This window comes from Tiliqua scincoides, chromosome 4 (assembly GCF_035046505.1).
Source record: "Tiliqua scincoides isolate rTilSci1 chromosome 4, rTilSci1.hap2, whole genome shotgun sequence".
NCBI classification, from domain to species: domain Eukaryota; kingdom Metazoa; phylum Chordata; class Lepidosauria; order Squamata; family Scincidae; genus Tiliqua; species Tiliqua scincoides.
Genome location: NC_089824.1, coordinates 219,860,259 through 219,931,667, shown reverse-complemented (window position 1 = coordinate 219,931,667; position 71,409 = coordinate 219,860,259). Strand labels below are relative to the sequence as shown.

The window sequence follows — 71,409 nt, the reverse complement described above, 5'->3', positions numbered from 1 at the left end:
AAGAGAACAACTTTTACAAGACTCAGTTCCACTAATCAATGGCGGAGCTGCAGGAGGGGTGGTGTAGTAAGTGCTGAAGTTGCCTCAATGTTCTGTATAAGCAGCCCCTCCCACTCGCCATCAGAGCCATTCTGGGTAGCCATGGCCAAGCAGGTGGAACGGCTCTGATGACAACTGAGAGGGGGTGCTTACATGGCGCGTTGCGGAGCCTGCAGCACTTACCGCGCTGCCCGTCCTATAGCTACGCCACTGCCACTAGTATCTAACTCCTAAGTTAAATCAGATCTGTTATCGCCAGATGATAAAAGCTGGGGGGATTTGAACCTGGTTCATCCAGCTCCCAAACCACTGCACCATCCTGGCTCTCCTTTAGAGAGATGGTTTATTAGTTTTCACCCAACCTGATATGTTGGATTGTTTGTTTTCTTGCTGTCTTTCTTTGCCCTCAGTTTTGGTTTTGTGATTAGGTTGATTGTATCTGTTTTTTGTTGTGTATTTTAGATTTTTTAATTTATTAAGTTGTGATTTGCTCTGCATGTATGTGTGTGCAACTCTCTGTTGTGGCCAAAGAAATATTGTATCCCTGACAAGCCTGGCAGATACCTGAGGTTCTGCTTGCCTTCCTAACTGAACTGTCTTTTTACCAGTCTGATTGGATGCCTTTTGCACCCAGAACAACAGTGACGAGACTTTCTGGGTTATCCAGACTTGGACCCATCCAGACTGTCCCCATCACAGTTGGGACAGAGGTCAGAAGGAATTGTTTAACTCTGATTCTTTGGGCATCAGCCAATATTGGCTCGAAGCTGCTGAGGTCCCTGGCCAATCCCCCCCCCCCCCCACAGCACACTGGGTACTATCACTGTCACCAGTACTGAGCGTCTAGGAGTCAATCTGATCAGGTGCACCCACTGATGGATTTGGATCCTCAGCTGGTGTTCATTCTGACCAGCCCCGATGCCATCCCTTGAATCTGTTCCCAAAGATAAGAACAAGCCAGAAGAGAGATGTGCCTAGAGGAGAGGAGGAGGGAATCACAGCAGGCTGTAGATTGCCAGACCTGTAATTAGCCGTTCTCCTGTTCCTTTCAGAGCAACCTGTTGTTGTAATGGCACTTTAAGTCTTCTTGTAAGCGGGGGGGGGGGCGCTTAGGCAAGGTATTTTACATGATAAATACATAAATAAACTGGTCATACAGACACTCAATAGATGACACTATTCCTCCACTGAATATTTCAGGCTATTAAAGGCCCAAGACCTGAGCTGATTAAAAACCCAGCAACCCCTAGCATGGGAGATCCTACAGTAACAGCCAAATCCTAAACGACTTTCCAGAGACGATGCAACAAATGTTCCCTTACCTTGTGTAAGCTTTTGTGACTGAATGTGACTACAGAATGCAGTGTGCATCCCATTAGCATGGCTGCATCAGTGCTGGAGAGTTAGTTATGGCTAATTAGTTAGGTTTGGACTGTTAGGCTGAAATCCTATACACATTTACCTGGGACTAAGGCTGCAATCCTAGCCACACTTACCTGGAAGTCGCACTGACAACAATAGAATTTACTTCTGAGTAGACATGTGTAGGCATGGGCTCTCAGTCCCATTGCACTCAAAGGGGCTTACTTCTCACGGTTAGGATTGAGCTATTCAACCACTCTCCTGTATCTTGGCATTGGAAAAAGATGTTTCTGTTGGGCACAGGAGAGCCAGGCTGGTTGTGGATACGGTGGTGAAGCTAAAGGGGGTGCACTCATGGCAAAAAGTTGGGCAACGTATCATTTACTGTGCACCTTTGGGTCTCCTATGTCCCTTTTGCTCCTGGGAGAAATTCCCAGCATGAAGTGGCAGTATAAACTTCATCTTACTCCCTTTCTGCATCTTGTGCAACTGTTAAATGCACAGGAGCTCTGCTGGAGCACAGTTGGCAAGCCCAGGTGTCCTCTGGGCCTGGCTTGCTGTCCCTCCCACCACCTCTGTCCAAATGAAACTCCCTGGACCATCACTTGTATCTTTTCAATAGCGATCTTTTTGAACACAATCTTTGCAATACTGTACAGCCAACTGTTGGCTGTTCCACAACCTGAGACAACAACCATCCGGCAGGGCGAAGCATAAACCTCACCCCAACTGTAGGACTCCAACGTGCAGGTCTGCAAACAAAGCAGCACCAAGATGGCCAAACTGATAGCGCTCTGGGGTTTAATATCTGTGGCTCAGCCTGCTCTATTTTTAGCCCTAGAGGGGCCCTCATTCAAGCGCATCTGATTGTGGTGCTTGTGGCTTGATTTCTTCCTGGCGTTGACTGGGCAGGAAGTCAGCCTAAAATAATTTCCAGCAGAGGTTTTCAGAAGAAACTAAACTGCAAAGGAGGGCAGGGCAGAGCCTCCGTCTGACAGCATTCGTGGCTGGAATTCTGCAAAGTGGAAAGGCCGGGCACCTTCTTTGCAGGGCTGGCCTTGGGAGCTGGGGGCCCACTTGGAAACATTCTTTGTGGGACCCCAGGTTCACAGCCAATCCTAAAAAAATACATGATATACTTACAGAATATTTACATATTAGTCTTTTAAACATTTCAGACAAATAGTTTTTTACACTGTTCTATAATTAACATATTATGTAATTCAAGTACAGTAAAAAAAAAATTCAAAACATAAATAGTACAAACAGACACTACTGACTTTCTAAGAATTCAGAAGAAAATTAAAATCACCTCCGATCCCTATAAAACTTGCAATGTGGTGTTCGGTGTCCTTTGCAATGTATTGTTGTGTGTTATTTGACAAGACTAGAGTGGGTTACCCCTAGTGTGGGTGCCCTTAAGTGCAGGGTCCATTTGGGAGCAATTGGTCATAAGAACATAAGAACAGCCCCACTGGATCAGGCCATAGGCCCATCTAGTCCGGCTTCCTGTATCTCACAGCAGGCCACCAAAAGCCCCAGGGAGCACACCTGATAACAAGAGACCTCATTCTGGTGCCCTCCCTTGCATTGGCATTCTGACATAGGCCATTTCTAAAATCAGGAGGTTGCACATGCACATCATGGCTTGTAACCTGTAATGGATTTTTCCTCCAGAAACTTGTCCAATCCCCCTTTAAAGGCATCCAGGCCAGATGCCATCACCACATCCTGTGGCAAGGAGTTCCACAGACCAACCACTCTGAGTAAAGAAATATTTTCTTTTGTCTGTCCTAACCCGCCCAACACTCAATTTTAGTGGATGTCCCCTGGTTCTGGTATTATGTGAGAGTGTAAAGAGCATCTCCCTATCCACTCTGTCCATCCCCTGCATAATTTTGTATGTCTCAATCATGTCCCCCCTCAGGCGTCTCTTTTCTAGGCTGAAGAGGCCCAAACGCCGTAGCCTTTCCTCATAAGGAAGGTGCCCCAGCTCAGTAATCAACTTAGTCACTCTCTTTTGTACCTTTTCCATTGCCACTAATTGATTTAAAGAAAGCCTTGCAAGGCGGGAGTCCATGAAGCTAAATTTGGGAGCAAACCAAATGTTCCACTGCAGCCAAATCTAATGAATTCCCCTTTTATTAGTAACAACAACATATAAAAGATCAATTATAGGAAATTACAAAGACCTGGCAATTGAAATACAGAGCCTTTGGGGAAAGAAAACAACCACCACCCCTATTGTCATATAGGTGATCCCTATAGTGTCACCCCTATTGTCACTAGGCAAAATCCCCTTGCCCATATATCTTCCCCATATAGACATTGACAAGATAACAGTTAAACTACAGAGTTGCACTGCTAGGAACACTGAACATCACACGGCAAGATCTCACCAATTCTTAAATTCTTGGATAGAGTTTGAATTCGTGAGCGTGCGAAAATCCCAGTCAAACATCTGGTGAGCTGTGATATCACTAGAATATTAATATCGATATTAATATAAATAAATAAATAAATCTAGCGCCATCTATGAGCATGACACTTTTCAAAATATGAGGTCAGGTCCCTATCCTAAGGGGCTTACAAACTATAAATCAACACAGGGGACATATCAGAGAAATATTTATTAAAATATATTTATTTGATTGTGAATAAATATATTTATATAAATACATTATATATGAATAAATATTTATTTATGTCCTTACTTGCTCTGTTTTTAAAGTTTATTTTCTCCTGTATCTTAAAACACAAGCGGGGGAGGGGCCAATAAAAACCAGACATCACGACAATCAAGCAAAACGAAAACAGGCAATAAATTAGGCAATAAAACAGCCAAAGTACATCCTTGGCAAGAAAACCTGCAGGACTATAAATGCAAATATGGACAGACAGCAAATGCAGAGGGTGGTTCTAATCGCAAACAGCATCAAAGTAGTTCACTTCCCCCCGCCCCCTGCAAGAGCCAAATTTCAGCCTGGCACCAAATGTCAGGGCCTTGCCGGTACTTCACAACATCAGCCCCAAACCCGAGAAGGCCAGGCTCCTGGCAGAACATCTGCTAAACTGGAGGCAGGAGGTCTAGTCTGGTCTAGAGGGTAGAGCCTCCATTTGCCTGAAGATTAACATCCAAAAGGTCGCCAGTTCGAGGCCACCGGCACCGTGCGACCTTGAAGCAGCTGGCAAGCTGCAGCTGAGCTGTTCCATCTGCTCGGAGCGTGGGAGGATGGAGGCCAGAATGTTAAACCAGATCGGAGTGTAACACCTTGAATGTAGTGGTTCTTGAAAGAAAGAACCTTCTTTCAATTTGTAAAAATCCCTGCGTGGATTTAATAAGCCTGCCTATGTAAACCGCCTTGAATAAAGTCTTGAATAAAGACCAAGAAAGGCGGTATATAAATACTGTATATTATATTATTATTATATTAAACACAGTTGCAATTTTACCCCATTCTAAGGAGTTTCTCTCCATTTTGCCATCACAACGACCCTGTGAGGTAGGTTAGGCTGAAACAAGATACTGGTTTCAGGTCACCCATCGAGCATCACAAATGCCTGGGGATTTGTACATGTTAACATGTACAGGATTTGGGTACGTGTTAAAAACTTTGCAGTCCAGAGCTCATAGAGCTCAGGGCGCGTGGTGCACTACAAGGTGGCCTGAGAGATCTGTATGTCTGATTGCAAGTTCTTTATGCAAAATCTGACAGATTTGTTTCATTACTGCAGTGAAACAGTACAGTTCAGCAGTGTGTAAGGCAGCCTAATATGTACAGGTAATATTATCACTAATACCGGTATATTATATTCATTTTCTCACCTGCTGATATTTGCAGATGGAGCCCTCTGTTACAGACCCAGCTGCTGAAGGATGAAGAGGTTACAGCAAGGAAGGGAGTTGGCAGCCGTGTGGCAACTAGCCAGTGTGTGTGCATGCATGAGAGAGTGTTCTGTGTTCATAAGAGAGGTATGTGCAGAGTGCGTGGGAGTAGTGTCAGTGGGGAGTGTGTGAGAGTGTGAAAGGGGAAATGGACACAGAGAAGGCACACACAAACATCAATGCATTCAAGTAAGTTTCCACTTGCACCTTTAAAATGCCCGAAAAAACTGAAAACACACAGAGAGAAAAGGGGGTGGTGGAGGGAAAGAGAATATCCAGGATATCTTTTGTCAGTGAGGTAAACTTGGAAAGAGAGTGTGGGTGCATGGAGGGGAGGGGGGAGCTTTGGCCTCTGAGCCCCTCGCATCCTGAATTGATCTTGAGCATCAGCAGCCGTTCATTTTTCTGATATGTCTGTACTGTTTGCACAGCATCTTTATGGTTTGGTGTGATTTTTGATCGTAAAGGCTGCCTTGGGCTGGGAATGTAGGACAGGTAACTCACTGGCCCGGTTATGGTACTTGATATGCATGCAGGGAGAGCTGCTTGGTTCAAACACCTGTTAAGTGTTTGCCCTCACCAATCTTAACCTGGTGATTTTCAACATTTTTCTTCTTATGGCACACTGTGCCTGATGTCTTATGTGCTCCCTGGGGCATTTGGTGGGCCGCTGTGAGATACAGGAAGCTGGACTAGATGGGCCTATGGCCTGATCCAGTGGGGCTGTTCTTATGTTCTCAACTACAATTCCCAGGAAGCCTTGCAGGTCTTCTTGTTGTCTGGTGTGCTCCCTGGGGCATTTGGTGGGCCGCTGTGAGATACAGGAAGCTGGACTAGATGGGCCTATGGCCTGATCCAGTGGGGCTGTTCTTAACTACAATTCCCAGAAAGCCTTGCAGGTCTTTTGTTATCTGGTGTGCTCCCTGGGGCATTTGGTGGGCCGCTGTGAGATACAGGAAGCTGGACTTGATGGGCCTTTGGCCTGATCCAGCAGGGCTCTTCTTATGTCCTTATCTCTATGGTCTTGTTGTCTGTGGTCTTCACCTCTTGTGATGCCACTTCCGACTTCTGGGAGACTCTTCTGGGTTCTGTGGCTTTCTTCCTAGGACGTGGGCCTGTGGCAACGAATTGTCTGTCTCTCTTCCTCTGCTGGCCTTGCCAATTCATTACTACAGAAAGTTGCCATCGAAACAGCTGCAGAACCAAGAAGTTTTCCAGCAATTTTCAACTGCTTTGTTCCAAATTCTTGAGGCACACCTGTGGACATTTCACACCACACCAGTGCAGCTCTTTGACATCAGTGTGGCTTACAAAAATATGTTGGCTGAGCTCCTTTTTGCATCACAATTAATATAAAAGGTTAATAAAATATTTTCAAGCATTATAATTTACGAGGTATAGGCTGAGAGTCAAATGGATTAATGTGCACATTTAATGTTCATGGTAAGTAAATATATTTAAGAATTTAAATGCGTCTTAAATATTGTGGCTCTCAAGCACCTGTTTATCATATGTGGCTCTTAAGCAAGTTTGGCCACCCCTGGTATACAGCAACCACTTACACTTAGGACCCAGCTGCAGGAATGGCTCAGAAACCTGAATTCCCCATCTCTATTATTGTTAACTTGTTCCCCCCAATAAAAGTTTGTTGCAACTTCTACTCTTGCTTTCCCCATCTAACCATTTAGCGGTGCCATTGGCCACAACACAGGATCCCAGCACTTGAGGATTCTGTGTGTGCACATGAAGTTTCCCCAGTGTGCACATGTTAGTGCATGTTTACAAGCACTCCTGGTAACAGCCGTAAAACAACCTGCCCACCTGCCACCTGCAGCCTCCCAAAGTGAGGGCCATTTTGTATCAGGGACACCGCATGAGATTCAGGTTGCATCTGCATTTTGGTCATGTTTCCCCTCCCCCCACTTGAAAAGGGAAGCAGCCTCAGGACTGACCAATGAGAAAGGCGGAAACTCAATGCCCCACCAGCCCTTAAAGAGCATGGATAAGTTGGGTTTGACGCACTTGTCATTGGGGAGCAGAGTGACCAACTTCAAAATGATTTGCTGGTCCCTAGAGGTGAGAGACCGCATTCTTTGTTTGCGTAGGCACATGTTTGAGTGCTGGAACCATGTAGTTACAAAGCTTTTTTTTTTTTTTTTTAAATTTCTTATGAACTGCCTCTGACCACAACTATTTCCCCTGTGCTTTGTCCTTCCTTCTTCACAACAAATACTTTTATAGTGTATTCTAAAAGCATCACGCCTGTCTGGAAGACAGGAGAAAAGAGTCATTGGCCTCCTTGCTCTCCATGTGGTGAGGTCTGAGAAAGAGCGAGAGCAGGAGAGATCAGAAGAGCAGGGCAGTGGTGACAGTTGATGCCCCCTTTCTCACCTCTGGCAATAGGTCTCAGTGCCGAGGGTTTAGTGGGCTTACCCCAGGCTTGAGGTGAAGCCTTCATCTCCTCTCTGAGGGTAGCAAAATTGCTCCCAGAGTCATGCTGGAACATAGTGATGGCAGCAAGGACAGGTTGTTTGTCAGCCTCCCTTTGAGGAACCCAAGAAAGATTGATTACCCTTTCCCCCTATTGGCCAGTCTCTCCCAGCAGCTTCTGCAAGCCTGAAAGGGCAAGGGTTATCACCTCTCACTTTGAAGAATCCTTCCTACATCCTCAGGCTGGAAAAAAAGTCCAGAAGCATAGGACAGGACAAACCCTTGCAGAGAACATCTACAGGAACGACTGACCTGGTGCCTAAGCTGTGGTGGATGTGAGTGATCATATTCAGTCTTGCACAGGAGTCACTTGATGCACTGAGGGATCCCCATTCTCCCTTTGGGGACCCAGGTGTAAGAGGCCTCAGCATCAGACTACATGGATGTGACGATGGGAAAAAGGTGAACTTTCTTTGCTGCCGTGACTGCCACGGACTAGTCCCTAAAATGAATCTGAGTCTGTGTTGGTCGGATTTGTCACACATCTTCCACCACTGCCACTCTAGACATCTGCCCAGTCATTTCTTTGCCCTCAGTGCCTCAGAAGAATGAGAAAAGACTGCAGCTGTGTCAAGAATCTGGGTCATTTCTCCACTCCAGATATCAGCAGAATCATGTGGGTGGAATACCTGCACCAGGCAATCTGGCATCCGCTGCTGGGCTATGACTCCCTGGGCCCATTCAAGGAGCTGAGGCCTGCCTGACTCCCCAAGAGATCAGCCAAGGGCAAGGGAAAATGGGTTGTGGCCCCAGTTTCATTGATAGATTGGGTTGGTGGGGGGTCAGTCTGACTTGGGATTGGGGGCAGGGGGGCAAACTGTTCATTCCCAGTGGCGATATCTGTAGAAAGAGGCATCTATGCCCTGCTGCCTCTTGCTGTCTTCTCCGCTAGTACAGCACAAGGAGGGGGCAGCAGTGACATCACTTGTCACCATACTAATTTGCAGAAATGCTGCTGCAAGAGGCTCAAGAGATTGCTGCTGGCAGGCAAAGCAACCAGACCATCACTAGCTTGGTGTGGAGGCCTTAGCCCACCCCTCCCCCACACACAGTAGCATGATGAAGCCTGCCAAGCCCCTTCTTTCCCCTTGTGGAGCCCAAGCCCTAACACTAAGGAGGGCAAAGGGGAAGAAGAAAAGGAGAAGTGGGATGCCCTCAGTGAGAATCCAGTGGATAGAATCCAGCAAAGTAGAGATTGAAGGTGGGTCCGACTCCACCGTAGAATCTCTGTGGGTTAGATTACCAGGCCTGAGCAGCGACGTAATACTGGGGGCGTAGTATCGTCCTCCAGACCAGAAACCAGAAGGGGACCTTGAAATGAGGGTACAGATCAGGGAGGTGACCAGGAGGGACAGGGTTGTAATCATGGGGGACTTCAATTATCCTCATATAGACTGGGTCAATTTGTGTTCTGGCCACGAAAAGGAGACCGGATTCCTTGACAGGCTAATTGACTGTGCCTTAGAGCAGCTAGTCATGGAGCCCACCAGAGGATAGGTGACTCTGGATTTAATATTGTGCGGTACTCAGGACCTGCTTAGAGATGTCAGTGTTACGGAGCCATTGGGGAAAAGTGATCATGCTGCAATCTGTTTCAACATGCACATCGGGGGAAGAATACCAGGCAAATCTCTCACAAAAACCCGACGTGCGGACTTCCCTCATATGAGGAGGCTGGTTAGAATGAGGTTGAAAGGGAAGGTAAAAAGAGTCCAGTCTCTCCAGAGTGCATGGAGGTTGCTTAAAACAACAGTAATAGAGACCCAGCAAAAGTGCATACCACAAAGAAAGAAGGGTTCCACTAAATCCAGGAGGGTACCCACATGGCTAACGAGCCAAGTTAGAGAGGCTGTAAAGGGCAAGGAAGCTTCCTTCTGTAAATGGAAGTCTTGCCCTAATGAGGAGAATAAAAAGGAACAAACTGTGGCAAAAGAAATGTGGCTTCTGTAAGGGTAAGTCTTGCCTCACAAACCTTTTAGAATTCTTTGAAAAGGTCAACAGGCATGTGGATGCACGAGAACCCGTGGACATTATATATCTGGACTTTCAGAAGGTGTTTGACATGGTCATAAGAACATAAGAACAGCCCCACTGGATCAGGCCATAGGCCCATCTAGTCCAGCTTCCTGTATCTCACAGCGGCCCACCAAATGCCCCAGGGAGCACACCAGATAACAAGAGACCTCATCCTGGTGCCCTCCCTTGCATCTGGCATTCTGACATAACCCATTTCTAAAATCAGGAGGTTGCGCATACACATCATGGCTTGTACCCCGTAATGGATTTTTCCTCCAGAAACTTGTCCAATCCCCTTTTAAAGGCGTCTAGGGTAGACGCCAGCACCACATCCTGTGGCAAGGAGTTCCACAGACCGACCACATGCTGAGTAAAGAAATATTTTCTTTTGTCTGTCCTAACCCGCCCAACACTCAATTTGAGTGGATGTCCCCTGGTCCTGGTATTATGTGAGAGTGTAAAGAGCATCTCCCTATCCACTCTGTCCATCCCCTGCATAATTTTGTATGTCTCAATCATGTCCCCCCTCAGGCGTCTCTTTTCTAGGCTGAAGAGGCCCAAACGCTGTAGCCTTTCCTCATAAGGAAGGTGCCCCAACCCCGTAATCAGCTTAGTCGCTCTCTTTTGCACCTTTTCCATTTCCACTATGTCTTTTTTGAGATGCGGCGACCAGAACTGGACACAATACTCCAGGTGTGGCCTTACCATCGATTTGTACAACGGCATTATAATACTAGCCGTTTTGTTCTCAATACCCTTCCTAATGATCCCAAGCATAGAATTGGCCTTCTTCACTGCCGCCGCACATTGGGTCGACACTTTCATCGACCTGTCCACCACCACCCCAAGATCTCTCTCCTGATCTGTCACAGACAGCTCAGAACCCATCAGCCTATATCTAAAGTTTTGATTTTTTGCCCCAATGTGCATGACTTTACACTTACTGACATTGAAGCACATCTGCCATTGGTCCCTCACCAAAGGCTGCTGAAAAAACTGCATAGTCAGGGAATTAGAGGACAGGTCCTCTCATGGATTGAGAACTGGTTGAAGACCAGGAAACAGAGAGTGGGTGTCAATGGGCAACTTTCGCAATGGAGAGAGGTGAAAAGCGGTGTGCCCCAAGGATCAGTCCTGGGACCGGTGCTTTTCAACCTCTTCATAAATGACCTGGAGACAGCGTTGAGCAGTGAGGTGGCTAAGTTTGCAGACAACACCAAACTTTTCCGAGTGGTGAAGACCAGAAGTGATTGTGAGGAGCTCCAGAAGGATCTCTCCAAACTGGCAGAATGGGCAGCAAAATGGCAGATGCGTTTCAGTGTAAGTAAGTGTATAGTCATGCACATTAGGGCAAAAAATCAAAACTTCACATATAGGCTGATGGACTCTGAGCTGTCTGTGACAATCAGGAGAGAAATCTTGGGGTAGTGGTGGACAGGTCGATGAAAGTGTCGACCCAATGTGCGGCGGCAGTGAAGAAGGCCAATTCTATGCTTGGGATCATTAGAAAAGGTATTGAGAACAAAATGGCTCATATTATAATGCCGTTGTACAAAACAATGGTAAGGCCACACCTGGAGTATTGCGTCCAGTTCTGGTCGCCACATCTCAAAAAGGACATTGTAGAAATGGAAAAGGTGCAGAAGAGAGCAACTAAGATGATTGCTGGGCTAGGGCACCTTCCTTATGAGGAAAGGCTACGGCGTTTGGGCTTCTTCAGCCTAGAAAAGAGACGCCTGAGGGGGGACATGACTGAGACATGCAAAATTATGCATGGGAAGGATAAAGTGGATAGAGAGATGCTCTTTACACTCTCACATAACACCAGAACCAGGGGACATCCACTAAAATTGAGTGTTGGGAGAGTTAGGACAGACAAAAGAAAATATTTCTTTACTCATCGTGTGATTGGTCTTTGGAACTCCTTGCCACAGGATGTGGTGTTGGCATCTGGCCTGGATGCCTTTAAAAGGGGATTGGAAAAGTTTCTGGAGGAAAGATCCATTATGGGTTACAAGCCATGATGTGTATGTGCAACCTCCTGATTTTAGAAATGAGTTATATCAGAATACCAGATGCAAGGGAGGGCACCAGGATGAGGTCTCTTGTTATCAGGTGTGCTCCCTGGGGCATTTGGTGGGCCGCTGTGAGATACAGGAAGCTGGACTAGATGCTGATCCAGTGGGGCTGTTCTTCTTATGTAGAAGATACATCAAGCTTGACTGACCCTGCCTCTGGAGAGCAGGAGGAGCATTCCCAAAGGGTGAGAAATTTTCCCTTTCCTCTACCAGAGAATTTATACTTGGGAGTTGCCAAAGCTAAACACAGTTAAAGCCACCTCCAAGGACTGAGATGCATGGCGGTACCCCTTTTGTTTTGGAAAGTTATCTCAGATGGCTGCTTATTTGGAAATCTCTTGCAGTGCTGCAAACAGGATGGTGATAGAGCGACTTATTGGTCATGTCCAAGATGGCAGCACAGCAGCACGACATGGTCCAACCACCTTGAGTGTGACTGCCCTTGGGCCGTCCAGTTGCTTTCTACAATGATGGCAATCAAATCAACAAACCCTAGACCCCAGTGGGATGTTTCACCAGCTTCTCGCCTATCAGAGAACAAAGATGTATAAAAGCAACAGGCCACTGAGTGTGGACAACAGTTATCTCAGAAAAAAAAAAATGGGGAAATGCCCCCAAGATAACAATTTCTGGATCACTTGCGCTAATTACCGGTAAGTCAGTGATTATTATTAATACACTGCTCCTACAGTACACTGGTTTGCTGAGACTGCACCATATGTTCGTGCACATTTTCAAACCTCTCCCAATACCTATGAGAACTAGAAGCTATTTCAAAAATTAACCCCAAGATTCTTGGGAAGCCAAAATCTGTCATGAGTCCCAGTTTTGTCCAAAAATGGAACCATCCTGCAGCAAAGAGATACCACTTTGCATGAATTCAGTGGGTGAAGACACAGGACCCAATCCTGTCCAGTTTTCAAGCACTGATGCTGTAGCAATGCAGTCTCAATGTAAGGGAACAAATATTCCCACACGTTGAGGAGGCCTCTGTGACTGCCTCCTCACTACATGATGCCCTATTGGCACAGCTGCACTGGCACTGGAAAATTGGATAGGATTGGGCCCACAGTCTGTTAATCAAGGAGTTGCACTACGTCGGGGGGGGTCAGGCATGATTGACATCAAACATCATGTATTTAAAATGTAGCTGAAACTTTATTTTTTAATAAAATAAGTTATATTAAATCTTCAAATTAAAATAAATTTGCTCTAGATTCAGAAACACTCAGGAGCACATAAAAAGACTCTCTGGCTCACTCTCATCTTTAAAAGTAGGTCTTCAGTCTCCAACACAGGGCGAACAAGAAGCAGTGATGCCGCAGGGCAATTGTCTCTCTGCAAATGTGTGGGCTCCGCTGTGGGGAGGGTTTAAGGTGCGGGTGCAGAAGTGTCCTTCACTTCCCAGGGGCAGGGGGCAGTTTACAAAAAAGGCCTAAGTGTCCAGGATGTCTTCCTCATCACTCCAGTCGGGAGGTGCATCTGTGCCAAAGTAGCGGTCTCCAAAATTTCCTAAATTGAGGGGGAAGGTTGGCAGGTGTCAGGAACTTACAAGGTAGATCTGTGCGAGACTCCGCATGGATACTGAGCTCTGTGTAGAACACATTCAGACATTCCGTCCAGCAAAATGTCAGCATTTCTATATACAAATATACTCAGAGCACTAAGGAAGTAGAAATGCAGAATACATATTTATTGTGGGTCAATGTGCTACGTGTACAGTTCTTTGAGTATATCCTTATATAAGAATATAACAATAATAAATTTAATAACAATAAAAAGCTCTTCTTGGACTGTACCCATTCAGGCTACCACTGCTGTGTCTAAATAATATTCCCTGCATTAGGAAAAATAGGCTGTCAGGGTGAAAACTAGGAGAGGTGTGCAAAAATCACACCCACCTTACACAATCTGAACTGATTTGTTGGCTCACTTCTGGGCTCAAATCAAGGTAGGTTTTTTTCCTTTAAAGCCCTAAAACAGTGATTTTCAACACTGTGCTCCAATCTCCTGCAGCGTAACCGCAGACTTTTCACAGCATACCAACTGAAAATCACTGCACTAAATAGTTTAGGATCTGAGTACCTGAAGCAGGACATGCCAGCCACATGCCCTCTGTTCTACATTCCAGGTCCTGCTCCAAGGGTCCCTCCCAATCAAGGTTCAGTCTTACTTCCTGAGCAGTGAGGCTGTGAGCCTCCTGAAACATCCCTCTGGAGAGGCCTGCTAGGTTTTAACACTGCTCCTTTAGACACCAACTTAAACCCTGACTCTTGAAGAAGACCTTTGGGATTTCTGGCCTTCTAGGATTTCTGGGGCGGTTTCTCTGTTTCTGCTGCTCTTTTTCCTGAATGTTCTTGCTGTTTTGGTATACAGTACTATGAATCGGGCTCAAGTTTCTATATTCATTCCTTCCCCCCTTCATCAGAACTGATAAAGGGGACATTTCTTAAGACTGAATTTTAAAAAAAATCACTGCAAGCAGTTCTGAGCCAGCAGGGGGCGGCAGAGGTATAGCCAAAGCTGTCTCAGGAATCTGCCTCAAGATATGCCCCCACCCTCACCCACCTAAGGCCCCCCAAATCCTGGCAGGCACCTTCTACTGGACCAGGTCACTCACCGATGCCTGGGATGATGCGGAAGAGATCATTCACTTTCTTGTCCACAGCTGTTGTGATGATCTTCACTTGGGGGAAGGCATACGCCACAGAGTGCACACCCATCTCCGCCATCAGCAGGGACAGAAGGAAGATTTTATCCTCCGGGACATCGTGGTCCTAAGGGGTCGAAGCAGGGAGCAGTCAAGGGCAGCAGCAACACTTTGCATACATCTGGCACTCTAAAGGCTCAGGAGCACTTCACTTTTCTCACAAATACTTACAACAACTCAACAAGGTAGGCAGGCAGTGTCCAAATATTGTTTTGGGGAGTGAGAGAGGATGGCTTGTTTGTGGTCATGCTCCTTAACTTGGGACAGAGGTAAAATGGAAACTGGGGCACTCTCACTCTTGTTCACTTCCTTAGCCTTTGCACAACTCTAGACAAGAGCAAGGCATCAAAAAACTAACATAGCAACTCTCTAGCCACTATATTCCACTGCTACTAAGGTGGGTGGTGCTTGCACAAAACAACGGCATATTCACACTCCTCTGCTCATCTTGCCTTCCATTCCCTCCTGCTGTTGTTTCCCTTGTGTCTGTTTTGAGACTGAGCCCCTCCTCTGGGCAGGGACTGTCCTCATCTTTTGTAAAGTAGGTGCCACGATCATAACAAGAAATAATAGACCAGAGCAGTGTTCCTCAACCAGTGGTACTTGTACCACTGGTGGTAGTTGAGGTGGTGTCCAGTCGTACATGTAAGACCCCCAGACCCCATCATCTAGCGGCCAGACCAGCAATGCAACATGATAAGCAGTAGTAGGAGACTCGGTTTGGCAGGAAGAGCTCCAGAGCATGCACTTTTGGCATGCTCAAAAAAGTCATCCGAAGCCTCTTACCGGTGTTTTGTCATGTTGTGTCTGCCCCCCCCCCAAAAAAAATCTGGAAATAAACGGTACCAACCGTATCTTCTGTTGGTACTTCCAATAGGTGAAAGTACAGTACAGGCAAAGTGGTACAGTAGGGAGCAAACACTGAGGAATGCTGGACTATAGAGATTGTAATATATGTCCACAGGGGCAGCTCATGTGTGTCCAGTGGTAAGTCGTCAAACCACAAGGAATGTTCAGGCCACATAGTTACTATCCTTCTTGATAATGCAAGTGATGCATTATCAAGAAGAATAGTAACTATCTGGCCTGAATGTTGGCCAGCTGGAAGTGGCATTTGCAAGCTAAAATTGGAGAGGTGGAGTTTATGCTTGAGAAGGTCTCAGGTTCAACCTCCAGCTAGAAGTACCTCAGGCTGCAGGTTCTCAGAGACCAGTTGCAACTGACACCTTTGGGTGAGATGGATCATTAGTCTCCCTCAGCATAAGGCAGCTTCATAAGGCCACCTGCAAGTGCTCCTTCGCCCATACAAATGACCTCACTCAGGGACAGTGTGTGGTTTGCATGCATTCAGAAGACCCGGGTTCAATCCCTGCCAGGTGGAACTGGGAAAGACCCTCCACGTGAAGCCCTGGAGAGCTGCTTTCAGTCAGCACAGACAGTCCCAAGCAAAGTGGACTAATGGGCTGAGCCAGTATGAAGCAACTTCTTGTGCTTCCTTCTCCTGCCCCTCTTCTCCCAGCCCTTACCAGCAACACCCTCACTGCCATCATGGCTGCCGCTCCTGTAGAGACTGTACAGTCCATCAAGATCACATGGTCTTCACTGATGTCCTTTGGGAGCCTCAGGTAGTGCAGCTGGATGAGACAGAACAAGACAGAGAGAGTTTTCAGAGTGGCCAGCAGAAAGAGAAATGTCCCTTGTACAACTTCTCTACTTGTTCCTAGCACGGAGTTACCCCTCCGCAGCCACTGCCAACAGGAGGGGGGAATGGCCAACAGACTAACTAAGCCAGACCACACTAGATCCCTTTGATCTAATTGACTAGGATGTCGAGCTTGGCTGTACCCATTGTGTGATAATACTTGAATGCATTTGTCAGCTCTCTCATCAGCAGCCTCAGCAATTTCTATCATTCACCCCCTTACAGAAGAGTGCACTGTACCCACCAAGGAATAGGACACTCACTTGTTGTTAGCGAAGTTGTTGGTCCACACTCTGGCCACTGCTGCAGAGGTGGAGAAAAACCCTGGCTTCCAAGTCCTTGCTTCCCCCAAGGCCTGGGCACATACCTCTGGCTCGCCTGTGTAGCGGTTTGTCTGGATGAGGATGGTGCCAATTCGGACATCCTTGCAAACAGCCCGCAGTGCTGGCTCCATGGTTTCTCCAGCCCTCAAAATGGACACACCAGTGATCTGGAAAAGAGAGAACAAGATGGGGCTCCACATCCCCAACCGTCTCGGATCACAGTTCACTTGCTCTAGGCCAAGGCTTGTAAACAGATACCTGCCTGGTTACTTGCTCTGAGTAAGAACGGCTTCCAGGTGACCAGGCAGCATCGTTTATTTATATAAATGAGGAAAGAGCAGCTGGTTGGTTGGTTTTCCTTTCAGGAAAAGGATGTACAATAAATGATCTACAACAAATGACTAATATGTGAGAATGGAGGCAAATGAAATCCTTGGGGGCTTGTGACTTTTATTGATTTATTTGCATGCTCACCTTAGACTAATGATGGGGCCAGATTTGCAAGTGGGAAAATTTGAAAAAGCCTTCCCCGGTTTTAAGATGATCAAGACCCCTCCGAATTTGAGATCCCACTCAAAACAGATAGGGGTAACCAGCAATGAGGAGAGCTTGCTAGAGATAGGACAGACTCAGAAGTTATGCTCCAGGCATGTGCCGAAGAGTCACCCCCAGCCAGTAAAGATGGGATTTGTAGTTTTCTCTGCATCTTAAACCGATTCGGAAGACTTTGCAGTCTTGTGATCTCCTATAGGAAACAATGAGTATACTTCACCCGTTTGAGGCAAAGGGAAGATTGAAGGTTACATTTGTGGATTCTGAATCAGGAATACTTTCTTGGTTGAACTTACCTGCTTCCCACTATATGTTCGACCTTCATAGTCTTGGCCTTGAGGGGTCTGAACTGTGCAACTCTGGAGAGCATAAAAGAACATACCCATCACATTCGAGTTGCAATAATGATATAAGATATATAACCAGATTTGGCTGTTTGCCAACATCATGAAAGGCAGACAAGGTCCATTTGGAGTCAGGGCAATGCTTCATGTACAGGTCGTATGAGCAGTCCCTGTCAATCACACTTCCGTGCTCTTTTCATAAGGATCCTTCACAATTCACCAGAAGGAGGGCTCTTTCAATTTCAGCAAAGCTATTTGAAAAACACTCAAACAGAGTGGGGAAAAACCCAGGCTCTATTTTCAGCTCAGCCCTAGAAAGGAGCGCTTCGAACAGCTTACCTGAAAAGGCAGAAAGGACAGCGCGTGCTCGATCAGCAGACGCATCAGCCGTTTAGAGTAGAAGATGAATTCATCCCGGCTGGTCTCTTTGTCCCTAGGAAGGAAGAAACATGAAGGGGGGAAGGGAGGTGTTTGCTGGATGAAGAGGGTTTTCTATGCAGTTTAGTCAACTAAAGAGGGTGCTGTGGCCACAGAGGACAATCAAGGCCTAAAGAAACCATTCTTGACACTTCCCAAGGTGTACCAGAGCCGAAGGACTTGACCACTGAAGAGTGACACTGGTCAGAAGACCGGGGGTGGGGGAGCTTAAGAAGGGTCTAGTTTCAGAACCTTACAGCAGGGATTTCCCAAAGGGACTCCTGATCCCAAAAGGAGCTCCAACATATTCATGCAGGAGAGTCCTCCTTGGACTGAACCAACTCAAAGTTCAGCCCATTTGCAATGGAACAAGATTTTCACATGTTTCCACAACTAAACTAAAAAACCCTCTCTGAAGGCAGGAAAGTAGCGGATCAGGAAGAAAGATTATGGCCTAGTACTCACCCTAATGTGCTTGTTTTCTGCATTCAAGGAGGCTTCCCCCTCCCCCCCCCCCAAAAAAAAAATTAGAAGAGCATTCTAAATGCATTTCCAACCTGCATTTCAAAGAGGCACAGGAATTCATCTGAGATGGTGATCAAGTCCACTTAGGCTGTGACTTACAGCCCAATCCTAAGGGGTCTGTACACTGCTGGAATGAGGGTTCTGGCTGAGAAATAGTGGCACGTCTGACCACCTAGTGAGTCCTTGACAAAGGCAGGATTTAAACTTGGCACTCTCTGGCTCACAGCTCATACTCTTAAGTTCATTACTCAACAATAATACTTTTTTTTTTTAAATTTGCTTTCAGGGCCAGGCTGGATGCGATGAGACAGCCACACACTTGCCCACAGCATTCTGGTATAAAATGCAGGGTGATTCATGCTGTCTGGTTTTACACCAGAAGGACTGTGCACCTGAGAGAGCTAAACCGTTATCCCTCCCTTGCTATGTTCCATTTCTGCCAGCATTTTCTCCCCAGCCAGGCTCACTTCTGGAGCAGGAGCTGGGCTGAAGAAAAAGGGGCTTCAGAACAATGGAGCAAGATGAGACGAGGCAGGGGAAAGACTCGCTCCCCTTGCCCACATCCTTTCCATGTAAAAACCGACCCACCTCCAGAAGAGGTGTCATGTCTAGTTGGGCCCTAAATCTGACAGGAATGAGAAAAGGAAAGTAGTGGGAGGAAACCAGAGATCTGCTGGCAGTAGTCTGTGAGGCAAAGAAGGAAGGCCCATAGCCAGGGAGACAGACCAGGGACTGACTGCACTTGCTCCCCGTGTGGAAGGGATGGTCACTCCTGAACTGGCCTTTTCAGCCACACTAGATGCTGTGCCAGAACCACCTTTCAGAGCGCGATACCAGAGTCTCTCGAGACTGAAGGTTGCCAACAACAACAGTCTGTGGAAGGGGACTCACCTGATGATGGTGTGCATGCCCCTGACCTGCGGGGTGTTCTTCAGCACACTGAGGGTCTTGGGGAGGGGGTGGCACTGGTGGGCAGAGGCCAGTGCTGCCCTGGGAACGAAGAGAAGAGTCAAGCCAAATTAAGTGCCGCCAAGGACAGAAGCCACACCTGTGTTTCTGCATCCAAACAAACCACACAGACCTTCTTCGGTGTCCAAATTAACATCCATTGAAAGAGGTCATTCCCCCCCCCCCCGCCACACTTGGGTTGCTTGTAGTACCAACAAGCGGTTGGTGTTTATGAACATTCACAACTCAAGACCGGCTTGTGGGCGGGGTGGCCTGCGGCCCACAAAAGTTTCCATTTGCTCCTCCACTGTCGTTTTCTGTACAGGAACGCAGTTTCAGGAGGGGGAGATTTTATGCAGAGAAGCAGCATGTGGGGATGGCTTAACCCTTTCCCCAGCTAAACATGTTTCCTCTCCTAATCCGCCCTCCCCACTCCTTTCCCTTCTGTATTGCTCCAGATGCGCACAATGACCTTTGGAACCCCACAGAGAGAAAAGCAGCAAGGCCAGAACAGGAAATCATGCAGAAAAGCAGCCTCCTTGGCTTGCAACTGATCTCTCAGGCTGAGAGATCAGCCTGAAATCAACCTGAAATCAGCCTGAAATCAACTGATTTCAGATCAGTTCTCCTCAGATCTCCTCAGATCTCCTCAGGGTTTTAATTCAGGAGAAGGAAAATTGAGCCTGTCTTGGTGGAGTCTCATCTCCCAAGGAAAAGGGGACAGGGGAGAAGGTCTCTTAGGAAGGGACAGCCAGCTTCTGGCCTCCCTAGTCTGGAAAAGTTGATGGCGAAAGAGTCTGGGGTTGAGTCATGACTGGATGACAAATGCTACGCATTCACATGTCCTTATTTGTTCAAAATAAAATAGTGCCACACTCCCAGCAGGCCCCTGTGTGGTTGGTGAGGATGGACAAAGAACTTCATGCAGATTCGTTTTGCGGACACAATCACACGTGCAGAATTTGTGATACACAAAAGAGGAACAACAGAAAAAGAAGCTGATTAAAGGTTTGCTCAAATCCACCTCTCTCTCACACACACACACCCAGCATCAAACAAAATGTTTTAGCCAAGAATCAAAGCAGCCAAGGGGAGTGCCAAGCAAGTCGGATCCAGCCTTCTGAAGCCCTTCAAGCAGTCTGCTACCCCACTGCTTCTCCCTCTCTCTACAGCCCAACCCCTGGCCTAACCAGCTGCTGCTTCACTGGTTGCCACTAGCAATTCGGACCCAGCCATGATGCTGGTCAACCTGTTTCTGGACTGCAGCACTTCAGGCTACATTATCATAGAACTCTACGTTTGGAGGGAACCCTGGAGGTTATCTAGTCCAACCCCCTGCTCAGCTTACGTGCCAGTCCAGCTCTGTTTGCCTATTCACTCCGTCAGTCTGCCTGAGCCAATGCTGTGAGTGCGCTGGGAGCACCTGGGTGTTCATGAGCAGAGTGTGGCCGGCAACTCCTTCTTCGCCTAAGCAGTGCTGAGGGATGCCTAAGTTGCCAGGCTGGGGGAAGGCTTGAGGAAGGACTGCCACTTCGACCCCCAAGGATCAAGCTGGGATACAGCCACACAAATGAGGTCTAGTGGCCTCGGCATGCCCCAGTCTCTCCCTGCAGAACATGAGAGTGAATAAGAAGCAGGACACGTGGGAGCTCAGCTCCATTATCACCACATGGATTGGCAGTGGGGCACTTACTGGTTTCTGTTGTGGTACTTCTGGCATCGGTTCGCACTTTCAGATTCTCTCCTGCCAAGTGGTACTTCCACTGCAGTTGCCAGGAGGGGGCAGAAACACAGGCGCCCATGGACCACCCCAATCCTCTAAGGAGGCGGTGGCAAGATGTCTTGGGCAAGCCATGCCCATGCAAAGTGTCATCATGATCTAGTGAGGCCCACTGGCTTGCATCCTACTTCCACTGGCAAAAGCAATGAGGGGCCTACTTGGCCTGGAGAAATTCTGAACACAGGAAGCAGGATTTTTAGGGCCAAATGAGACACTGAAGGTTCTTACTGCTAATTTTTTGTTCCTCCCCAGCATCTCTCTTCTGAGCAGCTAATTTTCCCTGCTATTCCCCCTCCCAATTCCTAGCAAAAGTTCGTTGCTAAGAACAGAGAGAAAGAACAGACCAAGGTGGTCAGCAATAGGACCTCCTCTGCCTGAGCAATTTCTCTCCCCTCCAGCCTCTGTTGCCTGTTGGAGGGGAATCCTCAATAGGCAAAGTTCACATGTGATGACTGTACCATGTAGCTAAGCTCATACTTCTACCGCAGAACCCCAGGCAAAAGACACACACAGGTTTGTGTGACTCATTCACATGCAGGTCTAGACCCCAGCAGAAGCTCACACAATTTAGTATTCAAACCAAAACCCAAATTCAGGACTGCAAATCTGTTCCTCACATATCCCAGCGTAGCTTTCTCTGTTCACCAGATGGGATGGTTGTTCAGGGATGAACCAGGCAGGAAACATATAGACACACAAACACAATCATTTGGGGGGGGGGATAAAAAAGGAAATGAGAGCACTTAATTATAACAAAAGACAGAAAGAATATACAGGATTGTCCTGGAGAACTATCCCCAAAAGACAATAAGAAAGAGTAAGGTTTAAGCCTGCAGTCGCCCTCTGCTTGCAGTGAGGTCCACTCCAACAAGCTTTCTAGGCATCATCTGAGCCCAGGGAACATTTCTTGATGGACCTCAAACAGCCACATGGCAAAGAGAAGTGTCATAACTTTTCCCATCACAGAGCAACTGTGGGGGAGAAGCTGCATCCAACAGGATTTCCCCTTCTCTGATACTTCTAGGGCACAATCAGACAAAACAGAAGGAAAGCCATTACTGAAACTTTGGTGGGTTGTTTTTTTTTATCATGTTAAATGTAGCCACTTAGAGACCCAATTCAGATGGGAGCTGTGTAGCTAGGGGTATGGGATGGGCTTAACATGTGCTTCTGCATCTTTTTTTCTAATCTAAATCCCTTCACCCCCAGAACCTGCCGTCTGCTCTGTCAGCAAGATATACCCGACTGTTAATTTTTCTCACAGAGCGCTTCTGTATATTTTGCTTTCAAATACAAGCTCCAGGGGGAGGTTCCCCTCACCAATTGTATAGCCCCGCCTGAACGGGGTGGGGGGTCCCCCAGGGCTACTGCCCTTACCCATCTTTGTAAAAAGTAGGTGATCCAACCCTGGCCTCATGCCACCTCATCCAGTTGCACCCTTCCAGTTACCAGAGTGAAAGGATCTCGGCCATGGGGGTGGACCTTACTGGATATTTAGGAGCAACCTTCTTTTCAAATGGAACAAATGTGAATGGTTGTATGAACCCCCCAGAACTGTCTGTATTTGCAAGCGTATTTGTGGGGTGCGTGAGCAAATCAAACGCATTTCAAAGAAACAAAGCTACCCAAAAGGCGCGTTGTCCTTTCACTTTTGTCCCAGCAGGCCACAGAACCAACACGGGCTGCAGGTCCTTGTGGTTTCCTGTCACCCAGCCTTCGTGATCTCTCGGATCAGGAGTGGAAAATTCGAACAAGCAGCCCAGAGTGTTTCTACTCTCTCACTTTCTGTTTAACTTTTAAAAGGTATCACATTTGGAAACCAATTCTCCTGCCCCTCCTCCTTCCTCCACAAGAATAAATGCTTCAAAAGGCCAGAAAGAAAGAAATAAAGAAAGCAAGAAAGAGAGCAACTGTCTCAGAAAAGCACAGCCAAATGTCATCGACTCTTTTTACAGCACTTGCAAATCATACAGGAAGCAGACAAGGGAGAGGCGTGGAGCTACAAAGGCAGCAAACACCAGCCAAGGCATTTCAAACAGGGACCCAGGCGGCCTTGAAATGGCTCTCAGCATTTCAAATGAGGGCTATTATGCCCAAGATGGGCTTGCAGCAGGCCTTGAAGTGGATCAAGGCTAGGGGTTAGGGGCGAAGGTGTGGCAGATTCACCAGGAAGGATCTATTTCTGGAATTCAGCCTTGCTAAACTTTTAAAACCATTTCCACAGATTCGGGGGAGGGGGGGAAGCAAAAATGGTCCCTTTTATCCAGTTGGCTCCAATTGTTTAAAGAAGGGTTCCAGAAACTTATTTAGCTGGCAAGTTAGGCAGCATAGGTATTGTCTTCACCCCACATTTGCTGAGGAAAGGGGGAATATGCGGGGGGGGGGGGGGGAGGAGAAGTGATCAGGAGGAAGGAGTGCTCAACTTGTCTTGTACCCAGTGGCATAGCTAGAGGGGGTCAAAGCACTAAGTTTTGCAGGGAGCCTCACCGCAGCATGCAAGCAACCCCTCCCCCTTCCCATTGGAGCCATTCCTGGCAGTCAGAGCAAAATGGAGGTGTATGCCTGACTCTGAAAGGGAGGGAGAGGACCGCTTCCACGCCACACTGAGGTTTCCTGCAAAACTTAGTGCTTTCCACCCTCTCTAGCTACGCCATTGCCTATGCCCACTCGTACTCCCCTCAAAATGCCTTCCACCAGTCCTGCTGGGGTGGGGGGGCATTTGTAGGGGAGAACTGGTAGGCTGAAGGAAGAGGTATGCACTCCTGCCCACCCATCAACTCTTCTGTGCCACACTCCCCACATTCTTATTAATATTTTTTTAAAAATGAGGGTGGGAACATTATTCCCTCCCCTTAGCATTTAATTTGGCCTTTGCTTCCCAGATACTGCAAAGGATTGCTACTAGAGCCTGTGGGCAAGGCTCTACTGAACTGAACATCTTCAGTTCTTCGCACAGCTGGGCACTTCAAAATTGAATGTGAAATTTATCAATAGACTCACTTTCAGAGTAAAACAAATACAGGCACTGAGCTTATTTTCATTCTTATTTACAAAAATGCTTAAATGTTGTACTGGGCTTGAAAAAAAGAGGGTGTTAAGAATGATCACCGAGAACACAATGGGAAAGCTCTGGTCAGTTATGCCCCCTTGAGAACTGCCAAGAGCCCTGGTGGCTGTATGGAACCCACAATTCCATTGTATCAGTGCAAACTCTGGAGACAAAATCCAGCATTTTGAATACGCTGATTTAAAAAAAAAAAAATCAAGTTTCTAGTCCGCTCTGCACAGAGAGGTTCAAAAGATGGGAGTGAGGGAGAAATAAGATTTCCAGCTGGTTTAACAGCCCCCCAATGTTACAAATGCCTTGAATCTTGCAAACGAAAAAGGACAGAGTTAGGAGGCCCTTACCTGACGCTGAGTTCACGCTGCAACACAAAGAACACCATGCAACCAGTGTTATAACAGGAGCAACCCCAGCAACATTAGGAGGAAAGGGGGAAACAAAAACAAAGACCAGGAATGTTTTCCCTGAATTCACAGCACTTGGAGCAGTTAGCATCTTATTTCTTTTTCTTCTTGCTTTTTAAGCAGCTGCACACATTCAGCCTTGCTCAGTGCAGCTCACAAAACAGCCTGATGTTTTTGCAAAGTGGCCACAACACTCCTAATGATACAACTACTGTCTTCAAATTTCAGCATGTCTGTTGAGTCCCCCCACATCTCCACTTAAAAGGAACCAAAGCTGAGGGGCAGAGCAGCAGTTCTGCATGCAGCAGACCCCGGGTTCAGTCCCTGGTATTCCCCAGGAAGGGCTGAGATAGACCCTGAAGAGCTGCTGCCAAGCAATGGAGACAATTTTTGGACTAGACCAGGGGTGCCCAAACCCTGGCCAGGGTGCCACTTGCTGCCCTCAAGGACTCCCAATCCGGCCCACGGAAAGCCCCCAGTCTCCAATGGGCCTCCAGCCCTCTGGAGACTTTCTGGAGCCCGTGCTGGCCTGATGCAACTGTTCTCAATGTGAGGGCAACTGTTTGACTCTCATATGAGCTGTGGGACGAGGACTTCCTCCACTGCTTGCTGTTTCACATCTGTTATGCAGCAGCGGCAGTGAAGGAAAGGCTGGTCTTGCTTGTGTAGGGCCTTTTGTAGGCCTTGAGCTATGGCAAGACCTTGACTCATTCATATAAGTTCCATCTCTAATATATTCATTTATGTAAATATTTGTAAGTTTATTCAAATTTGAAATGTAAATTCTTTTTTATTCTCAGCCCCTGACACAGCGTCAGAGAGATGATGTGGCCCTCCTGCCAAAAAGTTTGGACACCCCTGGACTAGACAACAACCTGATTCGACACAAGGCAGCTTACTTTGTTCAACCCTGTCTCTGTGGGAACGCCCATGCAGAGAGGAATGGCGCACTCAGACGCTAACAAGTGCTGGGCAGTGCTCAGTTTAGTTCTTTGTCACTCATAAGGTGGCAGATGCCAGTATAGTTAGAAAAAGGCAGGGCTGTTATCCAGTTCAGAAATCAGAGCTGATTAATGGTACTAACTGTGGTTGAGCCATCAGCAGGGTGAATCTGCATATTAATAAAAATGTCTCTGAAGTGGAAAAAACACTTTGGTTTATACAGGGCCCCCCTCCTCCCGTATCCGCAGGGGAGAGGTTCTAGCTGCCACTGTGGATACCAGAAACCACGGATAGCAGTGAACCATATAAGAGGTTCACAAATCCCCCCACTGTGCAAATGACTTAGCTGTATCTGACTGCAGCCCTCCAGTCGCCTTCTCTGTGCTGCCTGCAAATGTCAGCATTGCATTATTTTCAGCCCTCCAACCCACCCATTTGCAGACAGAGAAAGTGACAGCAGGGCTGCAATCAGATTCCCCCCTTTTGCTTGAAGGGAGGAATTTGGATAAATGGATACCGTGAACTGTGGATACCGGGGAGACACAGATACTGGGGTGGTACACAGATACAGTATCCGGGGAGACACAGATACTGGGGGGAAGGTACCATCTTAAGAGAGGCAATTCCCTCCTGGGTGAGACAGAAGGAGGAATACTTCATCTCAGATGGCACTGCCAACCAGCCTGTCGCTTTTATAAAGTCCACACATTAAAATAATTCACATTTTTCCCTGCTGTCCAATTAATTTGGAGAAAAATGTTTTTAAAATCTGTCAGAAGGTTTTTATCACTTCATCTTAACCCGTACATTTGCTAAGCACGGCCACTCTACAAAAGACGACAGCAAAGGAGTCTATTAGCGCAGAGCTCAGGATGTGTCATGTCCCACACCCACACACTGGGTTGACCTGTCAGAACAACATGCTGAGCGCAGGCCGGACAGGCAGATTCAAAAACCGAGGAGAGGAAACCAAACCCCAGCAACAAACAGATGTGAAATATCAGCCGAGGGCCCACGCTGCCCATTTGCACGTGGGGGGACAGACTGCACTTGCTCCCAGTGTGGAAGGGATTGTCACTCCCGAATCGGCCTTTTCAGCCACACTAGACGCTGTTCCAGAACCACCTTTCAGAGCGCGATACCATAGTCTTTCGAGACTGAAGGTTGCCAACTACTACTTTGGAGTCTAGCACCAGGTAAACACCTCCAGGCAACAATCCTACACACCCCCACCTGGTCCCATTGAACTCAGTAGGATTTACTTCTGAGGAGACACATAGGATTGCTCTGCTAGTCTCCTTCAAAGCATTCAGTGAGCATCCCTGTGCTGGCAACATCTATTCTGCTGCCCTAGGCAAACATAGGATGTGCATGTTGTCTACACATGAATACACATGCACATGTGGCATTGCATCTTTGGAGGAGGCAGCAGGAACTGTGGTCCTTCTTTGGTGATTTTCTCAACTGTAGCCCCACTTCTTGCTCCCTAAATGAACTGGGAAAGAAGAAAGGGCAGTTGGGAACTGGTGGAAGAGTGAAAACACACTGCCTACCCCACAAGACCAAGCCCTGCTATCTCAAGGGTCAGAGTAGACTGGGAGATGCAAACTGACTGTTGTACACTGAACTAGACTGGTTTTCAGACAGACACCAGCACATAACCAATCAGTGGTGCTTTGTAAACATCACCTGTGCATGGAGCTTCACATGGGTGCCTTTCCATAAGCCCAGAGCTGCTAAGTTAGCAAACTGAAAGAGGTTACCATATGGTCAGAGTCAGGTCAATCATCCCTCAAACAGAGACAGACCATCTTGGCCCAGCAAGGTTTAGCTGCATCTCAAGCCAATTATCCATTACACAGAATAAGGGGGTAGAATGCAGAACTGTACCATTCTATGGGGGGGGGCACTTTTATTGTTCCTTTCCATAAAAAGCTCTGTGCATGTCCTAAACTAGTACAGGTACGTCAAAGAGAGAGCTGTGCTCAACCTGAGAGTGAATCAGAGCAGAGAGAGCATAATAGGAGGGCTTGGAATTAAGGCTTAGAAGAAAGTTTAAGGGCTGAAGTAGAGAGAGCCATCTAGGCCAGGGGTGCCCAAACCCTGGCCCGGGGGCCACTTGCGGCCCTCAGGGGCTCCCAATTCGGCCCGCGGGGAGCCCCCAGTCTCCAATGAGTCTCTGGCCCTCCGGAAACTTGCTGGAGCCCATGTTGGCCTGATGCAACTGCTCTCAGTGTGAGGACAACTGTTCGACCTCTCACCTGAGCTGTGGGACAAGGGCTCCCTCCACTACTTGCTGTTTCACGTCTGTGATGCAGCAGTGGCAGTGAAGGAAAGCCTGGTCTTGCTTTGTGCAAGACCTTTTATAGGCCTTGACCTATTGTAAGACCTTCATTCATTCATGTAAGTTCCATCTCTAATACATTCATATATGTATATTTATTCAAATTTGAAATGTAAATTAATTATTTTTTTCCCCGGCCCCCAACACAGTGTCAGAGAGATGATGTGGCCCTCCTGCCAAAATGTTTGGACACCCCTGATCTAGGCAGTATGAGCAATGACGTCACTAGGGGGGGGTTCAGACCACACTAGGTGACACTGTTGGGAGGTAACACCAAAATGGCAGGCAGAGGGCTTATCACACCTCAAGTCCTGCAAGGCTTGTCAGGGAGAAATAGCCCTTCCTCACCTCAAAGGGTGCTTGTGCACAGCAGAGCCAGAGCCTCACTGGGTGACACTGTTGCATCACAACCCTAGCGATGCCACTGGTTATGAGAGGGGCTTGGAGAAAGAAAGGAGATCCAATGACTTCAGGAGTCTGGGGGCACAGAGGGAGGAGATCTAAATGGGGAATACTGTTCAAATACCTCATTAGTGGGGAGCATCTATTTGATTTTTATATTCCGAACAGGAGCATTGAGAGTCTCCTTTCCCCTGCTAGGCCAGGGGTGCCCAAACCCTTGCCTGGGGACCATTTGGGGCCCTTGGGGATCCCCAGTCTGTCCCACGAGAAGCCACCAGTCTCAAATGAGCTCTCCCCACTGGAGACTTGCTGGAGCCCGCACTGGCCCAACACCACTGCTTTCAGCGCGAGGGCCAACTGCTTAACCTCTCACGTGAACTGTGGGCCAAGGGCTCCCTCTGCTGCTTGCTGTTTCATGTCTGAGAAGCCACAGCGGCAGCAAAGGAAAGGCCAGCCTTGCTTTACGCAAGGTCTTTTATATGCCTTCAGCTATCGTGAGACCGTCATTCATTCATATAAGTTCCATCTCTATTATATTCATGTATGTAAATTTATTCAAATTTTAACTGTAAATTAATTCTTTTTTTCTCAGCCCCCAACACAATGTCAGAGAGATGATCTAGCCCTCCTGCCAAAAAGTGTGGACACCCCTGTGCTTGACCATCAGAACGGGCAAGATGCACTCCGAAGTCCAACCAAGAAACCGGTGCAGCAGAGGGCAAGGAACTCTGGGAGGTGGCAAGGTGGGTTTCAGTTCCAGGGTCAATGAAGAACCCTTATTCTAATACTCCAGTCGGCATGCTCAGGCGCAGAGCACGAAAGCTGAGAAATTGTGAGAGCGCAGCCCCACATCCTTCCATCTCCCAACGGATGCATCTAGCCCATGGTGCACCCCAAAGCAGTCCTTACCTCTTCTAGCTGGCTGTGGACATGCTGGACAATCAGGTCAATGGCTACAGTGTTCCCGCTACCTGCAATGGAACAGAGAGAGACATGTATTCTGCTTGCTACCAGCCTTGGGGGCTTGGAAAGCGTCTTGCCTTCTGGAAAACTGAATCACCACAGTGAAGAAGCGCGATACCATAGTCTTTCGAGACTGAAGGTTGCCAGCTACTACAGTGAAGAAAGCATCATTCAGACTGCTGTGGAGGTTAGTGCTTCGATTGAGCTGAAAACCTGCTATGGGTGTGTCCACAGGACATGTCTCATCTTTCCAAATTCTCATTGCCCCGTTTGCAGCAGCTGACGTTTCCCAACAGTTTCCAAAGTAAACCCATAGAGCATGTTGATGTGATCTAGCCTCAAAGTAAGCCAGGAATATTTCACCATAGGTCAATCTGCCTACTCCAGGAATGTGATTAGTGCATGTGCCAGGTCAAGCCACCAGGCGGCAGCAGCACACAATTAGTAAGCAAGCACACAGATGCCAAATACAGTTGCAACTGCCAAGATGTCTGGGATTACCATCTTTTTTTCCTGGTAAGGCTCCTGTGCCCTCGGTGGCTTCCTGGTCATGCAAAAGTTCAAATAGTGCAATTTCCCACATCACAGCACCTCCCATGCAGTGAGAAAGCTGCACAGGTTGAAATGGTAGAAGATCCATGTTTTTAAGTACAAAAACATTACCTGGAAGACAACAATGTTCACACAGCTACTGTAGAAATCAACATCATGCTTGGTGCAATATGTATTTGAATTTATGTATGCGAATAAATTCATTTCCAAGATAGGTGAGTTGCAGTGGTGTAGCTAGAGGGGGGCAAAGCCCTCAGTCTTGCAGGAAGCCTTGCTGCAGTGCACAACCGGCCGCTTCCCTTCCCCTTCGGAGCCCGGAATGGCTCCGAAAGGGAAAGGGAAGGGGCCGCTTGCACACCGCAGTGAGGCTCTCTGCAAAACTGAGAGCTTTGCCCCCCTCTAGCTACACCACTGGCGAGTTGCATCTTCATCCCATCCCACTCTCTTGAGTTCTCAGCAATGCAGCATTAACATTAGACAAAACTGATTGTTTACATGATAAAGATCTGACCCTACCTACTGTTACAGTGTGCTATAAGAACATAAGAACAGCCCTGCTGGATCAGGCCATAGGCCCATCTAGTCCAGCTTCCTGTATCTCACAGAGGCCTACCAAATCCCCCAGGGAGCACACCAGATAATAAGAGACCTGCATCCTGGTGCCCTCCCTTGCATCTGACACAGCCCATTTCTAAAATCAGGAGGTTGCACATACGCATCATGTCTTGTAACCCATATTGGATTTTTCCTCCAGAAACTTGTCCAATCCCCTTTTAAAGGCATCCAGGCCAGATGCAATCACCACATCCTGTGGCAAGCGGTTCCACAGACCAACCACACGCTGAGTAAAGAAATATTTTCTTTAGTCTGTCCTATCTCTCCCAACACTCAATTTGAGTGGATGTCCCCTGGTTCTGGTATTATGTGAGAGTGTAAAGAGCATCTCCCTATCCACTCTGTCCATCCCCTGCATAATTTTGTATGTCTCAATCATGTCCCCCCTCAGGCGCCTCTTTTCTAGGCTGAAGAGGCCCAAACACTGTAGCCTTTCCTCATAAAGAAGGTGCCCCAGCCCTTCATTTTAGCATTCTGAGCTTTTTGTTGCTCCTGCACCTTTAGACACACAGATTATATTTCTGAACTGTTGCATTCACTGACTTTGGTAAGTGTCTGAAAACCTGCAGGTTCAAAATGTGAATTTGCTTTTGGCCAGAGCATTGAGAGCCTCTTAGGCAGCAATGGCTTCCCACCCATTTTGGAGACTCAATTCCGATTATCATTAAATCCCTCAACAGCTTAAGATCAGGTTGCCGACGGGACCACCTCATAAGCTGGAGTGCTTAGATCAGCTATTTTCAACTGGTCTGCCTTGGCACAACGGCGTGCAGTGAAAAATCCACCAGCACGCCACGTGAATTTGGAGCGCAGCGACTGAAAATGGCTGAAAAACTTTTCCAGGTTCTGAGACTCTGTTTCGAGGACAACTGTCTGTAACAACTAATTGTCTGTCCCCCTGACAATGTGTTAGGCAACTAACAGTTGCCCTAGAAAGAGCCACAGAACCTGGAAGTGTCTCCCGGAAGCCAGAAGTGACCTCACAAGAGGCAAAGACCATAGAGAAGATCATAGAGGTCAGTGTGGTTTAAAAATTGCTGGCTTCGACGAATTATTGATACACCTATCTGAGGCTTGGTGAGCGGAAACACGAGAGAGGGCATTTGCTGTGGCCAAGGCTGTGGCTCTGGAACTCCCTGCCCAGACAGAGCTGCTTGGCCCCACACCGATTACATTCTGCCAATGACTGGAGACCTTGTTCCAACAGGACCTTGACATGCCTGTTCTAGGCTTTGAGCAGCATTCAAAAGTGCTGTGCATATGTTGAAAGCCCTAAGTGGCTTGGGATCTGAGTGCCTGCAGGAATGCCTGCTCCCACCTCAACCTGACACGTGTTAAGAGCATTTCTGAAAACCCTCTTCAGGCGCTTTACCATCTGAGGTGAGGTGAGTGGCACCTGGAGAGAGGACCTTCTCACTGGCACCCCAACTAACGGTATACTCTGCTCAGAGAGGCTCACATTTACGGCACAGTGGAAAACTTACTTTTTCTCATAAGAACATAAGAACAGCCCCACTGGATCAGGCCAGAGGCCCATCTAGTCCAGCTTCCTGTATCTCACAGCGGCCCACCAAATGCCCCAGGGGGCACACCAGATAACAAGAGACCTGCAACCTGATGCCCCCTCTTGCATCTGGCATTCTGACATAGCCCATTTCTAAAATCAGGAGGTTGCGCATACATATCATGGCTTGTAACCCGTGATGGATTTTTCCTCCAGGAACTTGTCCAATCCTCCTTTAAAGGCATCCAGGCAGATGCCGTCAGCACATCCTGTGGCAAGGAGTTCCACAGACCAACCACACACTGAGTAAAGAAATATTTTCTTTTGTCTGTCCTAACCCTCCCAACACTCAATTTGAGTGGATGTCCCCTGGTTCTGGTGTTATGTGAGAGTGTAAAGAGCATCTCTCTATCCACTCTGTCCATCCCCTGCATAATTTTGTATGTCTCAGTCATGTCCCTCCTCAAGTGTCTCTTTTCTAGGCTGAAGAGGCCCAAACGCCATAGCCTTTCCTCATAAGGAAGGTGCCCCAGCCCCGTAATCATCTTAGTCGCTCTCTTTTGCACCTTTTCCATTTCCACTATGTCTTTTTTGAGATGCGGTGACCAGAACTGGACACAAGGTCTTTGAGGGTTTTATACATTTTAGCTCCTGCTGTTTAAACTGTGGTTTATCCTGTGTTTTAGTTACTATGCATGTTTACAAAATCATAGAGCTGGAGAGACCGTTGCAGGCCATCTAGTCCAACCCCTGCTCAATGCACCAACTCCAAAGCTAGAACAACCCCAAAGGACAGCTTTCTAGTCTCTGCTTGAAGACCTTCAGCAAGGCAGAGACTACCTCCCTACTTCCTGTCCCAGGTGTAACAGGTCCCACTGTCAACCAGCTCTTTCAGTTGAGATGTTTTTTCTAATACTGAGCTGAAATAATGTAGCTGAAGGTGGTGTTTATAAATGTATTAAAAAGAATATATGGCTTTGGGCGGTTTTGATATTTTGCCTACTGCTGTCTTCTGTCGCTGCTTTGTTGTTTTTAGACACATTTTAAAATTACAAACATTCAGCACTTCTTGTAATTAGGAAGAGAAACCCTACAACAAGAAAGAAAGTGGCTAGGGTCTTTCCTAGTACCCAAGAACACTTATCCTACTCTGCTGAGGTGTATGGCCACATTCATTGTTTTTGCACCTGTCAAACTTCTGCAGGTGTATATAATGCATTATAAAATGCACAGGAGAAAAGGGGAAGATTTTGGTCCTTTCTTCTGGGTCCTTCAAGGAAGGACTAAGCAGTCATCATGCACCATATAACCTGAGCTGCCCAGAAGTCGGGAAACCCAAAAACAAGATCTGCAAATCAGCTGAAAGCAACGGCCAGCCCACTCACCCAAGCTGCATTCTGTTGGGCAGATTGAAGAACAGGTTTCTCAATGGCTAGTGATTTTTATTTTTATTTTTAAAAAGGTGTTGATAAATGACATCCCTAATGAAAGCTGGTGTCTCTCATTAGCAGTCAAAAGATGGAGCTGTGAATCATGATGTCCCCAATTTGAATCTTGCCTCTGCCATGAATTCTCACCAGGTGACTTCAAGCAAGTGACTCCTCAGCTTGCCTGCTGCAGCATAATATAATACTCCTCATTGACCTTACAGGGCTATTGAAAGGGTCACAACACTATCATAAACAGGAAGCATTCCTGAACCCTGGCAAATGCTACACAAATGAGAAGCATTATTGTTCTTTGCATGTAAATGGGTTCCCCGTGTCCAGAAGCAGAATACCCCCAAATACCAGAAACCACAAGGGGAAGCATCTTCTTATGTTCTTATAGGCACCCAAGTTATAAGAGGATTATTATGCTTGCAGAGCAGCCTTGCACATTTCCTGCCCGAGACGGAATTTAGCCCAAGGAAGTGGCCAGGTTTAGGAGAGGGTACCCACCTCGTGGAACAACAATGTCAGCCAGGCGCATGGTGGGCTGAATGTACTGGTCGAAGGCTGGCTTGACAAACTTGTTGTACTGCTTTATGACTCCCTCAATTTCCCTACCGCGCTCGCTGATATCTCTGCGCAGGCGCCGAACCAGGCGAATGTCAGAGTCCGTGTCGACAAATATCTTCATGTCCAGAAGCTGCAGGGAGACATACAAGACTTATTTCCTCTCCACCTATTCCTCCACTGTCACAGCATCTCCAACTGATTAGCAATAGCAAGGAACATTGAAAATACAATATATTTTCAATATATAGCTGGGCAATAAGTTCCTGCTGAATATGTGGATACCAAAAACCGTGGATAGCAGCAAATTCTACTCAAATCCCCCCAACTGCACTCATGACTCACCTCTTTGTCTTCAAAGATTTTGCAGAAGGCGCTTTTTTGCCTTGTTACAGAACTCAGAGAAATTGACACTGAGAACACTAGACTTAGAGCTGCTGGACTAACACTACAAGAGGCAACTGAGAGAGTTAACAGGAAGCAGAGTCTAGTGTTCTCTGTCTGCTTTCTCTGCTGTTCACTTCCTGCCAGTGAATTTAGTGGAACATACTTCCAAGTGAATATGCACAGGAGAGAGGCTGTCAGTTAAGAAACACAGTTCATCTCCATGTCAGATGGTTATATTGAAAACATTAACTGCCAGTGGCCCTAGTTTATCCAAGGCTAACACTATAATCCTATGCAAACATCCCTATGAGTAAGTCCCACTGAACTCAGTGGGGTTTACTTCTGAGTATACAGGTCCAGCCTTGTTATACACTGATTTTTTATACATGAATTTGACTCAACACGAATGGCCACTGCAAATGAGATGGAATGTGCTGATCCCTGGAGAAGGGGACAAATGCATCCCTTTAAAATCAGTTTAAAAAACTGAACAGTTCTTTAACAACAGCCTCCTTAATGAGAGAGAGAGAGAGAGAGAAAGAGAGGGCAGCTGGCTTACAATCCATCAATCCTTCTCTCTCCAGGCGACCCCTCCCTTCCCCATGAGTGAAAGGTGATCACTTTGCATTGGTGAAGGGAAGGGCTGAGTGAAGCTCCTTTGTAAGTGCTTGGAGGAGGACTGATTGATGGATTGTCTTCTTAATGACTCTTATCTTATACCACACCACAAAGGTCAGCAAGGCTGTTTTTAAATCACTGGCAAAGAAACTTTGTTTTTTAAATTGATTTGCTATAGTGCATTTTTTGCCATCCAGTGAGTGCTTGGAATGGAACCCACGAATAATAAAGTTCAACCTGTACATGCATATGGGCTTGCAGCAAGCCTAATTTATACCTTTTCTGCAACTGTACTTAGGGTCCTCTAACTAAAAGGAAGCCTAGGACTGGGCAATAAATTAAGGAAGACTGACATTTTCATTTATAAACTTGAGTACTACCAGAACCACTGATCAAAGCTGGAAGTATGGCAAAGAGAGCCCGAGCTTTGCTGAAGAGGTAAACCCAGCCTGAGGCTGTACCATTTCAGGATATGGATGGGAGATCTCATGACTGAGTTATCCTTCTTATAAAAAGAGTCCCCTACTCCCAAAAACTAGTTGTCAGAGCAAAGAGTTCTCTAACCCAGTCTTCTCCCTGACATGTTAGTTTTCCATTTGGGCAGGGTGACAGGATTCATGAAGAAGCACTCAGTCTTGCAAACCTCCCCCCCAAGAGTGGACTGGCCCAGACATACGTCTGCCACCTCCATGAGTACTAAGCCAAGAAGTGAGCCAGAATGTATTACAGCCTGTCCTGTCCAGAGCCAGAATGAAGCTGGAAGGAAAGCAGGCTAGCTGAGTGTTCAGCAGCAGGGAGGAGTTGCATTCAGAAATGAAAGGGGTCTGAAAGCCCTGCTACATGCGTAAAATTGCACCCTGTGGTCCTTGGATCAGGACCCAAATGGAGCTAGAGGTCCCAATGCCTCCCGTATGCAACAATGTTCCTCATCACCATGGAAAAGCAACAATGTTCCTTGTCACTGAGAATTCTCCAACTGGCCACTAGAGGGCACTGTAGTCTCACCAAATTAAACGAGAACCAACTTAATCATTTGGGACTCAATTCTGAATAAAATCCAGGCCTTAAGTTGGCAACCTTCAGCCTCGAAAGACTATGGTATCGCGCTCTGAAAGGTGGTTCTGGCACAGCGTCTAGTGTGGCTGAAAAGGCCAATCCGGGAGTGACAATCCCTTCCACACTGGGAGCAAGTGCAGTCTGTCCCTGGTCTGTCTCCCTGGCTATGGGCCTTCCTTCTTTGCCTCTTTGCTTCAGACTGTTGGCCAAGCGTCTCTTCAAACTGGGAAAGGCCATGCTGCACAGCCTGCCTCCAAGCGGGCTGCTTAGAGGCCAGGGTTTCCCACCTGTTGGACCTCAAGGCCTAAATCCAGGCCTAGCACACACCTTTCCATGCACTTTTAGGCTTACTGGCAGGGCACCTTTCACTTCCAGACCACAATTCAGCAGGCTCATTTGTGCATGTGTAAGAGATGGGCCTTTCCCTTCCTTTCCAAACAGACTCAGTCAGCCTCCATCATAAGCTGCTTAAAATAATTATTTGTTCATTCTTGCAAACCCAGAGAGCCTCACTGCCTTTGAAGAAGCACCCAGGCTTGTCTCCACTGTGTTGGTGCTCAGCAATCGAGAGGAGAATGGGGAAAGAGTGTTGCACACTGCCGAGGGCTGCAGAAGTGAGGGGAGGCTGACATGCAGGCCTCTGGTCAAGGACAAGGAGCCTAAAGGCATCAGAATGGCTTATCATGGTGAGAGCCTGCACAGGTTGGATCAAACAGACTCACAATAGGATTGCTTGCTCAGTTCTTCAGCCCAGACTGGATGTCAGAGCCTCTTACTACTAAAAGCCATAGAAAGCACTGTTACAATGAGGATATGTGGCAGGTATACATGGGTCCTGATAGTGGAGGATATAGTCCCAGCTTCCAACCTCTTCCTTCAGAGTAGCAACTATCAACCATTGTGCTGTGAAATTTTCAACAGGTGTGCCATGGGAGTTTGAGTACAGTGTTGAAAATAGCTGAAAATCTCTGTGGGTTCTGCTCTGTTTCCAGGGCAACTATCTGCAGTAACCTCTGTCCCTCTTTGCCAATGGAAATAATTGCTACAGATAGTTGCCCTAGAAACAGCCGCAGAACTCGATAGAGTCTACTGGCTGGAAGCGACATCACAGGAGTCAAATTCCATAGAGAAGACTACAGACGTCAGTGTGCCGTGAGAACCAAATAAACACCTCAAAATCACTGCTCCAGAGGAAGGAAAGAACTGCAGGTGGAGTCTTGGATTGGTGGCTTTGCCCCAAGAAGACACCCATCCATTCATCTGCCTTATGAGTCTCCTACCCCAGTGGTGGTTTTATGCTACTCCTTAGCTCTGAAATTGAGAAGTATCTTCACCTTCTTCACTGAACACAGATCTGTATTATGTTTTAAGGCCAATGATTCTCTCTTACCTTCAGAAGCTCCTTATCTGCAAACGCCATAATGCCTTCAAATATAATCACATTGGCGCCATAAAGGGTTTTCTGGAAGGAAGAGGAGGACAGTTCAGGTATAATGTTATAACACCACTGTGAAAGAGGAACACATCTGTGGCAGCAGTGGCAGAAAAAGGTGAGTGGGGAGCCAGTTTCAGGTCAATTTCCCCTTTGTTGCAGAAACAACCAGCAAGTAATTTACCAGGCATGGAATTAATCTAGGGAACTCCTCACCATAGGATGTGGTGATGACACCTGGCCTAGATGCCTTTCAAAGGGGATTGGACAGATTTATGCAGGACAAGTCCATACAGATCATGATGACTGAACGCAACCTGTGGATTTTAGAGATGGCCTGTCTCTGAATGCCAGGTGCAGGGAGTGGCAACAGGTTACAGATATCTCATTGTGCTCCCAGAGGCATCTGGTGGGCTGTTGTGAGACTAGATGGGCCTTTGGCCTGATCCAGCAGGGCTCTTCTTACATTCTTATGCCTCTAAACTTGCCCTGAACTTTGCGCTGAACAATGCATGAACTGAAACTTTCCTGAGAAGTGGAGGCTCCAAATCACTCAGTATGCAATAACTGACTTTGAGCTTGGGCAGTCCCCAAGAGGAATGGGAAGCCTATATACCCTCCAAATACAGGGGGGTGGGGTGGGACTGCTGTTCCTGACTTCAGCAGAATGGGCCTAAAACATCTCAAGGAAAGCCCCTGGACGTGCACCTCACCCACTCCTTCTTGCGACTGTGGGTTGTGAAGTCATAGATGGGGATCTTGACACTTTTGCCCTGCTTGAGTTTCTTCAGGGTAGAGATGATCAGGTCAAAATCGAAGGCGTCGGGGTGGTCGAAGTTGAAGTCATTGCTGGCTGCCTGCTGTTGCTGTGCCTTTGTCAGCACCTGCCAGGGAAGGAGAGAGAAGGTGATTCCACTGATGTAGGCAGCAGTGCCCCATGGCGGTGTCATGGCCCAAAGATAACAGAGGAAGAGGCAGAAAGTGTCGGGGTGGGTGAGGTGGAAGGGCTGCTCTGCATATGTCTCTATTTCACTATTGATATCCTGACTTCTGGGGCCAAACACGCTCTTTGGTCCAACCAATAAACACCATCCTATTAAAAAAAAAAGTTCACCCAGACAAAGCTCACTAATCCAGTGGCAGGCAAAGCCAGAAACCAGCAGGGGGGAAAAAAAACAACCCCTCCAACACCCAAAACTTATCAAAAAGCACTTGACAGAAAAACAGCCAGGACTGGGGGGAGGAGCACCCCACAAATGTTTCTGAAAGGCCATATTAGATGTTACTTTGCATGTTTGATTAACAGATGTGCTTACGCCTGGAAACTTCTCTAATTTCAGGAAAAGTCTATGCCAGGGGGATCTAGACCAGAACCACTTTCTCCACCTTCTGTTCTCACACTCTCCACTGTCCCTGTCCCAAGAGATGCTGCATACCCACTCCAGGCAGCTATGAGCAAATTTCATCCTCTCACAGTCCTTGCTCCATCTCCTCCCATCCACATTTCAGATTAAACTAAAAATTCAAAATAATTTTTTTAATATTAGAAAGAGTGAGCCCTGAGCTCTCTCTCTCTCTCTCTCTCTCTCTCTCTCTCTCTCTCTCTCGCACGTGCGCGCACACACACACACCTTGTAGAATGAGTCCATGGACAGAAGCACCACCCAGGGGACATCCAAGGCCTCGATGATCATCCTTGCCACTGTAGTTTTTCCAGATGCACTGCCCCCTCCAAGACCTGGGAAGTGGGGAGAACAGGAAATCAGGTTCTGTGGATGGACTTCCCCGTTTCCGTTCACTGGGTCAGGCAGTTGCAATGATTAATTCTCATCTCCTCTGAACAGCCAAGACTGAAGAATTCTGAGGAACTCAAAAGTTTGCCTCCAGCATTGAAAAAACAAACCCAGCCAAAGTCAGTACTTCATTGTTCTGCTTTCCCCCACTTCTCAGAGCAGAATTAGTATGCAATTAGTGTTGCTCAGGACCAGAAGATGGAGATTCAAATCCTGTCAGCTATTAGGCTCACTTGCTGATTTTGGGTTCATCACTCTCTCTTGGCCAAACTTGCCTCAAAGGGTTGTTTTGAATATAAAAAGGGAGGGGAGAGAAACTTGCACACTCCCCTGAGTGCCTTAGAGAAAAGGCAGAAAAATGAGATTTCTGGTTTCTTGATTCATTATTTAGTTGGTTTAATTTGCATCACATCCCTTCTTCTAAGGAGCTCAGAGTGGCATCACAACAACCCTGTGAGGTAGGGTCAAGCTAAGAGAGAGGCAGTAAGCTTCATGACTGAACAGGGATTTCAGCTTGACCTTCCAAGATCAAACCAAACACCCTAGCTACTCCACCATACCAGTTCTCCATTTTTCAGCAATTTTCATCTGCTGTGCTCCGAATTCCTGTGGTGCACCTTTTGCAGCACACCAACGTGGCACAGTGCACTGGCTGAAAATCACTGCCATGGAGCAAAGAAGATGCCATGATTCAAACTGACAAAAATGTAAAAGCTGGTCCTTTGACCCTTGTCAAAAGTGGCCCTCACCTTCTCTCCCCAAAACCCCAAAAGGGGCAAGTGCCAGTGAGGTTTCTTACCAATGACGAAGGCCTCCTTCGACTGTGTGCCGTGTTCATTGTACCAAGGTGGCCGACCAGCTGTGTAGATGGTCCTCTTACTTGTCCGCAGGAGAGGTGGCTCCGATTTGCACTGGCTGGTGGTCCGCTTCCGGGGTGACCTTGTGTTGCTCACAGCTGGCAACAATCTGTCTAAGGATTCTGCGCTACTATTGCTAAGAGACAAGAAGATTAAAAGGCAGGTCTAATTATCTGAAACAGCAGATAAGGAGGTAAACCTTAGCTGTACTGGGATTTTGAATCTCCACACATATGCAAAGCTCACTGAGTGAACTCAGCCTAGCCTGCCTTACAAGATGGTTGTGTACGTGGCCATTCTCACTTTCTGCACCACACTGGGCTTTTTGAAAGAAGGTGGGACAACCATAATTTGGGGGCTGCACCTGTTCAGACTGCAGCAGGAGAGGGTCCTTCACATGACTGAATGCTTTGCCAAACACAAAAAATATCCCTGCACACAGGAAACCAGCAGATCAGGGAGCAGTGTAGGTTAAACACCCAGCCCTGACATGCTAGTTTTCTATGTGCAGGGATGTTTGGTGTGCTTGGCGAAGCATTCAGTTCTGTGAGCCTTCACCTGCTCTCTAGAGTGGCACAGTCTGGGCACTTTGAAGTAGTATTTAAACAATTTTAAATACTACTTTAAAGTGTGTAATTATGCAGATTTGACCTGGTGCAAAGGGAGGGGAGTGGACATGTGCATGTCCTTAAATGCATGGGGCTGGTCAGGAATTTACCTTTTGAACCAGTCCCTTTACTGCTGAATACAGAGTAGAGTATGGCTGGAGCTGACCACAGGTGACACAAGACTGCTTGGGGGTTTAACAGCAAAGGAGCACAGAACTCTACCAATCAGAAGCACGGCAAGAACGATGACAGGGCAGTAGCCCCTGGTTTGCATGCAGAACATCCAAGAGCTAATCCTTGGCAGCCTCTAAGGGTTGGGTCGGGAAAGACTCTCCTCTGAAGTTCCAGAGAGTTGCTGCTGGCCAATGTAGTCCACCCTGAGTTAAGAGGGGCGATGGAAGAGCATAAGAAGAGCCTCACTAGATCAGGCCAACAGACCGTCTAGTCCAGCTTCCTGGATCTCACAGTGGTCCACCAGATGCCTCAGGAGCACACAAGACAGCAAGAGGCCTGGTGCCACTCCCTTGCAACTGGCATTCTGAGGTATTCTGCTTCTAAAACCAAGATGATACACATACCCACCATGGCTTTTAACCTGTGGTGGACTTGTCCTCCACAGATCTGCCCAATCCCCTTTTAAAGGCAACTAGGCTGAATGCCATCACCACATCCTGTGGCAAGGAGTTCCACAGATCAACAATACGCCGGGTATTTCCTTTTGTTTGTTCTAATTCCCTCAACCCTCAAATTTAGTGGATGCCCCCTGGTTCCGGTGTTGCGCAAGAGAAAAGAACTTCCCTCTATCTACCCCCTGCGTAATTTTGTACGTCTCAATCATGTCTCCCCAGGGCCGACTCTGCACGATGCAGGTGCATCTGTTCATACAACATGCTGACAAGCAAAAACGTCATGATACCAGTAGCATTTGCAGGTGTCACCCAGATGCGTTGACACCCGAGAGTAGCAGCACTCCCTTGGAGAGATCGCAGAAGCTCAGAGCCCTTGGAACTCTCTCTGCCTTTGGCAGCAGCCAAGGAATTCTTGGTGTCACAGCCAGACGGCAGTGATGCCAGAGGGCACTGCAAAGATTCCCTCTGCTGGTGCATACATCTCAAACGCTCCGTGAAGGTCAGCAAAGCAGCCTCTCCCTTATCAGGCTCAGTGCACTGTAAGGAACAGAGATAAACAGCTTGCTCATGTCTGACAACCACGTGGCAGAAACTCAGCACCCTGGGATGGCTTCTGGCCAGCAGGATAAGCTGTTGGGAGCAGCCCCATGTGCCAGGGACAAAACAGAGCAGATTATTTATAGCTGATCTTTCCAGGGCCAGCCTCCTGGCCCCTGGTTCTCATTTCCATGGCATATTTCATCCCATCTTGCTGATGCCCCCATGGCGACAGCAGCCAAGCAAATCAGGGCTGCAGAATGGTGAACAAGACCCTGTGAATGCAGCAAAGCAGAGAGTTGGTCCTTCTCTGCACAGGTAAGTAGATCAAACTCACCGTTCAGTAATTTTTCCCTTTTAAGCATTTCGGGGTCACCTTGTGGTCTCCAATTCCAGGGGTAGGTTGAGAAAAAAAGGGGTGAGTGAAATACTGCTATAGAGCTGACATCCTTTTCACCAGCCTAGCTCTTGTGCTTTAACTGGAAAGTCATGCAGAAATCTAGAAGGCAACGCTTTTCCTAACATTTTATAGCTAAAAGAGATGCTTCTCATCTCTTTTGCTTCTATGAGGAAGGCTGCTATAAAGACAGGAGTTGTTGTTGGCATCCTTCAGTCTCGGAGGACTATGGTGTCACGCTCTGAATGGTGGTTCTGGAACAGAGTGTCCTCTCCAGTGCGCGAAGCCTGGGTAAAGTAGGTATGGAGGATAGGCTATTACCCATGCAGCAAATCCCCCCTCTCCACGTCGCTGAAATGGTCCAATGGAAAGGCAGAGACCAATACAGTTGGTTCCAGCGGTGTCGCAGGAGTTGCCAGAATGTGATTGTGTTCAGCCATGAACTGCCTCAGGGACTCCGGCTCCGGATTTTGCCTCGAGGTTGACTCCTGAAGCCTTTTCCATAACTGGATGTAGCCACAAGGCAGTGGAGGTTTGGATTAGAGTTTTCCTTCTCTCAGATCAGCTGCCTTCCTAGGCTGACGAGTCCCATCTACCCGGTGGCTGTTTAGTCGCCTCTTAGGACAAGTACAGCCAAACTGAGGGCCTATTCTTATCCCCAGCCCCCAGGGGAACAGGAGCAGAGCCAGGAAAAAAGGAGGAGCTCACCTTTTTCCAGCCCAATTTATCCTTGTCTGCAGTTTCAAGGCCGAGGAAGGAAGAAAAAGGAGGAAGTACCATACTTGCAGACTTAATTAGGCTAAGGCCAGGTCATGAATGTGGGTTTCAAAGAGAGGCAGGGTAATCATTAGCTTAGAATTTTATGTCTTACAGCTCAGGTTCTGCAAAGCTTGCCAAGCAACTATCTTGCAAAATGTTTTTCTTTGGTTCTAGCAAACGCCACAAGAGGAAAGTTCACAGATCAAGAAACTTCAATGGAGTGATTATTTAAATTACAGTCTGCATTTGGACCATTTCAGGCCCTCAAGGCAGGAAGTTGAAACACATTGGACAAGATAGAAGAGACGCAGGCCACATACATTCTCAGCCATGAAAATCTGTGGCTTGCCCTGGGAAAGTGGACATGGCTGGAAAGCAGCCCTCACGCATTTAAAGAATGCACTGCCTCACCAAATGAAAGCCATGCCTTGAAACCCTAGGAAGCAGCACAGACTGGCGACCAAATGGGAGCCACCAGTAACCTTTGCAAAGCTGCTGGAGAGCGCAATTGCAGCTGCAGCAGGCACAAGGCCAAGCGAGATTAAAGGAATTATCCTGAGGCTGGTATCTGCTGGCCAGCCAGGCCCATCACCCACCTGGTCACACAGCTGTAGAGGGCAGCTAAGAAAACCCTTGTGTTTCAACCTCCTCCGCTTGATGATCTGCAGGCAGGAAGGAAACCCCAAGATCTGCTCACAAAGTCCAAGCAGTAAGTTCTGGCTCCTGCCCAACCAACGGGTGTCACTGGACCAAGCTGCCTCCTTCCAAGTTGGATTCTTGGTCCATCCTTCTCAGAATGGCTCTTTGAGGACCAAGGGATGGAACCCAAAGGTTTCTGGATAGAAAGAACATGCTCTATCTCTAACCTACAGCCACTCCCTCAGAAGCCCTGTGCAGACATTTGTCACTGAGGACAGTGTCCCTGGTTACAGAATGGACAATGGGTAGTTTAATCCCTTCCCCCTTGCAGATTCCCACCTCCCGGCAGAAGCTGCTGTGTCAAATCATACCTCTAAGTTTCCCCTCTGTGGCACACAGCAGGGGTGCTCTGCATCAGGGGATCTGAGTTGGAGAAAGAGTTTCTCCTCTCTTGCCTCTGGCCCTAAACCAAGCCACCCCTCCTTCCACTCACTGGGAGATGTGACCAAGGCCTTGCACATCACAGGGAGGTGGGCCCTCCAACTCTCATTGCAACATGTAGCAAGAACAGGGATCCAAGACCCTCCTCACAGCCAGGAGGGTAGAAGCTCAAAGCACCTTTCCCCATCCTTGAAGAACTGCAGCTCATCAGTTGTTGTAATTATTTTAGGTTATGGACCAGCCAAGGTTATGTGCTACTAAGTCCTGTTGCTTTCATTGGGGGCAATTAAAGCATAAAGCAATGGGTTGCTGTGATAAACAAGACCCCTCCAAAAGTTGGGGAGCTTTCTCTTGTGTATGGTATACAGTACAGCACAAGCACAGCAACAGCTTCCACCTTACAACTCTCTCTCTCTCTCTCTCTCTCTCTCTCTCTCTCTCTCTCTCTCTCTCTCTGGTTTTAAGACTGAGGCAACAAAATTTTGGCAAATAGCCAAAAATCTTATGGCATATCTACCCTGCAAGCCCACGTATTGGCTTAATACAAGTTTGACTGTCCTGGTTTCCCCCAAAAGGTCTCGGGGATTTTAATTTGGGGAATGTCTCAGTTAGAGGGTCTCTCACCCATCTCAAAAACTAGTTCCCTGATTGCCTGCACCCTTCAACGGTATGTTTGTGTGTGTGTTGTGCATTGAGTTTGTGTTTGTTATGTGTTTGTTTTAATTTTAGAAAATAATTAAAAAATTAATTTAAAAAAAACTAGTTCCCAGAGATCTCTTGGGGAAGAGAAATAACTAATTAAGGTCCCAGTCCTATCCAGTTTTCCAGTGCCTGTGCAGCTGTGCCAATGGGGCATGCACTGCATCTTGTGGTGGGGCAGCAGTCACAGAGGCCTCCTGAAGGTATGGGAACATTTGTTCCTTTACCTTGGGGCTGCACTGCGACTGCACCAGTGCTGGAAAATTGAATAGGACTGGGCCCTCAGTCTGTGGGTGTAGGCAGAGAGCCAGGATGGTGTACTGGTTTTGGAGCTGGACTTAGATCTGGAAGTTCCAGGTTCAAAGCCCCACTCAGCTGTGAAGCTTCCTGGGTGTCCTTGGGCCAGTCACTATCTCACAGGGTTGTTGTGAGGATGGGCGGTATAAAAATATGAAAAATATATAAATAATATGCCCTGAAGAAAATGGAAACATTCCCCCACATAGCTAAGTTTGAAGCTGTCAGACCACTGAACCATCTTGCTCAACGTCATCTACTGACTGGAAGTGGGTCTCAGGCAGGGGTCCTTTCCCAGTACTTGCTACTAGACACACGGAAGTGAAACAAACAAACAATAATGAGCTTGCATTTTCTGCATGCAAAGCGGATGATGGATCACTGCACTGTGATCCTGTGGGATCTGCCCTTCAAACGAATGAAAACAAAAGGGCTGCCATTGGAGACACTGTTATAGCAGGGAGACCAGTGCTGCTGACTAGACTCTAATAGGAAGTGACCTTACATGGAATCAGACCATTGGTCCATTTAAGGCAGTATTGTCAAGGCAGACCAGCAGGGGCTCTTCCAGGTTCAAACAGGAATTTTTCTAAGGCCTACCTAAAAATGACAGAGTTTGAACCTGGGACCTTCTGAACATAAGAACAGCCCCACTGGATCAGGCCATAGGCCCATCTAGTCCAGCTTCCTGTATCTCACAGCCCACCAAATGCCCCAGGGAGCACACCAGATACAAGAGACCTCATCCTGGTGCCCTCCCTTGCATCTGGCATTCTGACATAACCCATTTCTAAAATCAGGAGGTTGCGCATACACATCATGGCTTGTACCCCGTAATGGATTTTTCCTCCAGAAACTTGTCCAATCCCCTTTTAAAAGCATCCAGGCCGGTCGCCATCACCACATCCTGTGGCAAGGAGTTCCACAGACCAACCACACGCTGAGTAAAGAAATATTTTCTTTTGTCTGTCCTAACTCTCCCAACACTCAATTTTAGCGGACGTCCCCTGGTTCTGGTGTTATGTGAGAGTGTAAAGAGCATCTCCCTATCCACTCGGTCCATCCCCTGCATGATTCTGTATGTCTCAATCATGTGTATGCAACACATGTGCTTTGCCACTAAGCCACGGGTCTTTTCCTAACTCTCTGCTGAGAGTGACCTTGCAGAACAATGGGGTCATAGCAAGATATGAGCAGTAAGGCCCAGGGACCGACTGCACCCCTCCATGTGCAACTTGTATTCTCCAGCATAAATGTGTGGCTCTATTCAGGGGAAAGCAACCTGGCATTTATCTGCTTCTCAGCTGCAAAAAAACCATCCAACTGACTTTTCGAGAAAGACACTGAGTGAGGGTTTGGGAGGAAGAACAACCCCCCAAATGGCAGACTGTCTAGTTTGCTTCACTCCTTACTGGCACTGAAGCAGCAATCAACAAGCAGTCAATAGTCCCAAAGCAACTCTGATGTGAGAAAGAGCCAGGAGCAAGAAAATGAGACCAGTGCAGTTGTTATTTGTGCTCAAGGAGTGCTTCTGCTGTACAAAATTTCCAGGGGAGGGAGGGGAGGAGATGGACACAAAAGGGGCTTCAGACCTCTTTTCAGCACAAAGATTAAATTCTTCTGCAACCACACTACATGCACATGAAAACTGCTGCAGGGTCCAGTCTGAACGTCCCGAACATCCTTGCTTTCACTTTGTTGTTTCAAATGAACCAAGCTTCTCCATCTCTCAGGGCCCATAAGGCAGTTATTTCCAGTTAACCTCTCAGAAGCCAGAGGATGGAATGAGCATTGGGTGGGTGTTCAAATCAATGCCCTACATAGCTATTTGCCCCTCCTCCAACAGAATGATCCACAGGGGTGGAGGCAAAAGACTAGGAGAGCTGAATCCACAGCAGAGAATCAGCTGAATTTGTTGCCCACTGAGCTGAAGCATGGTGGTGCCCATAGCAGGAATTGTACGTACACAAGCTGATCTCAGCAATTCTGGATGCGGAAGAGATGGTACAAGCCGGTGGCTTAGCTGGAGGGGGGCAGATCACTCAGCCTGGCATGGAGGTGGGCGAGCGGCCCCTCCCTTTGGAGCCATTCCCATGGGGGGGGCAAAATGGAGCTGTAAGGCTCTGTTTCCCCCCCCCCGAATGGCTCCGAAGGGAGGGGCCGCTCACCCACCTCCATGCCAGGCTGAGTGACCCACCCCCCTCTAGCTACACCACCGGTACAAGCTCAACAGGCAGCAAGTGAGAGGCAAAATGAGTGGCTGCAGGCAAATCTCTTCAGTTACAGACCAGCTGCAGGTTGGTTGACTTTGGCACAAAGTTCTTAAGTATTTTTCGGTACACAGGATACAAAGCCCTTCCCATACAACCTTGCCTGCCCGATTCTCACCAGTGTGAGAGCCAAGAAGTCTCCCATTCAAATCAAACTCACCAGGTGGTGTGAGGCAAGCCACACTTTCTCTGCCTCCATGCCCCTGTCAGGTCTATGTTCTGGATAAGGCAGAAACACAGCCAACAAGGTGGTTCAGGAACAGGTGCAGATTGCTGGAGTCAGCAGGATCAGTAAACACCTGTGACTGCCTCACCCTGGGTGTGGCTTAGCCTACACTGATTGGCCACTCCAATTACTTAATGTTTGGTCTGTTGAGCTTCCAGTGCAGCAGTAGGAGTGTAGTAGGAGACTACTGAACTGCTGCCAGTAACTTGGGAGGCTGGATGTGAGTATATACATGTTGTTACTGACCATGGAATGAACTTTGACTGTGTATCTTGGAAAACTGATTTGGATTTGTTGTTTATGGACTGACTGCTCATCGTGCTGACTAGGACTGTTTACTGATTACTCTACCTGTGATAAACCTTGCTCTGAAATATAACCACTGCATTCAAAGAACTCTACTGGTGTATGCTGTTTTGTGTGCCTGCTCATCCAAAGTTCCATACAACTCTTTACCAGACAAAGGGTTGCAACTCTAACAGCCCCTCCTTTCAGTATGGAATGACTGCTTTCCAAGGGTGTTGTGAAATTACCACAAGCAGATTCACTGGATGATCCCCTTGAATCCTAGTACATATTATGAGAGAGGGACAGCAATGCCTCTCCATCTGTCAGGAACAATTTTATAAGCTTGTAGCATGATGCGTGAACCCCAGAACTCATACTGTTCCTAAAACTCACACGCTTCCTATAATTCTAATCAGTTCTAGTTTTCTGGACTGTAGGAAAAACGTGAATTCTGTCACTCCTTCAGATCTAAAACTATGGCAGTCCATTTTAACCTGATTGCTGAACATCTAACACTCCAAATATTTTTAACAGTGACCATTTCAAAATCCAGAGGACACTAGCAAGGCTGCCAATCTATTGCCCAAGAAGTTATTGGGGTTGCTTCCAAAAGATACAGCAAGGAAATTAGCCCTATTATTTGGTACAAAATCAGTGCAAACCTGCAACCTAAACACACAGTGACAATAGCTATCAGACACATCCCTTAGAGGGTATGATGCTGGCTAAGGAAAGTGAAGGGATGTCATCTTCATAATGCCTATTATTTGTCCTTCCTCATAACAGGAATGGCAGTCACAGAGAAAATAAAATGGATCATGCTCCTTTTCTCTCGATTTAATCCATAATAGCTGCCACAACTCTAATTCTGAACTTGCAATCACAGATCAGGATAACCTTACGACTCAGAAAATGCACTGCAAGAGGAAAAAAAATCCACCTTTTAAAAGAATGGCTTAATCCACAGCTTAACGGTCTCCTAAGGAGCAGGTCAGCATCTTTTCAGTTTCATTGGAGACAACAGCTGATTTCCTCCCCAGGCAAGTAGTGGGGGTGCAGTGAGAAGAGGGATTGTCATTGGGAAAACTGCATGGGCAGAAAGCGTTAATCCACCCACCCTGTACTGCAGGACTGGAACACACACCCTCCCCCCGTGGGCTGCTACTGAGGAAATCAGATGGAAATGCAAGCACACATTTAATGTCATGTGTCATTTGATCAAATCAACTGAAGGATGCACATTTTATTAAGAGTAAATTCCCCCATACCACGTACACTTTGCTCAAAGGGTACCTTTAAGTGGGTGGGGCAAGAGAACAACAAACAACAGGACCAGCCTAGCTAAAACCTAAGAGGGATATGTTGGTGTCTTAATGCCACCCCAGTGCTAAGCCCCCATGCACTCCCCCCAATATTTGTCAAATGGTCCATTCTATGATGAAATCCACCTGCTTTAGTAAAGGACCTGGCTCTCTCTTGCTCTGCAGATCCTCATCAAGCTGCAGACCCAAAGCATTCCATATTGCACCCCAGAAAAGAAATAGATCCCAATCTCTGCTTTCCCCACCTTCTCAAAAAAGCATCCCTTGTGCAACTGAGCATTAAATCAACATATTCAAAGAAACATGGGGTGGAAGAAGCAAAACAGCTCAAGCACTCACCTGCCTTCAGCTCCAAGGGCCCAGCAGCCAGAGATCCTGACCCCCAAGTATACAGGGGATCTGTTCATCTCCCTCTAGGTGCAGAAGGGCGTGAGGGTGGGCTTGAAAAGGTTTCAGGTGTTTTTACTCAGGGACAGTTTTACTTGTTGCATGTGCACCTTGGTGTCTCATCCCTGTCTCAAAGCATTCATGTTCTCTGAGAGATCAACTACCTGAGTTCTACTCATTGTGTGGTAGAGAACATGGGTCTCTCTTTTCTGGAAACAAGGGGGAACAACTGGGGGTGAAGAGTGCTCCCCGGATAACTCAGGGAGATCTGAAAAGGTCCTGTGTGGCTATGGAGAGAGGGGGAAGAAAAGAGAACTGGCCCTAGAACGCGAGAGAAGCCAGCGCACATAAGAGGATAGCTTAGCCTAGAGATTATGTTCATTACCTGATATTAATAGCACTGACTGTGTAAAGAGAGGAGCAGTCACAGAGCAGCCTGGAGCAGTCTCTTTGCTCTGCAGACACCAAAACACCTCTGGCTCAAGATACTCCCAGCTGCTTCTGACATTCAGAATGGGTGCCAGGCTGATGGAGAAGCAGGGTGAGCGAGAGAGGCAGAATGGTCCCCTTGGTTCTGGGCTGCCTGCTCTGGACAGCTTCAAAATTGCTCACCAAGGTCTCTCTCAGACCTGGAGATCGTTTGGATTGGAGGTCCTAGGGACTGAAGGCCTGCACAGCCAAGGTCCCTCTCCAAGATCCCACAGCATTCTGGAAAAGGGGGCACAGTCTGGCAGACAGTGGAAGGAATTCTCACCCTTAGCAAACGAGGGGACAGTGCAACTTTTAGGTCAGCTGGCTGGAGCCTTGGTCAGAGGAGATTTTTAAAATTCACTTCTAGTCTGCTTTGTAGGAGTGGAATCAAAGCAGCATACAAATATAAAGAAGTGAGACCAACCTATTGCTGATCTTAAAAATACAACACTCAGGGTAATAATAAGCAGCTGAGAGCAGTCTGACTTGTCTCTGAACATCTGGGCGTGCACACTTTTACTGATATCTTTGTCAGCTATTGGGTTAGAGCAGCAATTTTCCACATTTTTCTTCTCCTGGCACACAGACCTCTACAGTCTTTGCCTCTTGTGATGTCTCTTCCAGCTTCCCCAGCTTTGCCAGGACAGACAATTCATTCCTACAGACAATTGCTCCAAAAACCAAGACACAGAACCCAGAAGAGTTTTCCAGCAATTTTCAATGCTGTGCTTTGAACTTCCACAGTATACCTGCAGACCTTGCGCAGCACACCAGCTGAAAATCTCAAAGTAAGAGATTAACCGTAAAAACAAAGGGCACTTCAGAGATGAGGGTTTGGATTATTTTGGAGAAGACCAGGCTCCCATAGCCTCCTGATACAAGCTTCCACTCTTAGATCCTAAAAGTTAAAGGGATTTGTGACATTTGGGACTGGGGTCCTCTTGCTGCTAAGTGAAAGCAGTAGAGGGTATGTCCTTGGGGACTTGCATAAACCCATTCTGTGAGCCAACAGCAGGACTCTGGGCCATTTAAGAACATGTTGTCCCTTATTGCCACACTGTGGTGCGCACCCCACGAGGCCTCTGTACACTCAGTGAGTTGATTGGATGTTTGCCCTTTAGTATTACAGCCACTTTCAATGTTTTTCTTTCCCCAACACACAGATTTCTATGGTCTTCTCAATGGTCTTTAATGATTTGGCAAGAAAACGATTAAATCTACCTTCCTGGTAGAAGTGCAGTGGGTGATAACCCACAGATAGGGCTGTTTGAGTAGTGGCACTCCAGTTGTGGAATATTCTTCCAAGAGACTCATGGTTGGCACCTGATTTGCTAGTGTTCTGTGATCAAGGCAATTTTATTCTCCAGACTTTTAAAGGAGAGCTGAGATGCTTTTTGGCATTCCTCTGCTTGTATTGCTGCCCTTACTGCTGCTATCCTGTATGATTTTTTTAAAATTTCATCATCTTAATTTAATATTCTTTTTTTTTTTAAGATCTGCATTGTCCTTTGCCTCTGAAGCTTTTGCGGAAAAGTGGAATGGAAATATTTTAAACAAATGTCTCTGCTTCAATTCATTTGAAATACTATCCAAAATAACTATTCAGTTTTATGTTTTCCAGTTAAACTGGAAAGTAGGATGTTGTTTGGCAACCTTCAGTCTCGAAAGACTCTGGTATCGCGCTCTGAATGGTGGTTCTGGAACAGCGTCTAGTGTGGCTGAAAAGGCCAATTCGGGAGTGACAATCCCTTCCACACAGGGAGCAAGTGCAGTCTGTCCCTGGTCTGTCTCCCTGGCTATGGGCCTTCCTTCTTTGCCTCTTTGCCTCAGACTGTTGGCCAAGTGTCTCTTCAAACTGGGAAAGGCCATGCTGCACAGCCTGCCTCCAAGCGGGCTGCTCAGAGGCCAGGGTTTCCCACCTGTTGAGGTCCACGCCTAAGGCCTTCAGATCCCTCTTGCAGATGTCCTTGTATCGCAGCTGTGGTCTACCTGTAAGGCGCTTTCCTTGCACGAGTTCTCCATAGAGGAGATCCTTTGGGATCTGGCCATCATCCATTCTCACGACATGACCGAGCCAACGCAGGCGTCTCTGTTTCAGCAGTGCATACATGCTAGGGATTCCAGCTCGTTCCAGGACTGTGTTGTTTGGAACTTTGTCCTGCCAGGTGATGCGGAGGAAAGTAGGATGGAAGCACCAGTAAATGCAGCAGGATGACAAGAAGTTCCTGCGTCCTAAGAAGAGTAGTAGGTTCATATAATTCTTGCGACCGAAAGTCAACCTTTAGCTGGTCATCCCAACATATCTAACTTTGAGCTATCTGGTTGTGAACATTTCTTTAGATGTTGCACACCATCCTGTCCCAAAACATCATAGTATAACAATTTTCTACTTTTTACTTCTCAGGGCACGCTGACTTCTATGGTCTTCACCTCTTGTAATGTCACTTCTAGGAGACTTGTCCAGGTTCTATGGCTCTGTTTCTAGGGCAACTGTGTAGTAACAAACTGTTACACAGACAATGTGTTACTACGACAGTTGCCCTAGAAACAGCCACAGAACCTGGATGAGTTTGTCAGCAGTTTTTTTAACCACCGTACCCCAATCTCCTGTGGCACACTCGCAATCCTATTGTCACATGATTGAAAATCGCTTTCATAGTGTTACATAGCCTCAAACGCAAGGCAGCGTTTGACCTGCTACTGTTCTTAGGACACAGGGATCTACCTATGGTCTGGTGATCTACCTATGACAGATGTGGGCTTGGAGGACATGGACTGCTGCCCAAGCCACAGATGCAATGAATGAACAGCTTGCGCCTCAGTTTTACAGCTGTGAAAATGGGAATATAAGAACATAAGAACAACCTCACTGGATCAGGCCATAGGCCCATCTAGTCCAGCTTCCTGTATCTCACAGCGGCCCACCAGCCCCAGGGAGCACACCAGATAATAAGAGACCTCAACCCGGTACCCTCCCCTGCATCTGACAAAGCCCATTTCTAAAATCAGGAGGTTGCACAGACATATCATGGCTTGTAACCTGTAATGGATTTTTCTCCAGAAACTTGTCCAATCCCCTTTTAAAGTCATCCAGGCCGGATGCCATCACCACATCCTGTGGCAAGGAGTTCCACAGACCAACCACACGCTGAGTAAAGAAATATTTTCTTTTGTCTGTCCTAACTCTCCCAACACTCAATTTTAGTGGATGTCCCCTGGTTCTGGTGTGATGTGAGAGTGTAAAGAACATCTCTCTATCCACTTTATCCTTCCCATGCATAATTTTGCATGTCTCAATCATGTCCCCCTCAGGCGCCTCTTTTCTAGGCGGAAGAGGCCCAAACGCCGTAGGCTTTCTTCATAGGGAAGGTGCCCTAGCCCAGTAATCATCTTAGTCGCTCTCTTTTGCACCTTTTCCATTTCCACTATGTCCTTTTTGAGATGCGGCAACCAGAACTGGACACAATACTCCAGGTGTGGCCTTACCATCGATTTGTACAACAGCATTATAATATTAGCCGTTTTGTTCTCAATACCTTACCTAATGATCCCAAGCATAGAATTGGCCTTCTTTACTGCCGCCGCATATTGGGTCGACACTTTCATAGACCTGTCCACCACCCCCCCCCCAAGATGTCTCTCCTGATCTGTCACAGACAGCTCAGAACCCATCAGCCTATATGTGAAGTTTTGATATTTTGCCCCAATGTGCATGACTTTACACTTACTTACATTGAAACGCATCTGCCATTTTGCTGCCCATTCTGCATGCCCATTCTGCTAGTTTGGAGAGATCCTTCCGGAGCTCCTCACAATCATTACTGGTCTTGTTTAGTGGAATCATTACTGGAAAAGTTTATTGACATCTGCAAACTTTGCCACCTCATTGCTCAACCCTGTCTCCAGGTCATTTATGAAGAGGCTGAAAAGCACCGGTCCCAGGACAGATCCTTGGGGCACACCGCTTTTCACCTCTCTCCATTGTGAAAATTGCCCATTGACACCCACTCTCTGTTTCCTGGTCTTCAACCAGTTCCTAATCCATGAGAGGACCTGTCCTCTAATTCCCTGACTATGGAGTTTTTTCAGTAGCCTTTGGTGAGTGACCGTGTCGAACGCCTTCTGAAAGTCCAGATATATAATGTCCATGGGTTCTCCCGCATCCACATGCCTGTTTACCTTTACAAAGAATTCTAAAAGGTTTGTGAGGCAAGACTTACCCTTACAGAAGCCATGCTGATTGTTTGTCTTGACATTCCAATTTGTCATTCCAACATGACATTCCAATTTGCACTCATAGCTAGAAGACACAAATGCCCCCAGACTCTTCCATGTGGAAAGCTGCTGGTACACCTTCCTTGCAAGGAAAGACTGCAGTTTTGGGGGCTTCTTTTAGTTTTGAAAAAAAGATGGTTGGGCAAGCACATATATGAGAGAGTTTTAAAAAATATGAATGGTGTGGAGAAAGTGAATACAGAAAAGTTTTTCTTCCTCTCATGCACTAAAATTCAGGGTCATCCAATGAAAGTGTCAGGACGGTCAAACCAGACGAAGAAAAGCACTTCATCACATATCAGGTTATTCTGGTGATGGCTCCTGAGCTACAAGGCTTTCTTAGACCTTCAAGGAGGGCAGATCTACCAGCAGCTAACAGCCATGAAAGTGAGACAGAGCCTCCATGTTCAGAGGCAGTATACCTTGGAGTACCAGTTTTGGGGAAGGAGCAATGGAAGAGGACTCTGGCCCTGCTGGTGGGATACTGAGAGGTAGCCGATTGGTTGGTGGGAGAAGCAGCAGGCTGGACTAGAGGCAGACCTCTGGTCTGATCCAGCAGGGCTCTCCTTACACTCTGTTGTGTGAACAGGTTCCCACAGCAGCTCAGTGATTTTCACAACACAAATGAAAACTGCGACAGTCATGCTGTTTTCCCACATGGTTGGTATAGTGCCTCCACTGATGCCTGGATCAGCTGGGGCTGAGCAATATCAGGGCAGGGGTCTTCATATGATCAGGCCCCCTGAATCAAAGATTTCCATGTTTGCAGCTGAGCTCCACTGTTGGAAACTGTGGGATTTCCACATGATGGCTCAATCCTGAATCGCCACAGTGGGATGGCTACACTGCCCCCTCGTGGCACAAGGCCACAAACTAGCAGTCATGAACCTCTCAAAAACAGGGCAGGAGAGTAACATCCCTTCCCCAGCAAAGGCAGGATGAAGCAACTCAGACCGCCGCTTGGCGCATGCACAAAAAAGGCAAAACGCAGAGTCATGGGGCTTGGCAAGAAGGAAGCTCCAACTGCAAAAGATAAGGAGTGTTCACCTCGAACGATTGTTCACACTGAAAACAATGTCCTCTGGTTAGAATGGGGGCAACCAAGGCCGTACTGCCTTGGCCCAGGTTCTCTCAAGATAATTCAGGCCTAGTGCTCCCTGAGGTGGCAAACCTGTGTCTAAACTGTACCACTTCAGACTGAATGTGAAGAGAGCCCTTATACATATAGAATTAGCATGTGAAAAAGAGGCAACGTTAGGTTTCCCTGAGATTCTAGCCTTCCGTGTGTGAAGGTTTTTGTTACCGAAGGCGCATTCAGTCACATGAGCCTCTGCCTTCTAAAGTGGTACAGTCCAGACTACGACTTATCATGTCAGGGAGAACAAGGAGATGGCCACTTTTGGACCTCAGTGGTCACTTTCCCAACGTGGTCCTTTCCCAAAGTGGGGTACACTTTCCCAAAGTGGGGCTGCAAGGAAGCTTATTTTGTAGAATCCCTGACCACCTCACAGGCGGTCAGGCTCTATACCAGGGGTGCTCACACTTTTTTGGCTCGAGAGCTACTTTGAAACCCAGCAAGGCCCAGAGATCTACCAGAGTTTTTTTACAATGTTCGTGCCATCATAACATATAACATTTATGTGTACAATATATGTTGGTGTACCTTGAGACCCACTGAGTATAACTCCTGAGTAGACATGCCTAGGATTAGGCTGTGAGGCTGCAATCCTAGCCACACTTACCTGGGAGTAAGCCCCATTGAGTACAATGGGCCTTACTCCCGGCGTTTCCTCCCAGAGGCACCTGAAAGGGGGGGGGGGTCGGCACTCCGCGATCTACTCATTTTGCCTCGCGATCTACCGGTAGATCGCGATCCACCTATTGAGCACCCCTGCTCTATACTTTGTTTACGCCATTTCATATTAAAGAATGGAGCATGTTAAAGCATTTCATATTAAAGCATATTAAAGCTTGGCAACAACTTGATCATTTTCCCCTGTCTTTTGATGAAATGGCAGACAAGTTTTTTTTTACCACATCTTGACTAAATTTCAGCAAGAGCCACTGACAGCCAGACAAAATGGCTTCAAAGAAGAATCCAGCCACAGCCTACCAATCAGCTGTCCCTATTTATACCACTGCTACCCACAAATGAATGAGCTGAACCCCAAGCCTTGTCCACACCTTATGTTCAATGCAGTGTACACAAGATTGTTGATCTGTATACACCCACAATCACACATTACACTCAATGCACCAGGAACATGTGGTGGTGGAGAGGCAAGTGAGGCACAGCCTCCCCACCAGAAAGTGCTGCCGGAGGTATGCAAGCACTCACAATCCACACACTGTGTGCATGGGCTGTGTGTGCTCACACTGCAGTATTATTTGTATTGGCAACCTTCAGTCTCGAAAGACTATGGTATCGCGCTCTGAAAGGTGGTTCTGGCACAGCGTCTAGTGTGGCTGAAAAGGCCAATCCGGGAGTGACAATCCCTTCCACACTGGGAGCAAGTGCAGTCTGTCCCTGGTCTGTCTCCCTGGCTATGGGCCTTCCTTCTTTGCCTCTTAGCCTCAGACTGTTGGCAAAGTGTCTCTTCAAACTGGGAAAGGCCATGCTGCATAGCCTGCCTCCAAGCGGGCCGCTCAGAGGCCAGGGTTTCCCACTTGTTGAGGTCCATCCCTAAGGCCTTCAGATCCCTCTTGAAGATGTCCTTGTATCGCAGCTGTGGTCTACCTGTAGGGCGCTTTCCTTGCACGAGTTCTCCATAGAGGAGATCCTTTGTGATCCGGCCATCATCCATTCTCACGACATGACCAAGCCAACGCAGGCGTCTCTGTTTCAGCAGTGAATACATGCTAGGGATTCCAGCACGTTCCAGGACTGTGTTGTTTGGAACTTTGTCCTGCCAGGTGATGCCGAGGATGCGTCGGAGGCAGCGCATGTGGAAAGCGCTCAGTTTCCTCTCCTGTTGTGAGCGAAGAGTCCATGACTCGCTGCAGTACAGAAGTGTACTCAGGACGCAAGCTCTGTAGACCTGGATCTTGGTATGTTCCGTCAGCTTCTTGTTGGACCAGACTCTCTTTGTGAGTCTGGAAAACGTGGTAGCTGCTTTACCGATGCGCTTGTTTAGCTCGGTATTGAGAGAATGAGTGTCGGAGATCGTTGAGCCAAGGTACACAAAGTCATGGACAACCTCCAGTTCATGCTCAGAGATTGTAATGCAGGGAGGTGAGTCCACATCCTGAACCATGACCTGTGTTTTCTTCAGGCTGATTGTCAGTCCAAAATCTTGGCAGGCCTTGCTAAAACGATCCATGAGCTGCTGGAGATCTTTGGCAGAGTGGGTAGTGACAGCTGCATCGTCGGCAAAGAGGAAGTCACGCAGACATTTCAGCTGGACTTTGGATTTTGCTCTCAGTCTGGAGAGGTTGAAGAGCTTTCCGTCTGATCTGGTCCGGAGATAGATGCCTTCTGTTGCAGTTCCAAAGGCCTGCTTCAGCAGGACAGCGAAGAAAATCCCAAACAAGGTTGGTGCAAGAACACAGCCCTGCTTCACTCCGCTTCGGATGTCAAAAGGGTCTGATGTGGAGCCATCGAAGACAACAGTGCCCTTCATGTCCTTGTGGAAAGATCTGATGATGCTGAGGAGCCTGGGTGGACATCCAATCTTGGGGAGAATCTTGAAGAGGCCATCTCTGCTGACCAGGTCGAAAGCCTTTGTGAGATCTATGAAGGCTATAAAGAGTGGCTATCGTTGTTCCCTGCATTTCTCCTGCAGTTGTCTAAGGGAGAATACCATATCAGTGGTGGACCTGTTGGCTCGGAATCCACACTGCGATTCTGGATAGACGCTCTCTGCAAGTACCTGGAGCCTCTTTAGTACAACTCGGGCAAACAGCTTTCCTACAACGCTAAGGAGAGAGATGCCGCGGTAGTTGTTGCAGTCACCCCTGTCACCTTTGTTCTTGTACAGCGTGATGATGTTTGCATCCCTCATGTCTTGAGGTACTCCACCTTCTCTCCAGCAGAGACAGAGGATTTCATGCAGCTCAGTGACGATGATCTCTTTGCAGCATTTTAGGACTTCAGCAGGGATGCTGTCTTTTCCAGGTGCCTTGCCAAAAGCAAGGGAGTCCAGGGCCACGTGAAGTTCTTCTAGGGTTGGTTCACTGTCAAGCTCTTCCAGCACAGGCAGGCACTCAATGTTGTTCAGTGCTTCTTCGGTGACTACATTTTCTCTGGAATATAGCTCAGAGTAGTGCTGCACCCAGCGTTCCATCTGCTGCGTCCGATCCTGGATGACCTCGCCTGTGGCAGACTTCAGAGGGGCAATTTTCTTCTGTGTTGGACCTAGGGCCTGCTTGATACCATCATACATCCCCTTGATGTTGCCCGTGTCAGCTGCTATCTGTATCTCGGAACAGAGCTGGAGCCAGTAGTCGTTAGCACATCTCCTGGCAGTCTGTTGGACTTTGCTGCGAGCAGTTCGGAGGACCTGCAGGTTGCACTCACTGGGACAGGCCTTGTATGCTGCTTGAGCTCTCCTCTTTTCCTCAATGACTGGTGTCAACTCCTCAGAGTGGGCTTCAAACCAGTCTGCCGCCTTGTTGGTCTTCTTGCCGAATATGGACAAGGCGGTGTTGTAAACGGTATTCTTGAAATGTTCCCATCTGTTGGATGCGTTTGCGTCGGCCGGGCCTGGAAGAGATTCCTCAAGCGCTTGTGCAAATTCCTCCACTTTTCTCTGATCCCGGGTCTTGCTGGTATCAATGCGAGGTCTTCCTTCCTTTTTCGTGTGATACAGTCGCTTTGTTTGCAGTTTCACTCTGCTGCACACCAGGGAGTGGTCAGTGTCGCAGGCAGCACCATGATAACTGCGTGTGATCTTGATGCTGGGAAGGCTGGAGCGTCTGGTGAGGATCAGGTCAAGCTGGTGCCAGTGCTTTGATCTTGGATGTCTCCAAGAGACTCTATGTTGGGGCTTTGTGTTGAAAAACGTGTTGCTGACACAGAGACCGTGATGACAGCAAAACTCTAGCAGGCGTTGGCCATTTTCGTTCATCCTCCCAGTGCCAAACTGACCTAAGCAAGTGGGCCATGAACTGTTATCAGCACCAACTCTAGCATTAAAATCGCTGAGGATGAACAATGGCTCTTTTACAGGGATTTTCTTGACAGTGGTGGCCAGGTCATCATAGAATTTGTCTTTGGCTTCTGCTGGAGACGACAGAGTCGGTGCATAAGCACTGATGAGAGTGATAGGTCCTGCTGATGACTGGAGCTGCAGGGACAAAATTCTTTCACTTCCCACAGTAGGTGGGATGATGGATTTCAGCAGGGTACTTCTGACCGCAAAGCCAACGCCATGTTCCCTGGTTTCGTTTGGTGGTTTTCCCTGCCAGAAAAATGAGAAATTTCTCTCCTTGACAGATTCGGAATCTGGCAGCCTAGTCTCTTGAAGGGCGACGATGTCCATCTGCAGTCTGCTCAGCTCCATGTCGATGACAGCTGTTTTGCGTGCGTCGTCTATTTCTTGCAGGTCATCAGAGAAGCCAGGTGTCATTGTCCTAACGTTCCAGGTGCCCAGCTTTAGGGCAGTAGTTTTCTGTTTTCTGTTGCATGGTGCAGAGTTGTCGATCCGCTTGTCGGTTTTCACCCTAAACCCCACGCACCCCATGAGGTTAACGGACCGTGGCGAGGCAACACCTTACTGGCTGGGGACTGCCCAGCTTAAGGCGGGCGGTAGCTGCCCAATGAGATGCAATGATCTCTCCCACCGTCGAAAGCAGCCCCTGGCGTCATGCTCTACGCCAATCGAGCAAAGACTTATAACCGGTAAACTGCTGCTTCCCGTGTTGTGCCGACGCCGTATGGCGAAGTTGGAGTGTCCTCTCCAGTGCGCGAAGCCTGGGTAAAGAAGGTATGGAGGATAGGCTGTTACCCATGCAGCAAATCCCCCCTCTCCACGTCGCTGGAATGCGACGCCGCTGGAACCAACCGTATTGGCTTCTGCCTTTCCATCACACTGCAGTAGTGCTTTTCAAAGGACTCAGGTGAGGAGGCTCTGCCTCACCTACCACCGCATGTCCCTGCAATGCACACCACAAACAGGGGGATACAGGAGTACATATGATGCATGTTCAACATTTCCAAGAGGACTAGTATTCATTTTTACTTTTAGAATGCATTCACTAACAGTTGTTCATACATCTATAGACACCTGCACATTACATAACATTTGAATAGTTATCTGGGGAATTGGGACTGCAGGCAAAAAGAACATAACTCTCACTACTGCACTAGATGCTCAAACTAAGGGCCTCATTATCTTTAGAATATGTAGCCCCCTGCCAGCGTTATGAGAATTTTGTAGCACCCTCAATGTACACAACATCCTACCATGGCAATAAAGGCAAAATACACAAGCCTGCAGTTTAAATTTCAGTTGTGGAGAAATCAACTAAGGGAGGGGAGGAAAAGAAGCAAAGGAAGTAAAGCAATTAAAGTAGGAGATATTCTATGGAACTTTTGGATCAATCCACTAAGGTCTCCTGCAGAAGCTCCAGCAATAGGAGAGGCATTGTCGGAGGTTTTACTATTTTGGAGCTCCCATTCATTTCAAGAAGTTTGCGTCAGAGATGTCCCAAGTGAATTGTTCCCCACAGAGGCCAAGGGACATTCCAGGCAACCTGCAGGTGTTACTCATTTGCTATGCAGAATTCAGACATTGTCCCTCAAGGAAATGCTCCTGTTTCAGCAACAACACTGCTTTTTCCCACCATTCAAACTGCAGGGTATTGTTAGTGAAAATTTGCTTTAGTTTTCATCCCAGCTAGTGGGACACTGGGATTTGGAGTGCTGCCTGGAATGTATTACAAATATATCACAGGGTACAAAGAACTTTATTTGGACATGAAAGCTGAAATTCTCAAGCATCTCAATTCCATAGCCCCAAGATCACACCCTGCTCTTTTCCCTGTGCCGCTGCAGCAAACACACAGTCCTGTCTACCTTACAGGGTTGTCATGAAGTGAAGGAGCAAAATAGATGTCACACAGGAGATCTGTGATGGTCAATACCAATGTCTTTTTCAAAATCTACTGGGGGTTGGGCAATTTGAATTGGGGCCATGGCTTCAGAGGAGGAGTTTTCTTAACCCTTGGTCTCCAGGCCATTTTCTGTGCCTAAAAAAATCCCCCCTCTCCTTTCGTGCCTATTAAAGCACCATGAGCAACAGCAACTTCAGGGGGTATAACCCTTCAGGATCAGAAGTATAGCCCTTTCCTCTCACCCCCCACCCCCCATGCTACAGCCCTGGCCCAAATTGCCCCCACAGGCAATTTTGAAATTTTTCAAAATTTATGAAAAGGGGGAAAACAAATACATTTAAAGTTCCAATCACAGAACTCTCACATCATGCCTTGTCTGGCCCCAGGACACTGTTCAGGGTTTCCGAATGCAGCAGCAGGCAGAAAGGTAATAAATAATTAGCTCCCTTCTGAATCCTTTTCAACTTGCCAGGCATTTAATCAACAGTGGAGGAGTAACCTTCTGGAAAGCACTGCAAGCTTAACCTGTTGCTCCTCATATCTTTTTACTCTTCAAACTACAGCAGGGTCCCAAACCTCCAGGAAGATGGAGAACCTCCACGGAGTCTTGGTATCTGTGCACAAATTCTGGAGCCCTTCCAAGGCCACAAAAAGGAATTAGAAGGGCTGCACACCTTTCTGTTCTGTGCTTTCTACAAACAAGCACCCAGGCAACAAGAAAAGCCATAAGAGATGTTACCAGGGTAGTGCACATGCCATGTCTTACAGACATTTGAGTGGTAAGAGGCTGAACACACACATGCCTGGAGGTAGAGATGGGATGAAGCAAGTGCGCTGTTAACGAGTCCTGTACAGTCAAGTTCCCCCACCTTGCCAGGAAAAAACGAGGAAGAGACATAGAGGGGATGTGAAAAGGGACATAAAGCAAGTTAATGGCAGAGATGAGGAAAAGATGGCATATAAACAAAAGCATTTCTACAGCACCATCAACATGCATGGAGCATTACAGAGTACAAGACGGCATGTCCCTGCCCCAAGAAGCTTACAACCTAAAATTCATCACAAGGGAGGCAGCAGAGGAGGGGATGGAAAATTGAGGCAAGGGTCAATAGGGGAAGAATGTGCTTGCAATCCAGTTCCACTTACTCAGGCTTAGTTTCAATGCCAGGAAGAAGACTAAAGAGATAAGCCCAAGGTTTCATGAAAATTCCCCACCCTCAACACAGCAGCAACCTTTTTTTCTTAGACTTACAGACATGCAAGCCTTATAACGCTCATAACAGGGAGTAAGTCCCATTGAGCTCAATAGAACCAGTGGCGTATCTAGAGGGTGTGCAAGGCACTAAGTTTTGCCAGGAGCTTCACCGCAGCATGCAAGCAGCCCCTCCCCTTTGGAGCCATTCCAGGTGGGGAAGGGAGCAAAACGGAGGCATGAAATGGCTCCGAAGGAGGGGAGGGCCACTTGCACACAGTGGTGAGCCCCCTTGCAAAACGTAGCACTTTCCACACTGCTGAGGCTTCCTGCGAAACCTAGCACTTTGTACCCCCCCCCCAACTACGCCACAGAAGGAGACATATTTTTGTGTAAATATGTCTCAGGCTGTTCTACCAGGATACCTGAAAACTACTTTGATTGAGTGGTGGGGGAAAAAAACCTCATGGGGAGGAAATATGTTTCTTTTCACTGACATTTCCCTGGGATCATTTCAGAAGCTGGAATGACATGCCCCCACTAAGAGCAGAAGCCTCCCCTCTCCCTACCCCAAGCAAAATCTGTAACGTGACATCACTGTGTTGCAAGTTTCCCTGGTCCTACACATGACAGTCAAGGAAATAGTGGGGAAGCTTGCTACACAATGACATCCCATTGAATATTTTGCCTATCTAAATGTTGGGTGGGGGGGCTGCTCTGGGCATTGGCCATCGCATGCAATTCCAGCCTTAGCAGATAATATTCAGAAGAATTTTACAGTTGCCTGTATAAAAGAGCCAGTTGTCAACAGGTTAAAACTGTCCTGCTTCCCAGAAGGATAATCCCCACCATGGATTAAATTCCAATCCCACAAGAACAGAAACAACAACAACAAAAAAGAAAACCAGCCTTGTTGAGTGTTGCCTTTGAGGGACCCTCCTGCAATGCATCCAGATGAACACATCAGCAGCCACTCTGTGTTCACTCATTGCATAGGACATTCCTGCAAAGACCAGTCACACAGCTTGGAAAGCTGATGGCTAGAAGTAACACTGGCATTGGCAGTGGTCATTCTACAGAGAACTAGGATTTGCTTATTGATAGGTCTATCGCATCTCAGAGTTTTGCACGTAAATACAAACACACACATGCTGTAACTAAAAACTTGCTGGTGAACTTTGTCTGGTTAGTTGTATGTGAAATTCAGACCTCCAGTCCACCTACATTCCTCTCCAAAAAGCCTCCTCCCATCCTCCATTTTCCCACAGAGCTGTGTCAATTTCCAAGATCCCATTCCTGGCCTGTGTGCATCTGCAATGTTTGTGAGCAGTCTGTGACACCACAGCCACTCAGCCAATAGCTGTGGTTTTCCATTGTTATTTAGCATCACCATTTTTTTTTAAATTTAGCCACACTGCTAGTATACATGCATAACAAGTGCTAAAAAGCCTTGCTTTACCCTGACACGCCATGGCCATCAACAGAGAGATCAAATAAAACAAAGTTTTGCAATATCTGGCAAAAATAGACCTGGCTTTTGATGCCTCTCGAAGGGATTGCTTCAGTTCTGGGACAGGCACAAAAAAAAAATGATGCTAATGTGGTTTTTGGATTATGCAGTTAAGAGAATCAAACTGAAGGAGGGAAAGAGACAGAAGCAGTCCCAGGGACACTGCAAAGGGAATATCTAGTCTATAAGAAGTTGAACTCACGTGCTCGCCCAAACCTCATTCAGAGAAAAGCAATACTGTAGCATTCTAACAAGCATATGAACAATGCTGGCAAATTTACACATACAAGCCAGGGAAGAGACTTTGGATTCCCCACTCTCCAAACAACTGAGTAACTTGCACCATCAGGAGTGGAGCGTAGGAAGAGCAGTGACAGCTTTAAAGGGAGGAGATGAGGAGGAAATATAGGCAAAAGCAGAGAACTTTTAACAATGAGGGCCAGAAGCTTGATGATGAAGCAAGCATGAGCAGAAGGGAAGTGTAGCACTTTAAAGAAGAGTGCATGGACATAATGACGGGAAGGAATGTTTGAGATACTGAATTGCTTGGAGGTCGGCCCAGCCGTGAAGTGCAAGAAGGCAACAAAGCCAATGAAGGGCAGTGCCCATTTCCCCACTCACCTCCACTACATCTCTTCATCCTTCCACTCCCTGACTTAGGAAAGGAAGGTGGGGGCAGAGCAAAAGAGGAAGTGTGGAGAAGGGCTACAGGAGATGTTCTATATAGCCCACCACTGTCGAATCCTTCACACTTCCTTTTCCACTCTGTTCCCCGCTTTTAATCCAGGGAACAGATGGAGCAAAGGTTGGCATATCATCAAGTAAGGGGGGGCAGCATTTGACACAATGCCTCAGCGGCAGGCAGGTCTTGGGCCAGCTCTGGGGAGGGATCTCTCCATCATGATGAACAAAGAAGTTGCTATGCCTAAAGTTCCTCTTCAAATCTTTTGGGACAGTCCATGAGTCCAGACGCTGTTTAGGCTGCCAAGTAGTTGAACACCAGACGCCACTTCTAGGGTGAAACTGTGCCTGCCAAGCAAACGGTATCCTGCCTGCCAAGTGGGACATGCGGTCAGATCTGGATGAACACAGAGTTTACTCCGAGATGATCCAGGAAACTTTTGCTTCTGTGGGCCAAGAATTTTTACCTGCCAGGGTCACACACATATATCTGATTTTTCTCATAATACTAGAACTTGTGTTTACCCAGTTAAGTCCACTGATGGAAGAAAACCCCTGGGAAACAGTACTTAAGGGACTCGTCTTAGACTGCCAGCTTTTTTGACCAGACTCTGCTCCTGTGCCTGTAGAAACAGCCCGATCTGCATAAACTAGCACAGGGGTGTCCAAAGTTTTTTGCAGAAGGGCCACATCATCTCTCTGACACTGTGTCGGGGGCAGGGGAAAAAAAGAATTAACTTACATTTAAAATTTAAATAAATTTACGTAAGTTTACATAAATAAATATATTAAAGATGAACTTATATGAATGAATGACAGTCTTGCAATAGCTCAAGGCCTATAAAAGGCCTTGCACAAAGCAAAGCCGGCCTTTCCTTTGCTTCTGCTACTACATCACAGACATGAAACAACAAGCAGTGGAGGAAGCCCTCATCCCACAGCTTACGCAAGAGGTTAAACAGTCACCCTTATGCTGAGAGCAGTTGTGTCGGTCCAGTGCAGGTTCCAACAAATCTCTGGAGGGCCAGAGGCTCATTGGAGACTGGGGGCTCCCTGAGGGCCACATTGAGAGGCCTCAAGGGCTGGGGCCCCAGGGAGCCCATGTGGCCCCAGGGTCGGGGTTTGGGCACCCCTGAACTAGCAGATAAGTGGCGCAGCTAGCCACCCTGGAACCGGGAGTAAAGTTACAGTTGATGCCCCCATGTTACACCTAGAAGTGACATCACTTTTGAGTATGACATCACTCTTTTTTTTTTAAATTGAAAAATAAGAATTCCGCCACCTCCCTCCACCCAAGCCCCCCTCATGCTTGTGCTCCCGAGAGGTGGAAGCAGCAACTGGAATCTCTGGCAGCTTGCTCCCCTTGCTCTGCCGCCTTCCCCAGCCCCATCTTCCTCCTGCTTGCCTCCCCAAGGTCCCCCCAGTCACCCCCCAAGCACGCGGAGCAAGTGGCCAGAGACTGCAACCCCCGCTGCTCCTCCTGCAAAGAGTGCCATTTTTTTCTGGCACTTTGGGCACGAAGCACAAGCGGCAATTGCAGTGGGGCTCAATTGCGCAGGCAGGTGGCCAGACTCTTGCCCCCAGGCAGCCTGCAGCTGGGTGCAACTACTACCCCTACACCCCCTCTAACTACGCCACTGTGCTTATTATACCCATGCTGTGAAAAGTTTTATTTACTGATTTTTACACATCAATCTGTGACAAAGGAAAAACATGCACCGGTGCTTCCTCATCAGTTGGCAACCTTTCATTTACAGCTGAAGATGTGATGGCCACTGTCTTCAGTGGTTTCTCCCTCCCACACAGGATTAGCCAGATCAGTAGCGTAGCTAGAGGGGGTGCAAACCACTAGTTTTGCAAGCACTGCCTGCCGGGAATGTCTCAGAAGGAGAGGTGGAGGGGACCCTTGCAAGGCACATTCACGCACATGCAAAACTTAGTGCTTTGCACCCCCACCAGCTATGCTACTGAGCCAAATGCATGGAGGATAATAGGCAGATCAACAGTTCCTGATCATCACGGGTGTGCCACTGGAACTGCTATGGTCAGGAGTAGTCTACCTCTGGATAATGCACCAGTCGCTGGGGACAGAGGTATGCAGCTGGCTGCAGTGGGACTAGGTGGCTGCCATCCAGCCAGGCTCCTCTTGCACTGGGTGAGAAAGCGGCAGCAGTCTTGCAAGGCAGGACCCTGCCTGCAGCTCCAGACTTCCCACAACTACCAGCAACAGGGCTGGGGGGGAAGCCCTGGCCCCCCTTCTCCCACCCCATGGGGGGGCCTTACCTGTCATCCCCCAGGTCGCCTCTCCCTGCGCCTTCATCCCCCCCACGCCCCGCATCCGCGGCAGCCGTCGCAGCCATTGTGCTTGCTCTCAATCAGCTGTTAGGAGGGTGTGAGAGAATGAAAACCAGGGGAAGTCTGCCTGCGCCCCGAGGCTTCATGGGAATTGAAGTTTTCAAGGGGCAGGAATTCACTGAGCCCAGTAGGGACGAGGAGCGCGATTGGACTACAAGTCCACGGAAGCGCCGGAGCCCTGGGCTTGCCGGGAACTGTAGTTCTTTGGAGGAGCTGTAGGGGATGATCAGGAAAGGAAAGTGAAAGGTCTCAGGGTTGTGCCTGAGAAGCTGCGTTTCTTGCAGCGGGGACTGAGCCATATCTAATAGGAAATTATCAAGAGTTCTGCTGCAGTTGAACTCAAACTGTGTTGAACTCAAAGGGGGAAAAGGAGGAAGGGGAGAAATTAGCCCCTAAAAGAAAAGCTCCCCAGCCACTCTCTCCAGTTTGGGGTCCTTCAGTCTGGAAAGAACTTGGCATCCAAGGGGGGGCAGGATTGATGCACATGAAATTATGCAGGGGATGGATAGAGGGAAGTTCTTTTTTCTGTCTCTCACAACACCAGAAGCCAGGGACGTGTGTGGGGAGGCAGGTGAGGCAGAGCCTCCCGACTGCAGTCCTTCAAAAAGCACCGCTGCCATAGGAGATGTGCAAGCACTCACAGTGTGGGTTGTGAGTGCTTGCACACCTCTCACGGCAGTGCTGCTTTTGATGGACTCCCCACACACTACATGTCCTGCCCATCTGTGGAACTTCTAGCCACAGGATGTTGTAATCGCACCTGGCCTAGATGCTTTTTTTAAAAGGCATTGGACAGGTTGATGGAAGAAAAGGCCGTCATAGGTTATGGCGACTGTATGCAGCTTCCAGGTTATAAAGGTAGCCTATGCCAGATGGAAGGGAGTGGCAACAGGGTAAAGTGGTCGTTCCCAAACTTCTACAAGAAAGGTGGGGACCCTGTAAGTATATGTGGGAGCAGGGGCGCTGATGGCACCACAGTGATCATGGTACTGCCATGACTAAACATTGTTATGCTTCTCAGAGACAGAATGCATGTCTTCCTAAGGCGAGGGGTGCTTTTGGGCAAAGGAGATATAAGCCACCCCTCCTGTCCATCTAGTTGAGCACATCACGAACATCTAAATGGAATCTAGAGTTTTGTCACCCCGTCTTCCAATTCTAATTTTACAGTTGAGGTAAATGTGGGGCTGAGTCTTCTATGAAGAATTGTTTTTGTCAGTATTTTTAAGGGTTTCAGGGTTTGTCCTCAAGTTCCAGGGTTTTTGGCCTTCTTAGAGTCTCCAGGGGAAGGAGTTAAATCTCAGGTAACATGCCATTCTCTGCTTGGCTTGAGAGCTTCTACTTTAGGCTTCACCCACATGTCCTTCAGAGCATCTAAGCCAGTGATTTTCTCAACCTGTGTCTGTAGGTATGCCACAGGATTTTGGAGCACAGTGGTTAAACATGGCTGAAAAAACTCCGCCGACAGAGGAAGAGGGACAGACAGTTTGTTATTCCAGACAGTTGCCCTAGAAAAGGGCCACAAAACCCAGAAGATTCTCCTGGAAGCTGGAAGTGACATCACAAGAGATGAAGACCATAGAAGTCTGTGTGCCGTGAGAATGTTGAAAATTCTGTTCTAGACATAGCTGGGCTCTGCCTTTGCTAGACTCCACTCCCAAATCTGTTGCCCTTTGGCTCCCCGGACAGTGTCCTGAAATGATGCCTTTTTTCTACCCCTAATCTCCATGCTCTATCCTCTTTTTGTCTTTTAAATTCAGAGTGAAACAGGTGTCACTGTGGCTTTTCATATCAGATGCAAAAATAAAGGGAATAAGGAACTTCAATCTTGTGTTTTTCCATGAGGTTTCAGCTCACCTGAATTGCAAATTCTCTGTCTGAGTGAAAGATGTATTGTGCAATTTGAGTGAACCCAGACCAGGACAAGAGGGAGCACCACTAGCCCTCACAAGGTTCCCTCTCAAAACAAGCTGTCTGTAAATTAGGAATGAGAAGTCTTTCAAAGGGCTGGTTCCTACAGTGTCTATATCCAGGCCCCTAAATTTGGCCACAGAAATTGTAACTTTGCATATCAGTTCAGCCAGTCTCAAAGCTCAAGTTGTTTGCTAGGCCATGGAGAAGATGAAGACCCCATTGGCTCAGCCCAAGGGCCCTTCTAGTCCAGCTTCCTTTATCTCACAGTGGCTCACCTGATGCCTCTGAGAGCACTCAAGACAAGATACCAGCATCCTGTTGCCACTCCCTTGTGTAGCATTGCCACTGAAGTCCACAATGGCTCAACAATGAGTGGGAGGGGCTATTTACATAGTGTGTTGTGGTGCCTGCAATACTTAGCACACTGCCATTCCCCCCCCCCCCCCAGGTAGGGCTGAGAAAGACCCTTCTCTGCTGGAAACTCTGGGTAGTCACTGCCAGCTGGTTAGAAGAAGATAGACCCCTGATTCGACATAGCCAGAGCCAACTTTGATGTTCATCTCCGGGGGTATTGGCCACAGCTTGGCTGCTACTTTGAGCCAGTGCTTGAATTATGGGGATTAAGAAGGAGGGCCCTTGAAGAAATCCACTAGCATTAAGCCTTACCCCGACTCCTCCCTAACTTTAGCCAAAACAAGCTTCTAAAAACAGTAGCCAAGTGCCCCCCCCCTTTTGTAATTTGAGTACCAATTTGGTTGAGCAGCTCTGGACTGAATGCAACTGTTTAGGAGAACTATGGGGGTGAATATCTTTGTGCCCCTCCCTGAAATGGGTAAGCAACACTGAGACCAGGAAGCCCAAAGGCACAACCTGAGTGGGGAGGACACTCCAATCTGTTGCTGTGTTGTCACTGTCATGCATCACTAAGATGAGAATTTGCTCTACTGAAAAAATGCTCCTTGAGCCCCCTTGGTTTGCGTGCAGAACCTTTTAACCCCTTCAGCAACCACAGCTATTAATAGCTCCCCAGACAGCTGCACTGAGTGCCAGTGAGATACTGGGGAGCAGGTGGTGGTCTTGTCTGCCATCTTGGCCTCTGCATTTGTGTTTCCTGCAGTGGCAGATAGCATATCCCAGTTTGCTATTTCCATGGGTGTTGGTGGTGGAGAAACCAAGGGTCTCTAGTTCCTGCAATAAGCTAAGAGGATGTTTTTCTTTTTATAGGGACAGTTTTCTATGCTTTGCAAATACACACACACGGGGCGGGGAGGGGGGGAAGAGATTTAACTCTTTGACAAATCTGGCTGACCAGTTATCTAAAGCTCCAGTAACAATGCTCCTGCCTGTCTGATGTGCCAGGGCTAGGCCTGAGACAGGAGAGCTATGCCAGGAATAGGGGGATTTTGCACACACAGGGGCCCCAAACTTTTCTTGCTTCAGATCCCTGCACAACCTGGCTGTGGTCCTGACCCACACATAACTCTGATCCAACTTCTGTGAAGAACATTAGGATTGCCCTATTGGCTGATGCAAGTTCTGTCTCACCAGCACCCAACACCTTATTGATAGTGAATCCGCACAAGGCAAATGTTGGCAGAGGCCATGACTTGGTATCTCTATAGACTGGGGGGTGTTAAACATAAGGTCCACTGGCCGGATGTGGTCCATAGTAGCTCTTTATCCAGCCCGCAGGATAATTGGGCTTTCAAGCTGCACCACTTCTGCCAAGGGTCTGGGAGGGAGAGACAGAAGGAGGCCTCAGAAGACAAGGAATGCTATGCGGAAGTGGCAGACCATGAGGGGTGGGAGAGGGAGATGTTGGGAAAGCCCAGTTATCACATGGGCCTCCCTTCTGCTGAGGAGACACTGCTCAGACCACCTCTCAGCTGCTGAGCAGTGAAGTGGTTATCACAGTGCAATTATCACAGTGCAAAGTGACACTGTGATAATTGGGCTCGCCCATATCTTGAAAATATGATCTAGATTTGCACATTTCAGGGACAGGTGGTGGGTGGAGGGGCAGGTGAGGCAGAGCCTCCCCACGCAAGCACTCACACACGGCAGTGGTGCTGCCTTTCAAAGGACTCCGGTGCAGAGGCTCTGCCTCACATGCCCCCACCACCACCACCACCACACGTCCCTGGCACATTTTCTCTTCTGTCATTTGCAGCTAACAAATTTGGATGTGAGAACAAAGCGCTTATTATTTCTGGCCATCATCTGCTTAATGACATCACTTCCTATTTAACAGTGTCACTCCCAGCCCTCAGTAAGAGCTGTGAATGCTATTTGGCCGGCTATATGAAACAAGTTTGACAACCCTGCGTGTAGACATTTGTGTCGTGCCTGAGAGGAGA

The 71,409-nt window shown here is 47.6% G+C and overlaps 1 protein-coding gene across 7 annotated transcripts; it reads right to left on the bottom strand.

Annotated features, from left to right (window-relative positions):
* Positions 1 to 13,009: 13,009 nt before the first annotated feature.
* On the bottom strand, positions 13,010 to 67,158 carry UCKL1 (uridine-cytidine kinase 1 like 1). 7 transcript variants are annotated; one of them, XM_066625815.1, is made up of 16 exons: positions 67,067 to 67,158; positions 40,045 to 40,238; positions 39,084 to 39,190; positions 38,166 to 38,336; positions 37,411 to 37,482; positions 33,903 to 34,092; positions 29,793 to 29,954; positions 29,238 to 29,299; positions 24,581 to 24,597; positions 19,336 to 19,434; positions 17,842 to 17,935; positions 17,455 to 17,517; positions 16,651 to 16,773; positions 16,108 to 16,215; positions 14,492 to 14,648; positions 13,010 to 13,383 (listed from the first exon to the last, which is right to left on the bottom strand). In XM_066625815.1, exons 1-16 carry the CDS (start codon positions 67,141 to 67,143, stop codon positions 13,307 to 13,309), a joined length of 1,773 nt encoding a protein of 590 aa, XP_066481912.1. In that variant the 5' UTR covers positions 67,144 to 67,158; the 3' UTR covers positions 13,010 to 13,306. The 7 variants fall into 7 exon arrangements, with proteins under 7 accessions (XP_066481912.1, XP_066481911.1, XP_066481913.1 ...); XM_066625814.1 differs by lacking the exon at positions 24,581 to 24,597 and adding an exon at positions 21,790 to 21,809; XM_066625816.1 differs by lacking the exons at positions 24,581 to 24,597; positions 67,067 to 67,158 and adding exons at positions 21,790 to 21,809; positions 49,554 to 49,896.
* Positions 67,159 to 71,409: the final 4,251 nt, after the last annotated feature.

Bases quoted from the DNA above. Each gene is read 5' to 3' on its own strand.
- UCKL1 (XM_066625814.1), bottom strand. From the start codon at position 67,143: ATGGCTGCGACGGCTGCCGCGGATGCGGGGCGTGGGGGGGATGAAGGC. The intron at 34,093-37,410 runs GTAAGAGAGAAT...GTCTCCCTGCAG, and splicing joins CAGATAAGGAGCTTCTGAAG to CTTCTGGACATGAAGATATT. The intron at 19,435-21,789 runs GTGAGGAACAGA...CTTCGTTCCCAG, and splicing joins AGAAAGCTACGCTGGGATAT to GGCAGCACTGGCCTCTGCCC.